Raw genomic sequence first — 72,089 nt, forward strand, 5'->3', positions numbered from 1 at the left:
CTTTGTGGACCATTGTTGGACGCCCATCAAGCAGAGCAGAAAACATATATCTTCAAGCACCATCTTGTGTACTCGGGTGCAATAGCAAGATGCGGACAGTACTGGAAGAGTTCCAATTCTATTCTCTCTCCCACTTGCAAGTCTGAGACTCCTCTAGTTGACTTTCCCTCCCCTCGGAGCTTCACCCCAGCACCTCTACAATGTAAAACCCAACCATTGTTGCTGTGCCCCCTTCTTTCGCACCCTCCGACTGCACTACCTATGTAAATCCCCCATCATGCACAGCGCTCTGTTGCTTTGTAGCTAGGTTCGAGCTGCATGGGTGACATATTTACATAGAAACGTTGTCAGTGGCCAGGTTTTGATAAATAGTACTTAGAAGGGCTTAAGGTTTGGCACACTGGCGAAGCTGCCCGCGATAGAAAAGTATATCGGAAGTGCAGCTGGACTTGCTGATGGCCTTCACACCCCCAACCCAGTTATTTATACAATTCGGGAAGTGTAAGGGCAGTGATTAATTTGAGCCGGAGCTTGCAGGTGGGGCCTATAGGCACTCATGTTTGAGGGCCGGGACTTATTTTTGATTTTCAGACTTTGACCCAAAGAAATTGAGAGAAAGGCAGAAAAAGCAGAAAGAAGGAGGAAGAGAAATACAAGAAAACAGTGAAAAGGGAAGAAAAAAGACGTGAACAATAACTTGTAGGAGTTTGATAAAGTGACAGGGAGCATAGGGAAGTGGAAGAAAGAGGCATGAAGTGGAATGAAGGTTAGACATTCTTGGCATTTGCCAACTCTGACATTCAGCAGTGCCAGCAGCAGGCATCTGGGAAAAACTATGGGCCCTGCCGTTTATTCTTTTACTAAAGAAGCACTGTGTAAGGGCCTCGAATATGCAAAGTTCTTTATTAAAGGATAAACTACTAAAGCATTTGTAAATTCCAATATTTGTCTGTATAATTCATTGCATGAAAAGCCATACAAAATATGCCAGCCGACATGTTTCACTCTGGCTTAATCAGGCATATTTAGAAATGAGTCTCTTTTCAGCTGAAAGTCTGCTGAAAGAAATTACTTAGGTTGGAAGATTGATACATCCTCTTATAGTCAAGCGCGGTCTCCATCATTGCCTGTAGCTCGTCTTTGGGTGTTCAGTCAGTTTCATAGTGTCCACATTAGGATAAATGTCGTGCAAACAACAGTGAGATCAATGAATGGGGTCATTTCCCCATCTTACTCGGCGTCTTTTATTCGGCAAATAACAAGCGAAAAAGAAACATATGCGTCTTTGTCATGCCAGTTAAGGGTTTGTCCAAAATAGCTTGACTTTTCCAGGAAAAATGAAATGAAATGAATGAAATGAAATGAAAATTGCACTTATATAGCGCGTAACTACCCGGAGGCCTCGCAGCGCTTTAGACTGATTGCTAGTGGCGGGCTCAGGGTAGATCAGCACGTTTTTGCAAACAAGTGCGTTTTTAAAGCCTTTCTGAAGGACATGTGGTTATTGATTTCTCGAAGGGAGAGGGGAGGGAGTTCCAGAGCTTGGCCGCGGTATGAGAAAAGGAACGACCACCCCAACGGGCTTTGTTAATTTTGGTGGTGGTTACAAGCTGTATAGAGCTAGAGCGTAAGGCTCTGGACGGTGCATAGGGTGTAACTATAGGGTGCAGAATTGCCGGGCCAGTGCGGTGAAAAGATTTGTGCACAATGCACATGGCCTTGAACTGCACTCTGGCCGCTACTGGGAGCCAATGAAGTTCTTTCAAACAAATGAAAATTGGTTGAAATGGTCCATTTCCCAATCTACCAACTACATCCATACATCGCTAGGCAACATAACCATAGCAACAGGAGTACATGTGATCCAGAGGTCCCTAGTTACATCTTCATTCTGATTTTGTATCAGCATGAGCTTCTAAGAATGAAGGCAGCGTATTTATTCTATAATGTGTAGGGTCAAACGTTAACAGTATTAGCAGCAACAATTCACCAGGAGAACGCAGAAGCATGCTGTTTCTAAAGCAAATCACTTAGGAGGGATATAGTTTCACCAGAGTTTAAAGTGATTTGTGAAAAATATGGGGCTAAATAGTATGTTTTAAAGTGCAGTTTCCAAAATATAGTTGCTAAATTAACGTTTAGGATTAGAGACTGCTCTTAAGCTGAGCTATAGATTCAATAAAATACTGCACGATTTACCAATACATGTAGAATCTGCTACAGCGGAAAATACATCTTCCCTTTGGGTATCTGTATAAAGAATAGTGTAAACAAAGAGCTCGCTAGAAAAACTATGGATATAGAAAGCAGTCCAGTTAGGCAAAAAAATTATTCTTTGAAACTTAAAAGGACATGTCCCTGCGCCTGCTGATGATTGGATGAAAGAATTTCCCAGCTGGTAAGCCTAGACAGAGTAATATGCACTGCAAGCAATAGAATCTATTTTATTCGATGGAATCTGGGGGAAAAAAAGTTCTTAGCGCAACTGACTTATTAAATAAGTTTTACTACGTATTGTTCAGCGGGGCTGGATTCACAGGGGGAGGAGTGGTTGGCACACTGTAAGTGCGCATGACGGTTTGGCCTTGTGTCTTGGGCCGGCCAAACAGTCATGTGCACTTTTCATGTTCCCCACCAGGCTGTAACATACAGCTTGTTGGGGAACATGCACACGATCATAGTACCCATCTGACAGCTGAACCATGGCGCTCAGACCATTCACCACGCTGCTGTCATGGTAACAGCAGCGTCGTGATTGGCTTAGGGGAGACTGTGTGCTTCCTGCTTTCGGACTCTGAGTCAGGAAGAGAAGCGGAGAGACGACAGTGGAAAGGCGGTGGAAGAGGTACATGGTTTTAAAAATATATATTTTCGCTGTTTTAATGTTTTCCACCACCCTGCCCTTCCCCGCCACCCCCGTTCCCTGTCAGCCCTCAATGGAAATGTTGCTCTTCACTCGCTCAGTGACAGAGAAATGGCTGAAACCTGTTCACTTGAGAGGACATGTTAACACTGTTTATGGAATTCCCTAAAAATTAGCTTTTACATTAAAGCAAATAATTCCCACAAATTACAATAATTTGATCAATGGTAATTAATTTATCAGTGCACCATTAACCCAATCAGGCAAATGCAGTTGCCCCAAGGAGTAGGAGAATTTCATGACGTGCATTTCATGTACACAATCTCAACCTCTTTTTTACATCTTCCCATTTGCCTTTATCTAGACAAAATTGTTTCAGGTGGTTTTATAATGATAATAATTTTTAATGACGTAAATTTTTTGTCATCATACGCAAACACCACTATTTTCAAGTGAACCTGTGCCACCGCCATTGCCCCAAGAAGCAACGCACCATGAAACGTGATGTATATATTGCCCGGGAGGCAAAACGACAGCCAGTTAGGCAGCCATTTTAGTACTTCAGTCCTCTGTGCACCACCCTCTGCAGATTATGAAATGAAGGGGACTTGACTCCATATGCAAATTAAATGACCACTAACTTACATGTCTACTTTAAATTAATCAATCAGAAACACTAAAAATAAATACGCTAATCCACTAAAACTGAAATTTACCCTTGGTGTAACAAAAAAAATGTTTTGTTCAGTACTTGATTTGTAAAACAATAAATGCTAGTGCTCATGGTTTTGTGAAGAAGGCCACTGTCGGCACTATAACTGATCGGGGTCCTGAACTGGATTGCTGCATGGTCTTGATTCAATGTTTGGAGAAAATATTGAGTTCAAAATATCGTGTGGAGAAAATATTGTGACAAGAATATCATGAAGGTAAGTTTCTATATAACTTCACATATATGTACCTTGATATCATGTATATCTTCAAGGTACGTAGAAGTGGAGTTAAGAATAATAAATCTAGACTTACCTATTTGCAGTTACCTTCTTAACCCCTTCGGTGCTCATGACGGAACCGTTCTGTCATGACCACACCCGTTTTTAAGAACGTTCAGCACAGCGAGAAAATTCGCGCCGCGCTGAACGGGTTAATATTTTGACCTTTGATATTTTTGACACGATAGGCTGTGCACGCGATATTTTTGTTCATTATATTCTGTCAGGGATTCCTTGGGTCTAACTCGTGCCTCTTCAATCCACCACCAGGCAATCTCTGCCTCTTTATCTCACTCTTGCAGGTACTTTTTCATTCGAGCTTTCTCTCTTTTTCACAGTTTTTCTGGTTTCCCCTTCCTCTCTCTTGCCCCTTCTCTTTCTTGCGCAGGATCAAACACTGTTGAGGAAAAATAAACGCCAGTCCTCAAAAATGAGTGCCGGTGGGCCGCACCTGCAACCATTCGCTCAAATTCAGCACTGGTTTTGATGCACAAATTTATACTTAATCAGCGCTTCCTTGGGCATATTTTCATATCCAGTCTACTATAAATAATGTAATATCAGTCTAGGTTTCTTACAAATTAATTTAATCTCGAGCACCAGTGCACACAATCTTCGTATTTTGTGTAATTGTCGATCAATCATTCGGCTGCGTGTCACATAAAATCAACATGCGAGCCGGGGTGTTTTTATCAGTTGAGGAAATGACAGTACATTAACACTCCTCCTTATGCGCAAAAAACGTATACAATTTATCCCCTGTGCTCACCTAGAAATAGCACAACATGTGTTGTGTCTTCATCCACATACATAATAATATGGGCACTCGTGCATGTAGCGTGACTAGCTCAACAGACTGTCACAACAACGCTCCTGATATATGTCATATATATCCGGTCACAGTAGGTCCTTAAATGCACCTTCTTTTTCAATTACATCCGTGGACTCAACACTCAATTGAGTCCATTGCATAACTGCCCCAACATGGTCGAGAAAACAGCCATTCAAATGTTCTTCAATGTCACTACTCAATGTGCTGTGCTGTCTATTTGTACCACATCTGAATCACCTTTTTTACAGCATTTCTAGCAGGTATAAATGTAATTATAAACCAATATTTTAACACTCAGTACATATGGACCTTGGTACTTATGTGTCAATGCATTTCGCTATAAACACAGAATGGTTAAAACTCTTTGATACATTAGACCCAAGGTCCCTAGAGAGTCCAGTTGCCATTGCTGTGGAATGAATCTGGCTTTGTTGGAAGTTTTCAGACTCATGAGTGTAAGACAGGGTGGAAATTCATTTCTCTTCAAGCTGGAAAGAAGAAACAGAAAATGAGCAACTTCTACCTTTAAGGCTTGAAAAGCATCAGCTGGGTCTCGGAATTGTTGAAAAAATGTCTGTTTCGGTACCCGCTCATGATCAATGTATCAAATTAGAAGCTGCTTCTTACTTTTGAAGTCAACACACTTGTGTACTGCTTTGAACTGTTGACTTAGACATTGTGTGCCAAGGTCACCAGCTGCTGTTTGGCTTGGCAAAGGCAACGGCAAAGTTACAGACACCTATATTCCAAGAATTCAGTTCACCATCAACAGTCATGAGTCACTCAGCAAACTCTTATAGTGAAAATACCTCTGCACACAGAGCTGTTATCCTGATGCGGCATAGCAGTAGGGGAGGGGAGGAGAAGAAAAACGAGGGAATGCAAGATAGGGAGGTATTCATTTATGGTGCATTGGGAGTGGAGAAATGACCAGGATGACATAGTATACAATGCCAGGGTATATAATGTTAGGGAGGTGGCGCAGGAGAGACAGGTAGCTTCAAGGGACTCAGTGTGAATGAGCGCAAACTGTGGTGTACCTTGCAACTTAACCATATTCTTTAATGCCTTCTTATACTCCTACTCTGTCACAGATACACACATGCATGCACATGTACACCTACACCCTACATCCTTATTATGCCAAACCACCTAGGCTATCCTTTTCGTGGATCCAGTGGCTTCCCTTGATGTCCTTGCATGAATTGGCGGAATGATAAAAGCATTATATACAGAATACTGGAGGGGCTATGGGTATTCTGTGATGGGGAACTCACCCTTTATCACGCCTAGGAGAATCACAGAGGATTGGATTGGCTCCTGTGAAGGATTATGGCCAGCCTGTTAGCTTGCTGCTGATTGTGGATCAGCATCCACCCAGGACAGGGTGGGCACTGCCTGGTGATCCACACAGCACCAGTGGGTATCTTCCTATCGCAGGTGGAGAACTATGCTCAAAACTATGACCTATATTTGACTGGAGACAACCAGAGAGAAACAAGGGGCGACACATCAGCTTTTAGTATTTTTCTTTTACCACTGATACTTGAACCAACAAAGAGATGAAACTGAAGCCATGTTTGTGGACACCAAGGGTCAGTGCCACATTTGTTAAAAAAAGTGTCAGCGCTCAAAACGTTTCTTGGGAGGTTGCTGCTTACTTGCACAACAACAGGTGGAGCCCACGGCCATGTCACGTACCTGGTTCCCGTTCCAGGTGGTTTGCGGATGCCTAGCTGCCAGAGGTGTGGAAGAGAAATGCTTTGCTGAGCTAGCTAACGTGCACTGCAGCTCTTTTCTCCACCTGGGCAGTGGCATTATATGCGCTGTGGTTGCAGAACTTACCTGAGAAGGAGAGGAAACGGTGGAGTATGTGTGGTGCAGAGGGAATCCACCTAGGGGATAGCTGTCTTTCAGACTCCTGAATCAAAAGAGTTATAGTGACTTTTTTCCTGGCCATATTTGACTTTGGGAACAGCCCTAAGGTTCTCTTTGTTTGTTATGCATGATTAAACCAATCGGAGAGGTCAGAAATTGCTTCCTGCTTCTTCTTCACTTCCTGTTTCAGGACATCTAGAAATAACACTGCAATAGCAGGCTGGTCCAACTGCTCACAGCTTTGCAACATCACTCTGGCAGTTGTCACTTCCTGGAATTTCCACATGCTTCGTTTTCTTCTACTGTTCCTGTTACATACCTCACTTATTTTATTTATTTTTATTTTTATTGTTTCATACCTAGTTTCCATTCTGGAGGCTGGTGTGGCGAAAGACAGTGGCAGGTCCTTTCTATAGGCCAAAAAGGTACTGACTGCTCCACCTCGAAGACCTGCTCGTGGCATGGTTTTGCATATCTCTCCTGTCCTCTCCCTGCTCTGTCTCCCTCTTACACTTGCTCTACTGCCTATCCTCACCTACTCTACTACTTCTCTCTGTTTCCTTTGTCACACTTGGTCTATCGCCTCTTTCTATCTGGTACTGAGCTGCCCTCTTTCCAATTTTGCCCTTGTTTACTGTCTTTCCTCTCCCCACTACCCTGGCTGTTTTATGTCTTTCCTCTTGCCCTCATGAACTCCCTCTCATTCCTTTACCCCTACTGTGTTCGTTTCTCTCCACCCATTGCCTGCTCTAATTCCTCTTTGGCTGTTCTTCACATCTCTGCTTTGTCTCCCCACTTTCTCTCTGTCTCTCGCTTCTTCACATCTAGTCTGGTTTCAGGCATGTCCTGGCTCCACTGGACTGGCACTGGCAGGTGATTGCCACAGTACAAGTGCCAGTAATGGATGAGGCAGGTTTGAGAAGGAAGCTCCAGTGCTGGGAGTTGGACCCAGGGCTTAATTTGAGCCAGTGGTTTCCGGTGCCCGGCACCATCACTTAATTGTCAACACCAGCGTTTGTGGCAGTGTGCTACAAGGTGGTGCTGTCTGAGATGACCACAGCAGCAGTCAATTATTAATTCATTATACATTAAAAATGACTATTACCTGCTGCCCAAGCCATTCTTATAACTCTAGGGGCCTGGAATAGTCTGAATTGTCACACTTGTAAGAGTGTGATAGTTAGTAATAGTGTTGCTACTATCAGGCCACACAAATAGGGGCAATGTGTGGTGGCCTCCTGATGAGAACCCTAGCACTTGTTTTTTAATACAAATTAAGCACTGGTGAACGCTACCACCCAGGACGAGCAGGAACTTACCAGCATGCGTGACGTGCTTGCCACATGGCCGGTCTTTGGGAATCGGCTACTGAATTACCAAGGCGCGTTTCCAGATCCACTCTTTCTTCACTAGACTCACACTCACCATCAAGGAACTCAGAAGTGTCAGTGCTGCCGGAGGGCCATCAAGACAGATCGAGAACGGAACATTTTTCTTGTGTGCAGGACACCCTGACTAATGTCATGTTTCGTTCTCACAGGTGGGGCTCTTGGGAGGCGAGAGGTGTTGACTGATGTTCTGGTGTTATCTTGTACCCTACCAGACTGGTTATTCTTAAAATCCTCAAAAGTCAAAATCACCCTGATCTGCCACAGCAGAAGGAAACTGGTTCTTCGAGTGCAATGGAAAAGGTTCAAACACTGGTTAACGCAAACCTACCCACCTCTCTCCTTATCCCCATACAAACAGGGCCTCCGCATTCACCACATTCAAGATCTTCTGTACCTGCAAGACAATACAAAATTCACAATGTTAATTTCATTATGGCAATCACAACCTCCACCTGCTCCCCAATAACTGTCCTGATCTTCTTGTAGCCACAGTTTTCACCCCTTTACTCCACTACCCACTCCTCTATGTGTGGATCTGGTTGGTGCTAACATATACAGGAACAGGCACATTTACTAGTCTGTGTGAGACAACAAAAATGGGGGAAAGAAGGAGGTAACGAAAGATGGAAAACAGTGAAAAAGAGAGAAAGGAGGAATTTAAAAGTGCCCGCTAGAGTAAGATAAAGAGGAAGAGTGTGTCTGCTGATGGATAAAAGAGGTATGAGGTGGAACCAAGACTTGGTATTTGGCACCCGACCTTAGCGCCAGTCATGGGCTTCTAAGCAGAACTTTGGGCCCCGGCACATGTTCTTTCACACATTAAGCACTGGTGATAGTATTACATAATGGCAAATCAGGTTTAATACACACCATGTTTCACAACAAAGACTTAGCTGTCTCCATCCTGGTTGTGGGCCCAGAAAATGCTACCACAGCAACATATTCACACTGGAAACCTATGGCTGTCAGACGATTCCTAATGTAACTTGGTAAAGGTTTGTGAATTCTAAAAGTGAGTGTATATGCGTGAGGTTGTAAACCTCTTGGTGTTAATGTACTCATTTATTTGAAAGTTTGGCCCAAGGTTTTTATGTAGCCCACCACATTAGGCCAACCATCCAAGACCCATCAGAATAGCATCTACATACTTGAAGTAATGATGGATTCTGTTTATTCTTTTGCGTCCTAAGTCAACAGGATCAAAAATATCACCAATTTCAAGATGCTTAAGAAACACGCTCTGATCACAAAGAAACCCCAATAAAAGTAGTAGCTGATATTAATCAGTACTAGTGCAGCTTCCCCTAGAAGACGAACCTTGGTTCGGCATTTTTTTAACTTAAGATATGGTGTATTAACAAAATGAACTATAGACCCCCTTAAAACTAAAACTAAACTGGGGCATATTACCAAGGGGGGCGATAGGCAGTTATCGCCGGTTTAGCAGCCGGTTACGGCCGCTAAGCGGCGATAATTCTATCGCTCTATTAGCAAGCTGTCGCTAACTGATGTTTGCGACAGCTTTTAGGCGATACCGAGCGGTTTGGGGCCCGCTTTGCATGTCAGCGATATTTATCGCTAATGACATGCAAAGTGGGCGTACCTAACCTGTTAGCGACTGAAAGCAGTCGCTAACATCACCATCGCCTATTAGCAAGGCGGGCGTAGCGATGGAAATAATCCCGCTATCGCCAAAAACTAACGCCTGCTCAGACCAGTTCTTAGCCATGTTATCCAATGGGAGGTGGATAACATGGCTAAGAGCATTTTGTCGCTAATGCGTGAATATCGCTGTATTTTCAGCGATATTCACGCTATCGCCGGAACAATTATCGCTTTGGAGATAAACGTTGCTAATAGCAAGTTATCTCAGCGATAATTTCTGGCGATGCTTAGCGATAAAAAAATCGTTGCTAAGCCTTGTTAGCGATAAATATAGCTACTCGTTGGTAATATGCCCCTGAGTCTTTCATGTTAGGGTTTCAATGGGTTAAAGAATGCTGGCCAAGATAAACCTGCTCTTTGGCATTTCATAGAATAACAATGAAATGACTGTGTAGTGCACAAGTCCTACTGGTCAATAAGACCCTGCTGTCTCCAAAATTTGTCCAAACCAACACGGAGATCGTCAATTACACCCAAAATTGAAACTGATTTCTGCATGCTTTCACCTACAGGAGTTAGACATTTATAATGTAAAGTCTAGGATACAGAGGACCTCTTTTCACACTTTCTAAGACACTTAGGGCCATATTATCAGGAAAGGGCGATACATCATCGCTGCTTTTATCGGCAGGAAACTGCCGCTAAAGCGGCGATAATGGGCTTGATAATATGCCCTTGTGAATTCCCATAGAAGCCCAGGTTAACACCAGAACCTGGGCTTCTATGGGAATTTACAAGGGCATATTATCAAGCCCATTACCGCCGCTTTAGCTGCAGTTTCCTGTCGATAAAAGCGGCGATAATGTATCGCCCTTTCTTGATAATATGGCCCTTAGTATCTAATTTTTGAAACACAGCTCGATACCTTTCTTCTTGTATTGATTTGTGATCTGAACTTCCCTGCACTACACTATCAATGCCACTTCCATCAATCAATCAATCAAAGCATTTATATAGCGCACTACTCACCCGGAGGGCCTCAAGGCGCTAGGGGAGGGGGGGTCCGCTACTGCTCGAACAGCCAGGTCTTGAGCTGTTTCCTGAAGGCAAGGTGGTCCTGGGTCAGGCGGAGGTGGGTCGGGAGGGAGTTCCAAGTCTTGGCGGCCAGGTAGGAGAAGGACCTTCCTCCTGTGGTGGCTCTTCGGATGCGGGGGACGGCGGCGAGGGCGTGGCCGGTCGATCGAAGTTGGCATGTGGGAGCGTAGAAGTTGAGGCGGCTGTTGAGGTATCCTGGGCCTTGGTTGTGTAGGGCTTTGTGCACGTGGGTGAGGAGACGGAAGGTGATTCTCTTGTTGACCGGGAGCCAGTGCAGATTTCTCAGGTGTCCGGAGATGTGGCTGCGACGGGGGATGTCCAGGATGAGTCGTGCTGAGGCGTTCTGAATCCGCTGGAGTCTCTTCTGGAGTTTGGCAGTGGTTCCAGCATAGAGGGAGTTGCCGTAGTCCAAACGGCTGGTGACGAGGGCCTGGGTGACCGTCTTCCTGGTCTCGGTGGGGATCCACCGGAAGATCTTACATAGCATGCGCAGGATGTTGAAGCACGACGAGGAGACGGCGTTGACTTGTCTGGTCATGGAGAGGGAGGAGTCCAGGATGAAGCCCAGGTTGCGTGCGTGGTCTGTTGGTTTGGGTGCGCTGACCAGGGCGGGGGGCCACCAGGAGTCGTCCCAGGCGGAGGGTGAAGATCCCAGGATGAGGACTTCCGTCTTGTCTGAGTTCAGTTTCAGGCGGCTGTTCGCCATCCACTTGGCTACGTCTGTCATCCCTTCGTGTAGGTTGGCTCTGGCGGTGGCGGGGTCGTTGGTGAGGGAGAGGATCAGCTGGGTGTCGTTGGCGTAGGAGATGATGTTGAGGTTGTGTTGGCGTGCGATGGCTGCGAGGGGGCTCATGTAGACGTTGAAGAGGGTTGGGCTGAGCGAGGAGCCTTGAGGAACGCCGCAGATGACTTCGGTGGCTTCTGATCTGAACGGGGGAAGTGGACTCTCTGTGTCCTTCCGGCGAGGAACGAGGTGATCCATTCCAGTGCCTTCTCCTGGATTCCGACGTTGCTGAGGCGCTGCACTAGGGTGCGGTGGCAGACAGTGTTGAAGGCCGCAGAGAGGTCTAGGAGGATGAGGGCTGCTGTTTCTCCGTTGTCGAGCAGGGCTCGGATGTCATCGGTGGCTGCGATCAGGGCGGTCTCAGTGCTGTGGTTGGCCCAGAAGCCAGACTGCGAGAGGTCGAGGGATCCGTTTGTCTCGAGGAAGGCGGCCAGCTGCTTGTTGACGGTCTTCTCGATGACTTTTGCAGGAAACGGGAGCAGCGAGATGGGGCGGTAGTTCTTGAGGTCGGTGGGGTCGGCTGATGGCTTCTTTAGTAGAGCGCTGAGTTCGGCGTGCTTCCAGCTCTCCGGGAAGGTAGCGGTGTCGAAGGAGGTGTTGATGATGTCCCGTAGGTGGGGTGCGATGACAGCGTCGGCCTTGTTGAAGCCGTGGTGAGGGCAGGGGTTGGTCGGAGATCCGGAGTGGATGGAGTTCATCGTGCTGATGGTGTCTTCGGTGCTGATCGGGGTCCAGGCGCGGAGGGTGGTGGTGGGGGACGGTGGTTCAGTCGTGGCATGCGTCGGTTGAGTGCTGAAGCTGTTGTGTATGTCCGCGATCTTGTTGTGGAAGTAGGAGGCGAGGGAGTTGCAGAGGTCTTGTGAAGGGGTGATGTCGTTGTTTCCGGCGTTGGGGTTGGAGAGCTCTTTAACGATGTTGAAGAGTTCCTTGCTGTTGTGGGCATTGTTGTCCTGTCGTTCCTTGAATGCAGTTTACTTGGTGGCGTGGATCAGTTGGTGGTGTTTTCGGGTGGCGAGCTTGAGGGCAGTCATGTTGTTCGGTGTTGGGTCTCTGCGCCAGTCTTTCTCGAGGGCTCAGCAGTTCTTCTTGGAGCTCTTGAGTTCGTCTGTGAACCATGGGGCTTTCTTGCTGCCGGGTCTGCTAGGCGGGGTCTTCAGAGGGGCGAGGTCGTCTGCGCAGTTGCTGATCCACTTCGCGAGGTTGGTGGCCGCCTGGCTTGGGTTCGTTGCACTGGTGGGAGGGTTCATGCTCAGGGAAGTCGCGAGCTGGTCGGCTGTGATCCTGTTCCAGCTTCTGCGTGCAACCTGTTGTTGGTGGTGGTGGATCGTGGTCCTTCTGAAGCTGAAGTGGACGCAGCTGTGGTCCGTCCAGTGGAGTCCGGTGGCGTGGCTGAAGGCGATGTCCTTGGTGGATGAGAAGACGGGGTCTAGTGTGTGTCCGGCGTAGTGAGTGGGGGTGGTCACTAGCTGCTTGAGTCCGAGGTTGGCGAGGTTGTCCAGCAGGGTGGTGGTGTTGCGGTCGTTGTTGTTCTCCAGGTGGAAGTTGAGGTCGCCGAGGAGGATGTAGTCAGCAGAGGGGAGGGTGTGCGGGCTGATGAAGTCGGCGATGTCTTCGCTGAATTGTGTGCGTGGTCCCGGGGGTCTGTAGATGAGGGTGCCTCTGAGGGTGATGTGAATCTGGAAGTGCAGGTGTTCGGTGGGTGCGAGGGTGTCGTCGGTGTTGGTCGTGATGCGGATGAAGTCCTTAGAATTGTGATCTTGTAGTGCACCTCCATGGTACTGTACTTGTCTATGGTCACAGCTTGTTTGACTCTGTGTTTGCTGCCCTGATGCATGGTAAATAGAAAGGAAACTGTTGACTTAACCCCATCACTGAATTCCCCATTGGCTCCATGCCACTGGTGATTTACTACTAGTACTTGGCAGCAGTTTCCTTCTGGACCTGTGTACAAGGTGGGATGCAAGCAGAGGAATGGCACTGACCCCTGTTACCATTAAAAACAGCCACAGAAGCAGGCATCACAGTTTCCAGGTCAAAGATCTCCTGCATCCTCCATACCTGTGCTACCTGCTTCTGGGAAAGACCACCAAGTCACAATTAAAGGAGAAAGAACTAATAATAATAATGGAGCAAGAAGGGAGCCCGGCGGGTCTCCCTTAACATGATGTAGAGATGCTTTCTAAGTCAGACTTGGGGAATAGGCGAGCGTACCTGGCAAGAAGTTCACCACTTGAATGACACTGTTGGGAAACAGGACATGGTGTAATTGCCACTGTCGAAGTGGAACCAGGTACCCCAATATTTAGGACTGAACCCAATTATCAAGACACCCCAACATTTTAGGAGACCACCATTTACCGCAGGGGGTCCACTCCGAGTTGACCTTGCATGAAACAACACTGCACCCAACATCAGTTTAGCAGAGTATCAAAAATAAGTAACTGGGACCTCTCAACAATTGAGTTCTCAATCAGAGAAAAGTCAAAGGGTTTTGTTGCAGAAATCTCAAAACTCAAGCAGTACAGAATACATGCCATCAAGGCTCAAAAATGCAAAGTCAATACAGAGTAGTCAAAATCAGAAATCATTCTAAGTCTCAAATGAGCAGCAAAATCAAGAAAAGGCCGTTACATCCCCAACAGACAGAAAGGAAAATCTGTCTCACCCCTGGAACCAAGGGGTTCTAACTACTTTTACACAATTCTCGCATAGAAAATTAGGTAAAGCACAGATTCAGCATGGTATGATCCCGTGTATCAAAGCTTTGGCGATTCAGAGTAACTGACGTCAATGGCACTATATGTTAGCACTATCCAATTTCTAAGAAAGCATCTTGCTTTTCTACAACATCGTCATCCAGAGATGTTTTTGAACAAAATATGCACTATTAAACAAAGGCAATTCATGAACGTGCAAACTGAACTGTACGAAGGAAAAACAGCAGAAGAGTCCTTGAAAGTTGCAGCTTATTTAGTACTAAATTTGTCATTAAAAAACCTTTGTATTCACTGTGGTTAGAAAACATTACATCAACTGTCTTCGCTTCTGCGTAGGCTGTGGGGAAAGAAAATGAGCAGTGGAGCCAGATGGGAGGGACTGAATCCAGGCTTGAGAACAGGACAGAAGCAGCCTCTATGATATCCAACACTCTCATACTTCATCATTTGCGAATCAGATGCCCCAAAAAATTATTAATACACAATATTATTTGTCACACAGAAATATGAAACAAGACTTGGACTCCCTCCCCACCCACCTTCGGCGAACCCAAGACCATCTCTCCTTCAGGAAGCAGCTCAAAACCTGGCTGTTCGAGCAGTAACATACCCCTCTCCCCCAGCGCCTTGAGGCCCTCCCGGGTGAGTAGCGCGCTTTACAAATGCCGTGATTGATTGATTGATTGAAACATAAAGAAAATTAACTCCATGGACAATTGTCCGAGAACCTTTGTGCACCGCCGTGCCTCAATACAGGTGCACAATAAGCAAGCACAACAAACAAATGCTTAGTCTCTGAAGTAATATTATGCTAGTCTTGTATCTATGTCCCTCATCAGTATTGCACTGCTTGTGGAGTGATTGACTCCTCGAGCAGGGAACGTCAGGAAAATCACCACCAATGCTAGCATGTCCACCCATACCAGGGGGCCCTAAATGGGCTGGCATTCCCAGCATCCTGACAATAATAAGCAAAACCTAAAGGCTGGACATATCAAGGGAGGAAGGGTGGGTTATAATGACTAAAATGAGGCTGGGGAGGTGTAAGAATACAGAAGATAACTAAGTTATAAGGATGTTACCTCTACATCACACAAGACTGCAGACGCCAACAAGAAGCAAACACACACTCACACATGTCAGTAATGCAGAAAAGTAAGTGCTTTAATGAGAACCCAGCCATCATGACAATATGGATCTAATGAAATGTTGCATTTATTGAATCCACTCCAGAATGGGAACCACAGGAAAAGCAAAGCACGAAGAATGAAAGAGGAATACTTTTGCACAGTTGAGGTAAGTTTGGCTGATCTTGTATGTTGTGGGTAGCTCTTGAACATGGATAGTTGACTTTTTGCAACTTCTTGAATTTTTTGGGTAAGGGTTGTGATGGTTGCGCGATGTCCTGATTCGTTACCAGCAATTTGAATGACTTTTAGTCTTACCCACCCTACAGTGCTTCAGTTCCTGGGAGGGGTTTGGCCTTCATCTCTCCATATCCTTTTGCCGTTAGTATTGGCATTCCTGGCCAGAAGGTAAGTGGCCCCCATACTCTGGCATGAATAAATTAGCACTAATGTTTTCTGGGTAGTTCTTTCCTCCAAGATGTAAAATGCACAGAACACAAAGGTAAAGTGTCTTTTGCAACTGTTACAAATGACCACCAGGAATACAGTGCTTTTAGAAAGCACGAAGAAATACCCACGTGCTTGGAATAAAATCAATGTTTAGTATTGTAAAATAAACGTATTTTCTGTTATGAACTGAAACTGCAACTGACTCAAAGAATCCTACAGGTGATGACGCTTCTTTACAACCATAGCTGCTTCTTCACACCACAGCATAGTTTGGTGTCCCAAAAGGACCTATCCTACCATAATTTCTTAGCAAGATTCGCACTCCACAGTTGTAAACCAAATAGATTTATTTTGGCGACACCTTTCACCCGAACTTTCGCTTCTTCACTGCCAATATATACATATCTCACATGTCCTAAGAAAATAATCTTCATTCAGCACCCCTTTGCAGTTTGAGTGAAGAACAGAGTAATTGCAAGGTGAGTTGAATGCCCACTATTAAATCAATCAAATCAATGGGGTGGGACATGACTGCTTGAAAGAGGGGTTGAGCACTGGCAAATTAGACCAGCGTGGAGATGCGAGAAATACCAAAAAGTTACCTCAAAGAGCACATTCAATGGAAGGGTACAAAGAAGGGGATTGCGAGCATGAAATAATGTAGGAATAACTAGCAATAGGATTGAATGAGGAAAGGAACGAAATGAAAACAAATTTCTTTATAAGTACTGTAAAAACACCGTGCCCATGATTATGTGCAGAGCGAAAAAAGAATAACCACCATTATTTTTTACAATTTTTTAATATATTGGAAAGCACTGAAAAAAACACCAGAATTCACAACAAATGGAAACAGAAAACAGAAAACCCTTCGGATTTTTAGTGTGCATTTATCAATTTATTTTTGGCAATGTAAATAGTTCCATATGCTGTCTTGCGCGGTTTATGGTGCTGGAAGGGATGACGCAAGGGTAGAGACATGGAAGAGCAGGCAGAGGGGTAAGTTGTACAGTAGTGGGGGCCAGGAGCAGCAGTATCAAGCAGGGGCAGGCACATGAACGAGCAGGCAGTGGGGTAAGTTGTACAACAGTGGGGGCCAGGAGCAGCAGTATCTAGCAGAGGCAATCTTGTGAAAGAGCAGGCAGTGAGATAGATGTGTACAAGCCGTAGGCAGTGATACATGTAAATGTTTTGTTGAGAGCAACACTTTGAAAGTGGGTTGTCTTTGGTTATTTAGTAGTTGAGGTTCTGTAAGGTGAGTACACAGAAGGTATAGGATTCAGAACTGTGGGCAAACAGGAAGTGCATACAGGGTTTGGCGATGTGCAGTGCGGGTGTATTGTGAATGTTGTGTAAAAGTGCCACATTTTCAGTGAGCTGGCATGTGGCACTATGTTGGCTGTAAAGGGAAAGAGGGCACGGGCACGCATAATGGGATGCACGTGTTTAACTGGTGTTCTATGCTGGTGCACTGGCAAGCTCTTTGGCTACCTCATGTCCCAGTGGTGGGCAGACAGGGCGAATAGGAGAAATTGGGAGGAGACAAGAGGGCAGCGAAGAGGTAAGGGAAAAAGGATGGAAGAGGAAGGGAAATGATGAGGTCCTATTTACGTCATGGAAACCAGCCTCCCGATGCCTAATCCAACAATCTGTCTTAAAGTGCAATTTGTATTTTAACTATTTGAAGTAGTGAACACAAGAGGGGTAGTACAGAGAGGACACAGCACAAGCGAGTGAGAGGTGAAGTGAGGGTAGAAAAGAGCACACTATGCCGAAAGCCTCCATGTGAGTATCCACAAGAGATAGTGTGAGATTGAGAGAGAGTACAGACCTGACTGTGCTGTGGGAATCGAGAAGATATTCATGAAGCTTCCAGAACATCCACGACGAAAGAGTCCCATCCTACCGCACCGCGCTGTCAGACCACGGGATCCTTTTTTATCTAACTAACAATGCAATATACCTGCTAGGAATATGACTGGGGAATTGTTGGGAGACAGAAGATATTTCATACTAGGAAAGGCACCCGATGCTCAGGGAAGGATTGTTACTGGGAGCTGAGGCATCAGGTTTAGAAACAGAGGGCCGGAATAGTGACAGATACCCCGTCCAACGAAATATAAATCCTATAATTTCGTATAGGATTTGTATTTCAGTTGACGCGATATACGTCACCGTTGTGATGGAGTAACTCGTCCGTCAAATCTAGATCAGGCCCAAAGTCTTCACTAGAGAATGATGCTGGGCTCCAGCCACTGATGGCACTGCTGTGCCCATGCGCAATGTGCCTCCCTAGTTGGCTTGGCTCTGCTTCCCATGAGAAGCCATTGCACAATGCCTTTAGGGGTGGGCGGCAAACTCCACTCCGCTGGCGGTGTTCACGAAGTTTGATCCACTCCACACTCCGATTGGAGCGCAGAGTTCAGCAAAAACTCTACACTCCGCTGCATGGTGGAGTTTAACTTCCAGACTCCTCCCCTAAGTAGTAAATGCCGCGTTTCAAGTCGCGATTTCGAGTACAAAGCTAAGTCTAAGTAGTAGTCTTGGCTAGAGGTGGGCGGACATGAAAAAAAAACTCTTGGGATTGAAGGCATGGCCAAGGCAGGGGAGTTGTTGGTGACTTAAATTGCTCAGGAAGTATGGTGGAGTACATGCGTCACTACTAGTGAAAGGACGGCACAGGTACCCAGGTGTGTCTTAAAGCTGCAGCACCATTTAAGGGGGCTGAAGTGAACATGACCCCTTCACGCTTGTGGTGGATAGTGATTTACAAAAATGTATGTCAAATAGTTATCTTATTTTTCATAGCGAAGTTTTGGGTTGTCCCCGGTATACCTTTCTGGTATGAGAGCTCATTTCCCTAAATAAAGGTATTGTAGGTTGCACTTGTGTGTGTGTGTGTGTATGTGTATGTGGGGCCATCTTACATAGACACAAGCAGGCAGGGAAATCCAATTTTTGATGCACACCGAATGGTTCGTTTTGAACCCGTCTCATCGTTGTGTGGGGCCCGTCTTGTTTCTGGCTCTTCTGGATGGGTCTTGTGCTTGGTTTGGTCTTGGTCTTAAAGTTTTCTTCCTGGAGAATCACCGGCGGTGCACCATACTGGTGTGCTGAGCAGCACCTAGATTGGCCATGCGGGTGAGGCCATGCACTAGCGTGGCCCTGGGCAGGAAAGGCCACCGTGCTGCTGACTTGGAGCATATAAAGCACTGCTCACAAAAAGATTCCTCAGCCGTGCACTGGTCTATGGATGGAGTGTTCTGCAAAAGCAAGCATCCTAGCATTAGCAGGCTTCAGCCTCCTCCTCCACATCATCGGCTTCTTCCTGGTGTGCCTGGGAGCCTTCTACATGTCCGCCAGGTATGCCTGCGACTGCGGCCACTTCAACAAAATGGCGCTCGCCTACATGCTGCTCTCCTTGGGTTTCATCCAGCTGCTTGGTACTCGGTATCTTCTGGACCACGTACCACAACGATGGGGCGAACCACAAGAGCTTTTTCCACTCCGTGGTCAGGCAGTTCCCAAGCCTGCATAAAAGTGGTCAGGTATGTTGCATCTGCAAAACAAAGTCCCTTGTTACCCCTACCTCACAATATTCAGTAAAGTGACCAGTGCCACCGCCTCGCAGCAGCACACACTTACGACTCCACCCACTTGCAGAACTCGGTGGAGTTTTTCTGCAGTGCCACAGAGTTCCACGGAGTGCAACTCCGTGAGCTGCACCCAGGCCTAAATTCGTTGTGGTGTATCACACTAAAACATCCATTTATTTCAACAAGCTTCTCCACAATGAGCCACTTTCATCTCTCTGTAGGCTCACAGAAACCCTTATCACACATTGTCTTTTTTCATTCTTGAAGCCTGATCTGAGATTCACCTTTGCAAAGGTCTCTACTCTACTAAGAAGTAAGAACATGTTCATTGGGATAAACAGAGGATATTATGAAATGTGTTTTAGGGCGTCCTATGGTAACAAGAAGTGTTGTTTTCTATTCCAGACAGACTGAATGGAGATGGCCGAGGGATCTGTTAATGAAAATACCTGAGGCTTAGAAAAACAGTTCTCATTTTACTTGCAAAAGGAGCAGCCTGTTGTTTTTTGCATTTCTTCTGTAGCCTTCTCCTGAGTAATGGTTATGTTGCATGTTTTATGTACAATTCTGTGTTTCTCTGTTTCTCCGTCCCTGGGTGCAGTTGGGTTCTTGGATACAGAATCATGCCTGAAAGTTATGGGTTTTGCGAATTAAATAATTCTGTAGGGTGTGAATCCGCCTACATTACCTCGAATAGCTAGGAGCAAGTGTGGCGCTAAAAAATGCATGATAGAGCAAGATAAGCTGTGAACAGGTGTGGCATGATGTGGTGTTATATTCAGTGGTGTGGTGCAGTATGGCATATGATGTGCCTGGTAGGCAAATGTTAAGGTTTGATGTGAAAGGTGCTAGCTAGTTTTAGATTGTGTGAAGTGGAATAATATCATTTAGTATCAGATAATTAAGGTGATGTCGTAAGATTGTGGGATGGCATGCTTTTGTGTTACATAGTGTCTTGTATGCTATTGCATAATGTAATGTATGAGGTATGGGGTTGTGCTTTATAATGAATATCATTTGGTAAAATGCACAGATAAATACTGTGCTTAGTTGTGATATGGGGTGAAGTGTTGTATCATGGTGTTACGTAACATTGTATTGCAATGTATGAGTTAGTATTATATAGTCTGATCTACTGTGGTTCTACACTGTGTGGAGTAGTGTGAAATGATGTTTGTCGTAGTGTGATGTAGTGTTACATGACATGATATGACGTAGTTTGGATGTGATGCAGTATGGTGTGTTGGCTAGTTTATATAATGTGGTATATAGTGTGGTGCGCTGTACGGCGTGGTCTTATGTGGATAGTTGTGTCAGTGTGTGGTTTGATCTTATGTGGTGGTCTATGGCATGGCGGGGTGTGGATTTGAATGGTGAGTGGTGTACTACAGACTGGAGTGGTACTTTGGTGTGTGTTTAATGTGATTTGAAAATTGGGGTGTTGTGTTTTTTGTTTTTGTTTTGTGACATTGTGGTGTGGGAGAGGCAGTGCTTAACTTGAGCCTGTGGTTTCTGATGCTCAGCACAAGCTCGTAATTGTAAACACCAGCGCTTGTGTTAGTCTGACACAAGGCGGTGCTGTCTGGCTAATGAAGAGGTTACCACAACTACAGTTAATTATTAATTCAATATACATTGAAATTTACTATTACCTGCCACCCAATCCATTCTTATAGCTTTGGGGGCCTGAAATAGTCTGAATTGTCACAATTGTAGGAGTGTGATGGTTTAGTAGTTGTATTGTTACTATTATTGGCAGAATAGCAGGGCAATGTGTGGTGAAAATTGCAGTGGCCTCCTGATGGGAGCCCTGGCACTTACTTTTTTACAACTAAAGCACTGCGGTGAGGTGCTTATATGTGGTGTGTGGACTACGACATTACAGGCCTGTTATGTTGGGTGGGAATTATTGCAAAACAGTGACCAGTAACAACCATTTTGTACAAGGTGCTCTCCTGCTCAACCTGTGTTTTTGTTCCTTCCTCCTCATCGCCTTACACCAATTGTGCTGTTTGGATTCACATGGCGATGAGAAGGGGTCTTTGAGTTCATGCTGCAGTAAACAGGATTGTGGGAAGTTACTGGAAAGGGGATCGAGCATAAGGTGATGCCAGGGCATTAACTGTGCTGTCAAAGACTATTACTCTCAGCCTCTTTGGCCCTTTTGCAGGTCAGCCTTAAGAAGGTGGCTTTAAAGGACAGGTTCAGTAAGTAACCAAAAGTCACATGGCCCTGATGAGTCACAGGAAGAAAATCAAGCGCATTTCAGAAGTTTTGCAGAAAAAGAGAGAAAATAATATTGTGTGAGAGTAGATCGTCACTTAACTAAAAACTGAATAGCAATCTGCTGTATGAATTTGAAGGTGGAAAATCAATATTAGGTTTTTTATAAATAATAAATGTCACTTTTTGTACAACTGTATTTTATACCTAGGTATACCTTGTCATTTCAATGCGAAGAAGCCGACAGGTTTCGGCTGACCAGCATATTGAGGGTTATGATACAGAGCTACCTTTTTTCGGTCTGGGAACAGTGTCACTGTGTAAGTCAGCAAATCATGATAGGCTTCAGTGCCATTCACAGGTCCTGAAATTTAAAACCTGTTATCTGAAGATTTCCAATGTGAGGCCAGAGAGAAATTATTTCACACCTCACTAAGTTTTGATTAAGCTATAACTAATCAGCTGACGAACAACATTTTAGCAATTTGGCAGGGGATGTTAGATAAGACTAAATCAGAAGAAATCTCTTTCACTCTTCATTACCTCAGCTTGATGCAAAACAGCACAAATGTTGATTTAAAAATGTACTTTTCAGGGCAAAATTTCTTTTGTGCTGGAAAGTCACCTAAAAATAACCCAAAACTGGCCCTAGCACTGCTCTCCATTACTTTGCGCCACAGGAGTGTTCCATGAGTGGTGCATGAGCCTTCCCATGCAACCATCATTTTTTACACAAACCCCATTCTACTACCCAAATCTATCAAACAAAATGTAGACAGGATTTTGCATCAAAAGATAACACTGGAGAGGAGCCTAGCCAGCAGCCGAGATGGCCACCTAGCGCCTCGGCTCCGTCGACCCGGGTGCCTTTCTTCGACATCCTGACCCTAATCCTGCACCTCCGCGAACCCCACTTACCTCGGAGACGCTCCCACTCCCGCTGCGACGGATTCCGGCGAAAGCGGAGCGATCCCGGGGGTGTAGAGCCTCCGCTTCCACCCCGGCCTCTTGAGTGGCCACGGCAGGGACATCAAGTGCGGAGACGGCCGGCGGCGACAACAACAGCGGCGGCCGCAGCGGAGGGGGAGGAGCCGGTGGCCTGCTTCCACGGGCTGGCGCTGGGCTTTCTCACTGCAGCTTTTCTCGGCTTGGCTGCCCAGCGCGCCTCCCCTGCAACATTGTGTCGCCTTCACTCAGTGTATCCCGGCCTCGCTGGATGAGGGCCGGGATTGCTTCTTTGTTGCACTCTCCCACGGCGGACGCCATTTTCCGCGTCTACATTCCTGCATCTGCCAGTGGATTTCCCTGTTTTGCCGGCTCCCTGGTCTATGAAGCCCCCTTTTGACCGGCTGCCTTCCCATCCCAGTGCCAGCTGTGTCCTGCTGACATTGCGCAGACCTTCGGGGGCGGCTCGTTGACGGGTAAGGCTTGCTTTCATGGCGCTCCACAGCCGTGCACACAAGATGGTGGCCAGTTGCGCATATCCCATTCTGGATCCTCCGCTGTGGCTGCGTGATGTCCTAGAAGCAATTGTGGACTTGCGTATGGCCTTCCGTGTCCTTACTATCGATTTGGGGGCCCGGCTCACTGAGATCCTTCCAGCTGGTCACGATTGCCCCTCAGCTCTGCGCACTGCGCCACATCCTCCATCGGTTGAAGGTGGATCACCCGCTCTGGAGTGTACCGGGGCGATGGATGGGCGCACCTCCATGACTGCTGTGGTGTCCCTCGGCTCCGCCTCGCGAGGGTCCGGCGGCACTGCTTCTTCGCTGGGGCCGTTGCTCGGGCCTCGGACGCCATGTTGCCCTTCTCCTTTGTTCTCTGGCGACATGCTTCCTCGCATCATTCTGGACTTGCCGTTAGGGCCCCGTCGGGCTGCTACGCTGGAACTTTTATTTGGTCTTGCGCCCAGTGGTGTGGATTTCGGTTTGGCCGTGAAGAACTCTTGTGCCCCATGTCATCGAACTTTCGAACAATTTGCCCCGTCGCGAGCACCTCGACTCCAGCACTGGATTTCACCGGAGCCCTCCTCATCCACGTTGGCTGATCTGGACTTGGACCCTGTTGACACGCCGGTTCGAAGGGGACAGGGTTGATGTTGTTTTCGATTGTGCTGCTGCTTTCTATGTGTATGGCCGGGACTGTGGACGTAACTTGTTGGAGGTACAGATCGATTAGGTACTGGGTCGGGGCCTGGGTCGGGCGGCCGTGGGTAACGTTGCTATCCGTGTGTTCATTGCATCGGACATGCTGGATTGGCCCTCCTCCGGTCTTATGTGAAATGTGCTTCTTTTTCTTTCCTTTCCCTTTTCTTTCTTCTCCTCAATTTCTCTTTTCTTACTACATTTCGGGTTTTTTGGGGAGATGAAACACTCTGCTAGGGGGGGGGGTAGGCCGTAGCCTCTGCATGTGTGTAGGGTGGGGGGGTACGTTTTAGTTGGTGTTTATTTCTATGGTGCCTTTTGTTTTTATATAATTTTATCTTTCCTGGGCCCGTGTTAGGCAGACTGGGGGATGGGTGGTGGCGCGGTGTTGGTTGGGATGTTGCGTCCTCTCCCGGGGTATGCATACTGTGTGGCCGTCCTCTGGCTGGAACTTGCATGTTGCGAGCCGCACTGATTGATATGGATGTTTGTTGTCGAGTCCCACCCACATGGACCTAGTTCTCTTCTTCTTGTTTGTATTAGTGCGGAGCAGTACGACCTGAACTTCATTGTCGCGATGAAAACCTTAAAATTAACCTTCACCGATCCTGAGACATGGCAATATGGTGATTACAGTGTAACTCGTTTAATGCTTGCCTATAACAAAGATATTGCTGTGTCGTCGTAAAGTTGCATTGACGCTCAATTGTTAGCGTGGCCGGCCGGAAGGTTGTAGGCCCGTATTTGTACTGATTTGATGCACAATAAAGGTTTTCAAAAAAAAAAATAAAAAAAAAAAAGATAACACTGTTTTAACATTGGCGTTATGAGGGGGAAATGCTTTTAATTTTCCACTTTTTCCGGCCCTGCACTGTACAGCATGCATACAAAGTAGGAAAAGATTAAACGTTAGTAAAAGCATAGTATATTGAGCTGGAAGGGTACCATTCCAGTACAAAACCTATGCTAAACTTGGCGGAGACACTATTGCACTAAGGTGTGTGCGTGGCGCCGACAGCCTGATTTTGTGCCAGTTCTGGAGAGAGAACAAGACAATGCCAAAGCTCTGAAAGCTTGACCCGTTCCTGGTTACTCTGTGTCACGCTACACAGCAACGTTCAGCGGGTTTTTGAGGCATGGACAATGTGGGTTCTGGCCCAGGGCCCCAGCCAATAAGGGGTCCCTAATAGACCTAGCTCTGTTCTGCAGTCTTGTCTTGATGACCTTAAACAGTCAATAAACATGTTATTTTAAATACCATTTCCTTTAATTTATTTTTCACGCGGGTGACATGTGAGAGTTTATGTTGCATGCAAAGCCATAAAAATAGGTTCTTTTAGATCACAAAAGGACCTAGCATATGAGAAATGGGAGAGTGTCACAGAGAGTATTTGCAGTAATATTAGTGAGCTGCTGCTGTGTTACAATGTTGAAAACACACATCACTATCCCTGAATATTAGATGTAAACACACTTTGAATTTGGACGTGCGCACCTGTACACTGTCAGTGACCTTTCCAAAGAGTGCATAAAAGAGCTGAAATTGAATCATAAATTTAAAGATGTTCCGAACAGGGGCCCCATAAATAAGTTTGGCCCAAAGCCCCCAAAATCCTTAAGATGTTGCTGGCAACCTTGGAAGCTGTGCTGCATTGCCAGATCTTTTAGTAAATATACCTTTTAGTGTTTCTATGTATTGCAATCGTGGCATAAAATGCATCAGTGAGGGCAACACAATGCAGTCCAAGTCTATCTGAATGAGTGACTGATCATAGCCTTAGGGTGAATCCTCAGGCATCAGGAACCTCTCCTGTATTAGTGAATGATCATACCCGTGTGTGAATCCTCAGGTCTCAGCGACCTCTCCTGTGTTACTGAATGATCATACCCTTAGGCGAATCCTCAGGTCTCAGGGGCCTCTCCTGTGTTAGTGAATGATCATACCATTTGGTGAATCCTCAGTTCTCAGGGACCTCTCCCGTGTTACTGAATGTTCATACCCTTGGGCGAATCCTCAGGTCTCAGGGGCCTCTCCTGTGTTAGTGAATGATCATACCATTTGGTGAATCCTCAGTTCTCAGGGACCTCTCCTGTGTTAGTGAATGATCATACCCTTAGGCGAATCCTCAGTTCTCAGGGACCTCTCCTGTGTTACTGAATGATCATACCCTTGGGCGAATCCTCAGGTCTCAGGGGCCTCTCCTGTGTTAGTGAATGATCCTACCCTTAGGCGAATCCTCAGTTCTCAGGGACCTCTCCTGTGTTACTGAATGATCATACCCTTGGGCGAATCCTCAGGTCTCAGGGGCCTCTCCTGTGTTAGTGAATGATCATACCATTTGGTGAATCCTCAGTTCTCAGGGACCTCTCCTGTGTTACTGAATGATCATACCCTTGGGCGAATCCTCAGGTCTCAGGGGCCTCTCCTGTGTTAGTGAATGATCATACCATTTGGTGAATCCTCAGTTCTCAGGGACCTCTCCTGTGTTAGTGAATGATCATACCCTTAGGCGAATCCTCAGCTCTCAGGGACCTCTCCTGTGTTACTGAAGGATCATACCCTTGGGCGAATCCTCAGGTCTCAGGGGCCTCTCCTGTGTTAGTGAATGATCATACCCTTAGGCGAATCCTCAGTTCTCAGGGACCTCTCCTGTGTTACTGAATGATCATACCCTTGGGCGAATCCTCAGGTCTCAGGGGCCTCTCCTGTGTTAGTGAATGGTCATACCCTTAGGCGAATCCTCAGTTCTCAGGGACCTCTCCTGTGTTACTGAATGATCATACCCTTGGGCGAATCCTCAGGTCTCAGGGGCCTCTCCTGTGTTAGTGAATGATCATACCATTTGGTGAATCCTCAGTTCTCAGGGACCTCTCCTGTGTTAGTGAATGATCATACCCTTAGGCGAATCCTCAGGTCTCAGGGGCCTCTCCTGTGTTAGTGAATGATCATACCATTTGGTGAATCCTCAGTTCTCAGGGACCTCTGCTGTGTTAGTGACTCATCATACCCTGTGGTGAATCCTAAGGTTTAAAGGACCTGTCTTCACTGAGTAAATGTAAATGTATGAAGCTTATATAGCGCATGACTTACCCTGGGGCATCTCCGCGCTTGCTTAGGGAACCCGTCCTGGTATTCCCCTGTGAGATAACCCTGGCAGGGTATCCACAAGGTGAAAGCCAGGCTTCCCACCGCGAGGGGCCGATGTGGAGATTAAGCAAGCTACTGCCCAGAGTCGCAGAGTGTGAACCCGTGAGTCGAGAAGGCACCGGAGCGAGAATTATCGAGTCCGTGGAATTATTGAGCCCAAGACCCGCCGAGGCGGGGAATTGAACCCTGGTCCAGGGCCGAACTCAAGCTCCAGGTCTGCCGCCTCTAACCCCTGAGCCACACTTCTCCACATGACCATATCCTTGGGTAAATTCTCAGTTCTTAGGCACCTCCTGCCAGCATACTCGATTTTCGTCAGGGCACCTCTATGTCACTGTCTGAATCCTTTATCTAGGCCATGCCTTCCAAAAAGTGCATGAACTTGGTGATGGAACCACCTTTCACCCAGAGAATACAATCTTGGATTGAATACAGAATAAACCAAACTGCACACAAGCTTACCGCATAAACAATTCGAAACATAGAAAGGGACTGTGGGATGAGGCCAATATAGGTGCCAGAGTCGTATTTGCTACAAACCACACCAACAATCCACAGACGAGAATCTAAAGTGCATGCACCAATATATGTTTTATGGCTGGGTGAAAGGAATACAGATTAGTAAATTAATACCCACGGTAAGCGGGTAAGTAACTTAAACAACCTTCAAGAAAAAGCATTTTAGTACAGGGCCTGCTGCAATGCCATCCATGCCTAGTTAGATAACGGGGTCTTCCATCTTGCTCTGAAATAGAAGCAACATTGAGGCTTAAATGTGGAGGGGTGTGAGAACGTTTTACAATCAGTTTTCTGCCACTTCTGAACACTGGACAGCGATTGCTTAATGCAACTGAACATGTTGGCCCTGACCTCAGCTCTCCCCTCACACACTCCACCTTCCCCGACACAAGCTCCTTCCCCGAGAGTTAATTGGAAACTGTCGAATTGAAATGGCTCGGAAATGAAAGCGCTGTTCCCGGTGAAAGGGATGTCATGGTTAAATATCTCCCTGCTAACTGGTGAGATGGATTCCAGGTAGGATTTCTCGCTGTCTCAGGTATGGAAATCACTGTCTCGTTTCTGCTTCTTGCTTCGGGTGGCTTGCAAATCGTCCAGTGCGGTTTCCGTGGCAACCGCACACGAGGAACCTGTGGTTGCCTAGGGAACAGTCAGCGAGGATGCAGGATGCTTGATGGAGAGAAAAAAAGAACTACTGCGGGGGCTTTTTTTCTGCACAAAACTCTTCTTGTTATAAAAGGAAATATATAAAAGGAATACTTTTTTTAAAGGTGGTGTTTCGTCATGCCATCGCCGAGCTGTAATTGTGCGAAAAGCACTGAAAACTCGGTTAAAGGAAAACCTTTGCACTTCGTGAAATGAATAGATATGTTCCTGTTTTTTTTATATGGTACTGGAAAGCAATCTGTATAGAGAACACTTCACAAAAGCAGCCTGGACCTCCTCCGTCCCTGGGAAAGCTCATCACAGAAGCCTGGTTAGAGAATGAAACAGAGCCAGAAGCAGGCACAGCTGGGCTATGACTCTCTGAGAGGGGGAGTAGGTGGGAGAAACGAGCAAGGCAAAAACCGACGAGAAGAGAGGGCAGGCATGGGAAAAGGAAGGAGAGCATGCATTGCTGGAAGAAGAGATACAAGAGAGAGATAGGGGGGAAAGAGGAGAGACTACGGCTAGAGAAAAGTAGGTCTCCCCATATAAGAATAGAAGACAGATAGGGGAAAGCTGAGTGAGGAGAAGCAGATGAGAAAAGAGAGGAACAAAAATGGTGGCAGCTCATGGACATAAAATCCACCAAAATGCCAGGGGTGATGGAAGTGAAATCGTACAGACTTTGACATCTTATAAAATCACTAGATTGATGCGACTCAGACGAGCCTGAGAGCGCAATTGGCCCATCCTTGTTACCTACGAGAGGGATTGTCCCTTTTGCTGTTAAGGTTTTATCTCGCCCCCATGCCCCAGATGCCCCCTGCCCATTTCCTGCTTCATTTATTAGAGACCTACATGTGATTGCTCACTGTAACATTTCTCACCACTGTTTGCCCCCTTGGGGTGGCACGGTATGTTGTTTGACTTAAGATTTGAACTGTATCAATGGATCTTGTATCACTCCTTGTTGTGGCCTATTTGGGATTTCTGCATCAAACGTTTGTATTGATCGCAAAATATACTCCCAAAATTTAATAAAGAATTGAAATGCAAATATCACACTGGTTGGCTCCTTGGTCCATACTTTGCTTCTCAACAGCCTCACATTTGTCGCCGGTGGGTAGGGAAAGGGCAGTGAGTGTAAACTGTAGAAAGTAAAGAGAGATTTAAGAGCTCCACGCCAGTTCTGTTCCTGCTGCTGTCTTCATGACCCCCAAGGTACCATGGAAAGCTCCAGGGGTGCCTTTGGGAAAAAGAGGTGAGCAGGTGCAGCCCCTGGCCACCCTTAATGGACGCCCACCAGGAAGAACTGAAGATGAAGAAGAGGGTCACCCAGAGGCAAATCGGGGAGAACAGGGTGGACTGTGGTCAAACAGCAGGCTGCAAGACAAAGAGTAAAGGAAGGAGGAAGTTCTGAGGAGAGATGGTGCAGAAATGCCAAAGTAGGAAGGGTAGAAACTGCCGGGGTCAAGGGAGGCAGAAATATCTAGCATTGATGAAGGTGACTGGTCAAGCCCTGTTTCCACTCAGTGAATATATTTTGTTGTGACACCCAGCGACATTTGCCGATCGCTTGAGCTGGTCTCAGATGCATAGAACTCTGTCTCCTTTTACACAGCTTATGGTTGTGTGTTACTTCCCACCAATCAGTGACAGGTAAAATGTGACAAGGCAGTATTGCATCATTTATTGTGCTTCTCACACATTCACAGTCACAGAATATGCTTATCATGGGACCACATAGTCAGTCCATAATAGTGTTACTAAATGTGCCCCTCATTGCAATACATGTATGTATGCGTGTATGTGTGTAAACTTGTGCATCGCAACCCTTGATGAGTGTAAGCAAATGTCTTGCAGGAGTGGCAATGGAGAAAGGATGAGCAAGATGTCGGGAGCCTGGCAAGGAGCAGAGAAGTGAGGGGCAGAGGATGTGCTCAACGCTTGGGTTTTTGGGATGAGCCAGGAACAATTAAGTAATTATGGCGCATTGGGCAAACAGGTTTTGAGTGGTTCTCTTCACATAGACCTATAAGAAGTGTTTAAACATCTATGAGAACTTGCTTGAACAATATATCTTGAGCTTTTCCTGATGTCTAGGTCTCTGAATGTAGTACTAACTATGGGCTCTGCAGGAAGCATAACAAAAAATGATGTGTATTAGTAAAGTGCACATTCATCCATGGATAACCTGACGCTGAATAACAAGCGTATATTGTTGCGTAACTCAATGGGAGTCATTTTATCAGTCTTGGGAGGAAGGAAGGTGAGTGTACCCACCAGGAATCAAACTTGCGACTAATAGTTCACTGAGCCACCGCACATAGTTACATCTGCCAGTTAAGGGTACAAGCAGGCAGGGGATGGCTGTCCTTGTAGCCTTCCTGAGCAGAGTTCTTGTAATACAAAACCACTGATGGAGGAAATGGACTAACAACAAGACAAAGCAAGGTGCAATTGTGCAAACACATGCCCGACTCTACTGGGCCGATTAAAACCTTCTATTTCAAGGCAATTGAATCTATTAATACTGAAGTCAGTCAGTCAGGCAGGATTCTTTATTCGATGTTTAAAGATCACCATAAAAGTACAGACATACAATATACACTCCTTTCAATTAAAAGGCAATTAAATTAACATGAATCCCAATGTAGGTACAACAAAGTCACAGTACAATACTGAAGTCATAAAAACAAAAAAAATCTCCCCAACGTGTTATTAATTCAGAGTAATCCCTGCACCAGATTCTAGATGTATGTCAGTATTATCACTCCTTTCCAATCTCATTAAGTATTATTTTCTGTAAAGCAAGTTTCATGATGGCTTTCAAAATCTGTTCTTAAGCCACTTATAGAAAATGCCAAACTTGACTATTTATAAAAATATCATCTATTTGTAGGTCTTCTCTGGAGTTCCACATGAGAGAATAAACAGTTGACTCCCAGCTTCACCAGCTTTTCAAACACCATCAAATTCTGGACTATTGACAGTCGGCTTTCGGCCCCAATGTCGCACTGAAATCATTAACGTAGATGGCACGCATATCAATTGTTAACAGGATTATCTCTACACTCTATGACAAGGATCAATGAAGTTCTGCTTCTGTGAAGTTCAGCAGCTTTAAACTTAGGCGTCCAAGACACGATAGTGGTTTTGTCATTAGGCTGTACCGATAGAGTTTGATGTATTCACACACTACCACAGCCTCCGGGCCTGTTCTGACTTATCACCGCATTCTTCAAGAAAGCAAAAAAGCCTCAGCATCCAGCCACCTGTTGCGTTGTATGGTCATAATTCGTTGGCTTGAAGCACCTTAAATAATAGTTTCAATTCACTGACTAAAGCCATCAGATAAAGATAGTAAGAGCACTGATCAATGCAAAATTTGATTATGCAAATGCTGGAATTGGGGACTTCCCAAATTTCAGACCCATCTGCTGCAAACCATGCAAAATGCTGCTGCTTGCTTGATTTTGAAATGTAAAAAGTCTGGCAGTATCTCTCGTCTTGAAGACGCTACAGTAGTTGGAAATAGGCAAAGAATGAATTTCTAAAGTTCTATGTATTGTTGTCTAATAATGCCTCCTGGGAACGACTCCAGTTTTCCTTTGAGAAAAAATGGTCAGCTATAGATCAATCTGGTAGCTGTGATCTCACATAAGTAATCTGTTGGTTATTATTATTTTGAGTATTTGTAAAGCGCGGCTGATACCTTCCAGGCTTCCTGGCGCTGGAGACTGCACATGCCTAAGGTGAAAAGGTGACTGAAGGTTCTCTATTTTGGGACCATGCCTCTGGAACCCCCGTCTTTGGATCTCAGAGAGAAGCTTGCACAATTTAGCATCTGGAAAAGTGTGAAGACCTTCATGTTTCTAAACAGAATGGTCACACCTCTGTAGTCCTGGTCTTGCATCTTCATCTCAGTATCAGGTAATTAATGTATCATTTTAAATTTCCTGTTGCAATGCATGCAATACACAAATAAATAAAGAGATGACTCCATCTTCTCACTGCAGTGACAACACAAGGAGATCAGCAATCACCAGTATTTACTAACAACAGACAAGCCGAGTGGAAAGCACCAATTTCAGTGAGACCATGATAAGAAGTGCTATGGTTTAATCGACATAAGATTTTTAACTGAGAATGTTTTTACTGAAATCGGTTATATTTTCAGGGAGAAATGACGGCATAATATCCCTTTCAAGGAGATTTAAGAACGCAGTACATAGGGAAAATTGTTAGCCTATTACGGAGACTCAATTGAGTTTAAAGAGCCAAAAACGTGTTCGTTATTTATATGCAAAACTGTCAACTGTTTTGCTGCAATGGCATCTGTTCTTCATTTATAAAGCAAATAATGGTGCTTAAATCCTGATAACACAGCATATCAAAGCCACCACTTGACACGACACTATATACTGGAAATCAGCACCTTATCGATTTCCATTGGACTGTTGATTTCTGCCAAACTTCTACCAGACGAAGACCAATGAGCATCACTCGACTGACCTATCAGCAAAGACAATGCCCTCTTCACCCAAACACGGGCGAGTGAGGCAGAGATTACCTACCCTACGACATGATCGGGCAGAATGAACCATAGATTAACAAATAAAATAAAATTCGACATTTCTCAAAAGTGTAAATATCTGGGAATCTGTCCAACTGCAGGTTCTAATGGATACTTCGGGGAATATTATCAAGGACCAGTGTTTAAATTATCGCCGTTTTATCAGCAGTTTCCTGCAGATAAAACGGAGATCATTTTAACACCGGCCCTTGATAATATGCCCCTAAATTCACAAGTTCCTTCACTGATGCTCACAGGAAGTACACAGGGTCTAAGGCCCTGTGATAGATCACTGATTTGATATATGTCTTGGCATCTGGTCAGCTCTGCACAAGATTTCACCATGTATGCTTCTTCATATCGAGAACTGTGCAAATGAAAAATATAAAAACATATCAGGGTGACTCTGACTAGAAACACAGTAATCGATTGAGTCACATGGTTGGCATCATGTAACTTCCTTCAAACTGTTATTGATTGCATTCTGTATATGTATTTTTGGTTTCAAATGCTTAGAGCCTTTTGCTATGTGAAAATTGATGAACATAAGTATTGCTCCAGTTCAATGCCAATGGAATGGGCTAGCTTAATTTAGCCTGTAGCACATAGTGCACTTCTGAATGCAGTGAAAAGCACCTTCATAGACTGCACGTGGTTCTACTACAACAGATGAAGATCCGTGTAACTTGGAGAGTGGATAAAGTTATGTATGGGACACTGAATAGGCAGACATTATGCTCGAAAACACAAAGGAGCGGGAGGGAGGGAGGGAGGGAGGGGGTTTGAAAGATAAAAGTAACCGATGCTGCAAAAGACAGTTCTCTGTTGTCTGGAATCTCACAGGGTCATACCAATCAATCAATCAATCAATCAGGGATCTTGTAAAGCGCAACAACTCACCTGTAAGGGTCTCAAGGTGTTGGGGGGGGGGGGGGAGACTGCTTATCTGGTGAAGGTGTTGAGGTTCAGTCGAAGAGCCAGGTCTTAAGGTCCTTCCTGAACTGAGACAGCAAGTGATTACCCGAGGTGGAGAAGCAGGTATTCCAGGTTTTTGCTGCAAGGTAGGAGAAGGATCTTGCTCCAACTGTGGTCTTGCAGATGCGTGGGATGGTGGCCAGGGCCAGTTGGGAGGAGTGGAGGTCTCTGATGGGTGCGTTGAATGCAAGGCGGTGGTTGAGGTACACAGGTCCCGCATTGTGTAGGGCTTTGTACGTTTTTGTGAGGATCTTGAAGGTGATTCTTTTGTTGACTGGTAGCCAGTGGAGGTCTCTCAGGTGGCGAGTGATGTGGCTGCAGCACAGGATGTTGGGAATGATCTTGGCGGTGGTGTTCTGAATGTTCTGTAATTTCCTGAGGAGTTTCTGGGTGATGCTGGTGTAGAGTGTGTTTCCTTAGTCAAGTCTGCTGCTGATGAATGGGGAACATCCTTTACAACGCAATTTTTACCACGCGCAGCTTTTACGACGCAACTATTACAACGCATGCCATTACAACGCATTGCGCTGGGGGGCGTTCTAGGATAGGGAATAGATTTAATTTACTATCCAACACCTTCCCTACTATCCACGGGGACTGGAGTTGGAATAGTAAATTAAACTATTCACTATCCAGCACCCCTCAACACTATGCGTTGTAAAAGCATGCGTTGTAAAACTTGTGATGTAAAGGCATGCGTGGTAAAAGCATGCGTTGTAATGTCATACATCCCGTAGAAGCATGATGATGATATGGCGTTGATCTGGCGGTTCAGGGTGAGCGCGGAGTCCAGGATAATGCTGAGGGTTCATGTGTGAGGGGCGTTCCAAGTGATGCAGGGCACCAGGAGTCGTCCTAAGACGAGGGGGTGGAACATAGGATGAGGACTTCAGTCTTCTCTGAGTTGAACTTAAGGCAGCTCTCCTTCATCCAGGTGGTGACTGCCTTTATTCCATTGTGGAAGTTGTTCTTGGTGACTGCGGGTTCATTATTAAGGGAGAGAATTAGCTGGGCGTCGTCGGCATAGGAGACAATGTTGTGTCTGTGGTTCCTGGCGATAGCTATGAGTGGACCAGGTACACGTTGAAGAGGGTGGGGCTCAGGGAGGAGCCCTGAGGCACTCTGCAGCTGATCTCTTTGGGTTCCAAGTGGAATGGTGCTATTATGACTCTCTGTGTTTAGCCGTGGAGAAAGGAGCGGGTCAATTTCAGGGCTTTGTCGTGCATGCCGGCGTCATGGAGTCTTATGCATAGGGTGCGGTGGGAGACAGTGTCGAAGGCAGCCGGGAGGTCCAGGAGGATGAGGTGTGCAGTTTTACCTTGGTCTAGGAGAGTGCGGACATCATCTGTGGCAGCGAGGAGAGCCGTCTCAGTGCCGTTGTTGCTTCAGAAGCCAGATTGAGAGAGGCCCAGGATGTGGTTCGCTTCAATGAACTCGGAGAGTTGAACATTGATAGCCTTCTCGATGACCTTGGCTCGGTAGTGGAGCAGCGAGATGTGTCTGAAGTTCTTAAGATCCATCAGGCTCGACAGAGGATTTCTTGAGCAAAGGATTGATCTCTGCATGTTTCCAGTCTTCCGGGAAGGTGGCAGAGTTGTTGTAGCAGTTGATGATGCAGCAGAGTTCGGGGGGCGATGGACCTGTCGGCTCTGTTGAATATGTGGTGCGGGCAGGCATCCGAGGGTGCTCCGGAGTATATGCTCATCATGATTTTGAGGGTGTCATCAGCAGTGATGGGAGTCCAGCTGGATAGGGTCTGCTGGGGTCCAGAGTCATTGGGTGCGGTGGTTGTGAGTGGGGTGGGAGGGTCTTGGGTGTTGATGCTGTCACAGCTGTCATAGATCTCCTTGATCTTGCAGTGGAAGAGGGTGCTGAGGTTGTTACGGAGGTCATGGGAGGGTGGGATGTCTGCTGTGTCTGTGCTGGGTTGGGCAAATTCTTTGACCACAGTAAAGAGTACTTTGCTATTGAGTGCATTGGTGTTGATCCTTTCTTGTAGGACTGCTTTCTTTGTTGTTCTAATGAGGTGGTGGCATTCGGTGACTGCGGTTTTGAAGGTTGAGTGGTCTTCAGGGGTCTTGCTGTTTCTCCATCTCTTCTCAAGCCATCTGGAGGTGATTCTGGACTCATGAAGGATGAGAGAGAGCCAGCTGGCTTTTTTAGAGTGTTGCTTGCCTGAGACTTTCTTGAGGGGAGCCAGTGTGCCGGTATAGTCGGAGATCCATCGGGGGAGGTTGCATGCAGATGTATCAGCAACCTTGGATGTCGGAGGTGGGGTTTTGCTGAGGGCGGTGGGGACCTATTCTTCGGTGACCTTGTTCCAACTTCTGTAAGGGTAGCGGTGGGCATGGTGGTTGATGGTGGGTTTGGTGAAGGAGAAGTGGATGCAGCTGCGGTCGGTCCAGAGGACCTCGAAGGTGTGGCTGAAGGTGATGTTGTCACTGGCAGAGAAGATGGTGTTGAGCATGTGTCCTGCTGAGTGGGTTGGGGAGGTGACCAGTTGTTTGAGTTCAAAGGTGGTGAGGTTTTCCAGCAGGGATGAGGTGTTCTGGTTGTAGGGGTTGTCCAGGTGCAAGTTGAGGTCGCCGAAGAGGATGTAGTCTGTGGAGGTGAGAGCGTGGGGTGCAATGAGGTCAATGATGGAGTCACTGAAGGGTGGGCAAGATCCGAGGACTCTGTAGATGAGGGTGCCTTTGAGGGTGGTGTTCCGGTTGGTCTGGACCCGAACTGGAGGTGCTCCATGTTGGCTGAGTGGTTGTCCGAGTGGGTGGTGAGGTGGAGGGTGCATATAGGTGTAGGCATGATTTATCCTGCATGAGCTTATGCATAGCTCCATCATGACTGCTTAAATGATCACTTCACCACCACTTGTGCACTAACCTTAATGATCCCTGCATGACAGATTGCATAACCTTTTCATGGTGTATTGCCTGACAGATTCCAGGACCGTTTCTGAGACTTCTATTGCTTCCTCATCACTGATTGCATGTAAATTGCATGCCAACTGCTTATAAATGCTATGACAACCGAGGGATAAATAGCATGGCAAACGGTAACTCAATATGCATGAACAAATGGCTCTAGTGTTGTAGGTGTCCCGTGAGCAGCATGCTACCTGTCACTCATTCCCTCTTGACAGTCTTGATGAAGTAGTTCTACCCTGACTGTCTGTTTGTTGAAGACGTATGACAATCTCAATATGTCACCTGCAATACGAACAAACAGGACATGCCTATACTTTCAGGTAACCACCATCAATCCACCTAAACCATGCCATTCAGCGCTGAAGAGTACAGACAGCAATATCTGAAGAGGTATGCCACATTCATCTGGCATCTAGGAGGACATTAATAAAGTCCTCGTTCCTCACTGGATTCATCTTAAACATCCTAAAGTTCAAAAGAATCTTTGAGAACAACAACTTAACGGATGACTATAATAGAGACTATTCCAGTGAATCTTTGTCATCTCTCTCCGCTCTAGATCCACAACGTTTATAGAGTGGATTTCCTAAATGCTGTATTCTGCACAGGAGGTGGGTTGAAAGCTTTCAGTAATCATTACAAACCCAACAAGGCACATACAGACTAAGTTATACCAGCCAACTAATTTACACTGAGCGCACTCTACTTATTATTTATTCTGCTAGATCACACAGCTGAGTGCTGTTACCCAAGACACGCGAAGAGCACCATTGGTTACTCATGAACAACAAAATGCTTCCCACATAGTCTCACAGCAATTAAACACTCTCCTAACCAAGCATTCCTCCACGTCGAAGTGTGCTACCCAATGGTTGCACTTCAGCCTCTCTTAGTGATGTATGAAGCAGCCCACAAAACGCAATCACAAGACCGTACCACAGCTATGAACCGTTACTGAACTAGTCATTTAATATATCAGTACTAGCCTTACACAACCATGCATGCTAACATAAACAGTGGTTGGAAAGCACAGAACCGTATGAAAAGCGTGTTATGTTATGCAGATTTGTACAGTGCACTATTACACGGGAGGGTATCCTAGTGCTGAGCAGGTGTGAAACTAGCCTAGTGGGACTACTCGAAAAGGCAGGTCTTCAGCTTCCTGCGGAATTCAGAAAGTAAGGAGGAGGCTCTAATGTGTAGCGGCAGGTCGTCCCATGCTTTAGAAGTGATGCAGAAGGCTTGACTGCTGGATCTGGAGTTCCATATAATGTATTATGTTATGTTATGTTATAAGTTATTTCTATAGCGCACGGCTCCTCAGTAAGAGTGTCCCGGCGCTTTATTTAGGACGCTCAGTGTGACAACATAACACCATAAAAACAGAGACAAAAAAAGAAAAAGAAAAACAACCTAAAGGTTAAAAAGCCAAATAATGCATGGGGTGATGTATGCAAGGCAAAGCCCGGAAAAGCCGAGATGTCTGGAAGGTTTGTGAAAGGTGATGTAATTGTTGAGCTATGCTGTGCTAGTGTTATGTAGTTCCTTGAAAGTGTGGGTGAAGAGTTTGAATTTTGCTCGGTCTGGAAACTGGTACCCAGTGGAGCTCCTCATGTGTGGTGTTATGTGAGTGCAACGTGGAAGTTTGAGAGTGATTCTGGCTACTGAGTTCTGAATAGTCTACAGCCTTCTGGTGGGTTTTTGTTGATCCTGGCAAAGAAGGTGTTCCCGTATTCAGGGCCGGACTGGGAACCAAAACCGGCCCTGGCAAAGTGCTCGGCTGGTCCCCCCACACCCCTGGGAGGGGGGAGGGAGGGGAGGGGTTGGGGGTGCGACCGCGCTCTTTGCCAGGGCCGGTTTTCGGCCGACTTTGTTACAGGGCCGTTTTTACAGCAACGCTGCAAAAACAGCCCTGTAACAGAAACAGAGCCCAGGGGCCCAAAACTGGCCCCCACCCTTGCAGCGCATCGGGGGATTGCCCGGCGCCCGCAATTGCCAGTCCGGGCCTGCCCGTATTCCAGCTTGCTTGTGCCAAGGGTGTGCATGACTGTTTTCCGGGTGTTGATTGGGAGCCATTTGAAAATTTTCCTCAGCATCTTCAGGTTACACCTAAATTAAGAAGGCGCTTTGGTGTCATTTAAATGGTAGAAGACACTATGTTGATAAAATAACAAAACATAAAGAATACAGGTGACTACGGATGCAGTTTTTTGATAATGAAATAGTAATTTTTGCCTCTTACATCAAACTCAACCTTTGAAATCATGACATATGGATCACTGTACAAAGAGGTCTCCCCACTCAGCGGCATGTGCAAGGGACAGCCTGGCAGAGTATATATTGGAGCACTTTTCCATCACATGGTACTACTTCCAGCTCTCAAACGGCTCGTGCCTGCGGGCCTCATGCTTTATCAGCGCCGAAATCCCCGGCTGAAATGTCTCCTAAAACTTCATTGCCAGCCACACAATGGCTGCTGTTTATATGTGTAAAAAAGGCGTATTTTGAAAAGAATAGGAAAGGAGTGCTGAAACAGCTGCTCACGGGAGAAAATAATGTCGTGCCTGGAAAATGTAAATGCCATCTTACTTAGCTGCTAATGAAAAAGACTTCTTTTTTCCGTATAAATATTCATGGGCAATTGCAAAAACAGTGGGAGGAATATTTCCAATTAGCCTGCAAGTACTTGGGTTCTGAGGCGGCGCTCAGCTTGGGAGGGCTGTTGAATTAAAGATGCAGCACAGCTGCCCTGGAATCGCAGCTTGGAAGGGAGCCGTGGTGGGCCCTCGGCCTGGGACAGAGACCCACCTGTGGAGGTCCTTTGATGGCTGCGTTTTCCCAGTCTGTGTGCCCAAAGACTGAGGGTGGTGCCCTCCTCCCCAGAATGGCGCCTTGGAAGGGAGCCGTGGTGGGCCCTCGGCCTGGGACAGAGACCCACCTGTGGAGGTCCTTTGATGGTTGCGTTTTCCCAGTCTGTGTGCCCAAAGACTGAGGGTGGTGCCCTCCGCCCCAGAATGGCACCTTGGGAGGGAGCCATGGTGGGCCTGCGGCCAGGGATGCAGATCCACCAGCCGCCTGCGGGGTCCTTGTGATGACTGCCGGTTCTCATTCTGTGTGCCCTTAGGGTAGGGGTGGTGCTCAATGGCTCACAGTGCACAAACGTGGCTGGCATTTGGGATAGACCGCTCCACCCGCCCCCTTCAAAAGGAGCGTTTCTAACTAGCCTATGGATTGAAGTTGACCTGGTAGCACCTTGTGCTCATAATGTTCAGCCTCAGACTGTTTGCCCTGATTCTGTAGGTCGACCTGCTCTGCCCTGTACAACCTGGAGCCCTTGGGCAGCCCAAACCCCATAACAGACTCCCAACTGGGGAAGAAGATGGAGAGATGTCTCCAAATATTTCCTCTCTCTAAGACCTGGTCAATGGGCTGGAGTCCTCTCCAGCCGCGGTCCGTGCAGGTAACAGCAGTGGGGCCGTGTAAGGGGGGATTTCGAGGGACGATGCTGAGGGAAAATTAATTATTTTTTTTGTTTCCCCTCAGCATCTTCCCTCGAAATTCTCCCTTACACTGCCCCACCGCCCCACTGCTGTTAACTGCATGGACCACCGCTGGTCTTCTCATGATCAGGACTACATACTGCACCCAGTGCTCCTTGGTAAACGTAGAAGCACAGTGGCATAATGAACAAGCATTGGCGAAGCCAATAGGTCTCACCTTTAGCACCTATTGGCTTTACCAATAGTGTTAGCCATGTTGCACATCATCCTAGATGCTGTACTGCTTGGCTTGGCTGGCTATGTCATTTTGCAGGAGTGTGCATCACACATATAAGAGTCTACTTTTATTTTGTTTTCAGTTACCGGTTTGAGTTGGATGATTTCCAAAAAGGAAATAAAATGTGAAAGTGTTCTTTTTTGGGAGGTAATCTACCCAAGGGGTGTGGGTGGGGGGGCAGTGGCAGAACAGAGAATGAAGGGCAGAAACAACACAGGGAGTGAAGGGCCGAATCAACACGAAAGCACCGGTCAGTGGCGGGTTTAAGAAGTAGGAGGGGGTAGCAATATAGGATGCGGATGCAAAATGGAAGGTGGGAGCAACACAGAGGGCATGGGTAGGAGCAGGAATTAAATGGGGCACGACTGGTGGGAAGCACTCTATGGGCAAGTTTGGGGGGATCAAATGGGAGAAGGAGTTCAACATAAAGCTGGTGGGGAGAAAGCACATGGGTGAGAGGGTAATCTGGTGGGAGTGGGGGAGAAGCACTTGGGCTACAGAGGAACATGGAGTGCAGTGGAGAGGGAGAGAAGCACATAAGAGAGACAGTGGGGAATCATGAACTCTCTTAGAGTGCTTGAACCAAAAAGAAAAAAGTTGTACCTGAAAAAGCAAGGAGTGGAAGGACATAGTATGTTATGTTATGTGAATTTGTAGAGCATGGCTAATCACCATGAGGGAATCCAGGCACTGAGTAGGCCAAGTCCGAGGGAGGAGGAGAAGATCATGTCTTTTTCGCCTGGAAGAGCCATGTTTTGAGGTTCCTGCGGACGTCCATGAGGGAAGGGAAGGTTCTGAGGTCTTTCAGGAGGTCATTTCAGGTCTTGGGTGAGAGGTATGACAAGGAGCGTCCTCCCCTTCTGGTCTTCTTGATGTGAATGAGGTGTGCTCTTGCCTGGAGCGCTGATTGAAGGTGTCCGGTGGGTTGAAGTTGAGGCAGAGGTTAAGTTAAGCTGGACCGATGTTTTGGAGAGCATTGTAGGTGACTCGTTTGAACTTACATCTTACCTGGACTGGGAGCCAGTGGATACTGTTGAGGTGGGGAGAGATGTGGTTATTTTGCAGGGATGTTCAAGATGAGTCTGGTGGTGGCGTTCTGGGTGGTTGGGAAACGGCGTAGTACATGGGCTGGGATTCTGAAGTAGAGGGCATTTCCATGATCAAGTCTACATGTGATAAGAGCCTGGGTGACGGTTCATCTGGTTTTCAGTGGGATCCACTTGAAAATCTTGCTTAGCATTCAAAGGGTGTGGAAGCATGATGAGGAGACGGGGTCGATCTGTCTGCTCATGGAGAGGTCAGTGTCCAGGATGATCAAGAGGTTCTTGGCATGGTCCGCAGGGTTGGTGGGGGGTCAAGTTTGGAGGGGCAACAAGATGTGTCCCAGGGGGTGTGGTTGTTGCCGAAGATAAGGACTTCAGTTTTGTATGTGTTGAGCCGGAGGCAGTTGTTTTTCATCCAGGCGGCAACATTGCTCATGCAGTTGGCAAAGTTTGCTTTGGCGGTGCTGGTTGAGTCTATAAGGGAGAGGATGAGCTGTTTGTTATTGGCCTAGGATACTATGTTGATGCAGTGGGCTCTGACGATGTCCGCGATAGGTGTCATGTAGACATTAAAGAGTGTTGGGCTTATCGAAGACCCTTGAGGGACTCCGCAGATGAGTTTCTTGGGTTTTGAGGCATAGTGGGGTAGTTGAATTATGTCTGCAAGGAAGGAGGATGACCACTTGAGGGCCGGTCTGCAGATGCCCACGTGCTGAAGCTATCAGATGAGGGGCTTGCAGGAGACAGTATTGAAAGCAGCGGAAAGGTTGAGGAGGATGAGTGTGACTGTTTCTCCTCAGTTGAGGATAACATACTAATGCGGCCATGCTCCAGGGGTGAAACAAACACAAGAAAAGAAATGAAAGTTCACACAGCCAACAAATAAAAATCAATCAAATGAGAGTGACAAGGAAGCCAACCAGTTGTAAGCAATGGGTGGGCTTTAAAACCCCTGTAAGATAACAATATCTCTCACAACAGACAGTGCAAGTGCTGTCTTAAACGAGAACTAAATATGCAAAATATTCTCTTTACAAAAACAACAGTTGATGGACAGAATGCAGAACAATGTCATACATTCACCCCAGTACAGAGATCTGGGCCTAAATCCATTGTTATTTTGCTCACCACACCACCCCAGTTCAGACATGGCCATATGCAAATCAGCCTTGACCCTGTGCCTCATGGGAACAGTCCAGCCCGAACTGCCAAGCCATGTCTTCCCTGGACCGGAATCAAGCATCCTAGAACCGGTTTCAGGCTATCAGCCGTCTTTAGCCAGGATAGCTTGACTCCAGTGGCGTGGAGAGCACGGGACTCACGTCTGAGCATACCCGTCACACTCGGGTTGACAAATGCAAAAACAACAGTTGATGGACAGAATGCAGAACACTGTCATACATTCACCCCAGTACAGAGATCTGGGCCTAAATCCATTGTTATTTTGCTCACCACACCACCCCACTTCAGACATGGCCATATGCAAATCAGCCTTGACCCTGTGCCTCATGGGAACAGTCCAGCCCGAACTGCCAAGCCATGTCTTCCCTGGACCGGAATCAAGCATCCTAGGACCGGTTTCTGGCTATCAGCTGTCTTCAACCAGGATAGCTTGACTCCAGTGGCGTGGAGAGCACGGGACTCACGTCTGAGCATATTTGTCCCACTCGGGTGACAAATGCAAAAACAACAGTTGATGGACAGAATGCACAACAATGTCATACATTCATCCCAGTACAGAGATCTGGGCCTAAATCCATTGTTATTTTGCTCACCACACCACCCCAGTTCAGACATGGCCATATGCAAATCAGCCTTGACCATGTGCCTCATGGGAACAGTCCAGCCTGAACTGCCAAACCATGTCTTATCTGGACCGGAATCAAGCATCCTAGGACCGGTTTCTGGCTATCAGCTGTCTTCAGCCAGGATAGCTTGACTCCAGTTGCGTGGAGAGCACGGGACTCACATCTGAGCATACCCGTCCCACTCGGGGAGACAAATGCAAAAACAACAGTTGATGGACAGAATGCAGAACAATGTCATACATTCACCCCAGTACAGCGATCTGGGTCTAAATCCATTGTTATTTTGCTCACCACACCACCCCAGTTCAGACATGGTCATATGCAAATCAGCCTTGACCATGTGCCTCATGGGAACAGTCCAGCCTGAACTGCCAAGCCATGTCTTCCCTGGACCGGAATCAAGCATCCTAGGACCGGTTTCTGGCTATCAGGCGTCTTCAGCCAGGATAGCTTGACTCCAGTGGCCTGGAGAGCACGGGACTCACGTCTGAGCATACCCGTCCCACTCGGGGTGACAAATGCAAAAACAACAGTTGATGGACAGAATGCAGAACAATGTCACACATTCACCCCATTGTTGTTGCAAATATTCTCTTCACAGCAAGCCCTTCAGCTCTGTATAGAAATGAGTGAACAGCCACCGCACTTCCACAACACTGATTGCCTTTGATATCTTACATTTGGAATTAGTTCTAAATTATGAAAAGACCTGTCACAATGTAGGTAACTTCAACTGTTGTACATATGCAAAAGAGTGAGCGAGAATAGGTCTTACTTTATTTCCTGTATATTGAATGCAACTGCGAGCACATTTTCTTTTTTGTGCTCAATATGGAGACTAATGTATTCCCAGTAAGACATTATATAAGGGATACAGTGCCCCTTGATTGTACTTTGTAATGATAGTGCAAGTTACCAAGAAATCCGGAACCATACACAGGAACTAAGCTGCAGGCCAGGTGCCATTATTGAAATAGGTCACAGAACTCTGAGAATAAGCCAACAAAGGATGGTTACTGGCTAACCAGCATGAACAGAATGGAGAAAGAAAGTCATGACAGCCTCATTTTCTTTGCGAGGGGGGGGGGGGGTCGGTCATATAGCGCAACCTTGACCCAAAGGTATCAGAGCACTTTGCATGAACACCAGTTGAGTTACAGATGGACGCATTCATTTTCTTAGGCACGGGGAGATTAAGTGATTTGCCCTGAATCAAAGGATGTTTAGCGTCCCTGCCGAGACTCAAACCCGGTTCCCCAGCTTCGAGGTCAGCTGATCTAGCTGTTAGGCCACATCCTCTTATTCAGGAACCTAGCACAGCAATATCTTGAAGATGGACATGGTGCAGCAGAGAAGATCCGAGAAGGGGGCATGCTCTCCATCTGCCAGGTTGCAGAGGACGATGAGTAAGGGGTGAATTGCTAAGCAAAGAGAATGAGAGGAAAAACAAAGAGAATAACAAAAAGGCATATACAGAGTTATCAGAAAACATCGAAAAGTAGTAGCAACACCATAACACATTTGAGAACAATACAAAGAAAAATATACTGAAGATAAAATGGAATTGAATCTCCGCCAAATCTAGAGGCTTGCCTAGAGGATGTAAAGAGCTGGATGATGAGCTCATGTCTGAAACTCAACGACGACAAAACTGAGCTCATGCTCCTGGGCCCGGCGGCCCCTTCCACCTTGGAGCTGATATGGCCCACAAGCATGGGTACGGCCCCACCCCCCAGAGACAATAGCAAAAGCCTGGGAGTATGGCTCGATAAATCGCTGAGCCTTAATACACAGGCCACCAAGGTGTCAGCCACCTGTTTCGGCCTCCTTAGGGTGATCAAAAAAATTCTTCCCTTTCTTCCATTTGAGGCCAGACAAATAATCATACAGGGCCTTATCCAATCCCGTCTGGATTTTAATAATGCCCTCTATCTTGAAGGACCAGACTATACCCTACAAAAACTTCAGCACACTCAAAACTGTGCTGCCCGTGCGCTATTGGGAGTCCCACGGAGGACCTCAATAAAAACTGGCCTAAGAACTTTACACTGGCTGCCTGTTAGGGACAGAGTGAAATTTAAAGCTCTATGCATTGCCCACCAGACCTTCTGGAAAATGGGCCCAGAAATCAACTGCTCCCTGATCTCTCCATATCTGCCCAACAAGACACTTCGCTCCTCAACTGCATCATTAGCCAAAATTCCCAGAATCTTTAGAACCAGAGCAGGAGGACGCTCGTTCTCGTACAATGTTTCTAAACTGTGGAACACCCTCCCTCTGCAGATGCGAGATAATCCCAACCTAACTAGTTTCCGGAAACAGCTCAAAACTCTCCTGTTCAACAAATAGTAACCTTTTGAGGGCATCTTCTGTTTTTCCAGCGCCTGGACGCCTCAGGGCAACTGCAGTGCTTTACAAATCCCATTTTCATTTCATTTCATTTCAATTGAAACCAGGGGAGAAAAAATGTGGTGAGGGAATCTATGAAAAGGCACACTCGAAATGGAGGCAGACGGAAATGTGAAAATGGCTATAAGAAGAAAATATTAAAGAAGGAGGTTCTACAGAGAGCAGGACGTAATCATTAAGGTCAAGAGTGAGAATGAGAGATTTGAAGTAGCTGTGGAAAATCGAGGAAACTACGGATCACAGATCTTATTGGTCGGAAAGAGTGGCTGTTGGAAAATAGTGGATACACAAGGAAAGGATAAGATAAAAGGAATTGCTTGGGGAAGCCAGGAAATGTCAAGTTGGGCTACAGCTGTGTTTTTGCCTGATTTGACATTCCGAGTCACACACATATTCAACTGCAGTTTCCACCACAAAAACTTCTGCAGGCATTATTTGGCGCAATTTCACGAGGAAAAATGTTTCAAATTCTGAATACTGTAGCTCAGTCAGAACGGGGGAACACACAAAGTTTTCAGATGTGGTGAAACTGAGACCACTTGGCATCCGACAGTGATGCTGGAACAATTTTCAGAGTGGGGGTGCAGGCCTTTCTCGACATAGGAGTCAGCATTGCCTGAGTCTCTGTGCAGATGAGAGGACAACAAATACCTAAACCTGTCCAAGGGGGTTTAAATGGACAAGTGCTTGGAAAATGGGGTCAACAAGTCCAGATCACAGATCATTATCTAAAAGCATTGGTACAGAGAATATTTTGAACATTGTACTTCTGGGACGCTTAATTTTTTCTTTTAGAAAACAGAATAGAGGGGTGCTGTTTCACCCCTACTCCAAACGCCAATGGTCCATCCCTCATTTAAACCTGAGGAACTTGAAATCAGAAGCTAAAATAGCCCAGTGAAAAAATGTGGTTGATGTAGCGCCTGACAATTTTGTCCAGTTAAGAATGATGGACCAGAGGTTTTCAACAGATGAGTAAGGAGGAAGGAAGGTTAAGCAAAAAAAAACGAAAGCAGGAGGGAGAATTGGTCGAGAACAGACTATATAAGTTAGCAAAAGTGCGAGGAAATTCCACACTGATATTTGCACCGCATGCCCAGTACAAACATTACAGTTCCACTAACTGGTTTCATTGTTCTGGGTGGTCCATCACATCCACAGGAATATTTCCCCCTGCTACCAAGGGTAACTGAAAATTCCCTTTTTTTGTGGTATTTATTTTTAAAACTTTGCAAGCTTTTCAATGCATAAACACCCTGAAATCTTAAAACAAATCGTACTTTTCAGAGTTGCAAACCCAACAATTCACACCTTCACACACCCTTGATGCTGCTTCTAATTTTTTGTGTGGTGTGTTATGTACATTTCGTTATAGACTGGAGAACCTGCTTTGCAGTGCTTAATTTGAGCCAGTGATTTCCGGTGCTCGGCACCGGCACTTAATTGTCAACACTGGCACTTGTGACAGTCTGCCACAAGGTGGCGCTGTCTGACTAATTTAGAGCTGACCACAACAACATTTAAATATGAATTCAATATACATAAAAAATGATTATTACCTGTCCCCTAAGCCATTCTTCCAGCTTTTGGGGCCTTTTATTGTCCGAATTGTCACACTTGCAGGAGTGCAATGGTTAGCAGTTGTGTTGTTACTATCATTGGCAGCATGGCAGGGGCAATGTGTGGTGCAAGCAGCAGAGGCCTACTAACAAGAACCCAGGCACTTATGTTTTCTACAAATTAAGTACGGCTGCTTTGAGGTTGTGCTTTCTATGGTGAGACCCCGCCAAAGCAGACCCTCCCCTTGTAGGGAATGCCATACCCACACTCACCACATAGATCACCAGAAGTGGATATTTGACACCGCTTATATGTGGGTGAACAGCCTGTGTAAAGAGCAGGGTTCCCAGAGTGCTGGTGTACATAATCACCAGGCTGCCATCTTCAAGCAGAAGAATATGCGACTTTGCTAGAAGTAGACTGGGAACTAAAGCAGCCCTGGCAAAACTGTTCAGGCAAGCCCTGCTCTCCTTCCTTACCTCTCACTCTCCCTCTTTCCATCCACTCTTTGTCACTCTCTCTCCCTCTCTTCTCTCTACTCCCTCTACGTTCTCTCTTCATCATTTTGCTCTTTTCATCAAACTCCTTTCCTCACACTTATCTCCCTCTCCCTCGCAACCCCTCATTGTTCTGGCTATAGTACAACCCAAGGAGCTGTGAAAGGGGGCAGGGGCGCCAGGGCAACCCTTAAAACAAGCATTGGCAAAGGCAATAAGTCTCGCCTTTGGACCGATTGGAGCTGCCAATTGCTTTTGGCAGTGCTGTACAGCGTCAGGACGCTGCGTCGCATCATCAATAAAAAAAAGAAAGGCACAATGGAAGTGACATCATTCCAGTGGTGCATGCATGCATCAATAGCCACGTGCTTGTGTGCTTGCCTTATGAACATCACAGGCAACATTTGCTTCAATTTTTTCTTAACTGACCCAAGATGGCGGATTGTACTTGGATTGCCCAATTTATTTTTTAAAAAACTTTTTTAACATTGTAGAGTCAATTAAAAAAAAAGGACCACAGTAGTTGAGGAGTGGGTGAGGATGGAGGAGCAAGGGGAAAAGTAGCAAATGGAAGGCAGGGAAATATGCAAGAGTGAGTGAACACCACTAAAGCACAGAGACAAGAGAGAGCAGTGTGGGGTGAGAAACACTTGAATGAGAGACAACAATACAGAGGGAGGAGGAGAGATACACAGAAGAGAGACAGCTGGAAACACATGTATCTGTGGAGTGGCCAAACAAAAGGAAACGAGAGAGAGCAGTGGGGGAGAAAATCATATGGCAAGAGACACAACACAAAGTGGGAGGGTGGAGAGAAGCACACAAGGGAGACAGCTGGAAAACACATGCACTCTTGTGGATTTCTTATGTAAAAAAAATAGTTTCCCTAAGAGTGAGCGGCTGAAGGACACAACTAAAAAGACTAGGCTCTAGAAGAGGAACAAACACAACATGGACAAGGCAAGACATTTAATAAGCAAGACGCAAATGAGAATGACAAAAAAAACTGATGGTAAGCAATGGCAGAATCTAGGCCAGCTGCAAGATCTTGGAAATCTAACAACACATCTTGTCCTGTCTAATAGACTTGACCTAAAATTACCTCCAGTGGCTCCAGGCCCCGCGAGGGAATTCCCTATGAGATAAATAGTCAGTCCTGCGTTAGACTTCACTAGGGACCTCTCCATCAGATGATCTGAAGTGGAGCCCAATGTTGGTCCACACAGGACATTCTCACCTTAATAAGGCAGCGATTCCCTAAGACATTTAGCAAGACTCAGGGGCATTCGGGCTGACAAGTCTGTCAGGCTGGCATGTCATGTTCTAGCCCACCTCACCCTTCCCCCAGCCGTCCAGTGTGGCATCTGCATTGGTAGGAGTTCCACCCTCATTTAGCCATGTCTTCTGTCCTGTCCTCCAAAGCTCCTATAAAACCTGGGCAAGCACGAGCAGCTGAAGGGGCTTGGTGGGGACTTGTGGGGCAATTAAATAGAAGGATGGCTTTGATTTCTCGCTCTTAGGAAGATAATATGCACTTGATTTGCAATATTCGCTTGTCCAGTCTCAGCATATCTTTCGCCAGTTCTCTGGACAGGTATGAACAGATAGCATGGGGACCAGATCACATGAACAATGTGAGCAGGGCTCGAGTCGGGGGTACACGCTGGTACGCGGCATCACCCCACTCTTTTCACAGGGTGGACACCGTCCCCCCCTGCCAAGAAGCTGGGCCCTATAGAAATATGCTGAACGTGTCCCGGTGTAACTTTCAGTCACCGGGACACGTTCAGTATATGACGTCATGAGGTCATTTGCATATTGTCAATCCCCCCACTTCTTTTTATAGGACTTGTGCCTTTAGTGTGACGAATTCACAGTGCCAGCCAATGGGAGGAGGAGGGGTCGGCAACTTCTATTACCCCAGGCCCAGCCCTTGTTTGAGCTGCTGAAATCCGACAGGTAATGTGGCCAAGGTGGACGTGTAGGGGAGTTTTCTCCGTTTCCTTTCATGCTGCACAACAAGTTGGTACAACAAGATAGGAGTAAATGGAACGAAAAGAAAAAGCAAGCATTAAAAGAAGCATGAAGCGCAAGATTAGCAAGCTCATTTAGCAGTGCAGACTGCCCCGTACACGCTTCTCTGACAATGGCCCAAACCTGATAACACAGCAAAACAATTCAAAGGCAGGCAAGAGGCAGTGAAAGCAATTCACAGCACATTCTTCCATGATCCATGAGGAGGGGTGGCTGGGAGGGCAGGATTGTGATCCTGTCGCAGTTATGGTAACTTGCAGACTTTTATTCTGAAAGCAGTGTAACTAAGTGCCTGCATAAGTAATGACTGCTCACACCACTGCAAGAAACACGCACCTTGGTCAAAATATGGTCCTAGTTTTTCTTCCCCGCTGGAGACCATTTGTGTTGCTGTTGCAGTTTTATCTAGCGTGAACTCGGCCTTAAGTTATTGGAGCACTTTACATGAGCACCAGTGACATTACACAAGGACAACATTCAATTTGGTAGGCACAGGGAGATTGCGAGGCATATTATCAAGAAAGGCGATAAAATTATCGCTGTTTTAGCGGCAGAAAACTGCTGCTAAATTGGCGAAAATGGGCTTGATATTATGCTCTATGGAATTCCAATTGAAGCCCATGTTAGATGTGAAGGACTTCTAACCTGAGCTTCAATTGGAATACCAGGCATACAGCATATTATCAAGTCCATTATCGCCGTTTTGGGTATGTTTGCCCAGAATCACAGGATGTTGAGCCAACGCCGAGACTCGAACCTGGTTCCCCAGCTCGTAAGTTGGCAGCTCTGGCTGTTACACCACATCCTCGCCGCTGGCTGACATGAGATAGTTCCATGGGTAAACCCCAGTATGGACCCCCCTGACCCAGGCAAAAAACAGCCCCCTCCTTCCATTGAAAAATCAGCCACCCATCCCTTTACTTGTTTTGAAGATGAGACTCATACAGCGTCCTTAATTCCCCAAGTACTGTTGTTCTATCCAAGTTACACCTCCAGCCACAGAAAACAGATGTAACTGCAAAGCAATTCAACAGCAACTATTGCCATTCCCTGGAAACTGGATGACTGAGCTGGTGGTTGCAGTGCAGTGCATCTGGCTGTTTACACTCTTTTTTCTGCCATCACGCATCTAGGCGCAATGACTTAAGACAGTGCGGGGTATATTTACCAGGAAATGGCGCAGCGCAGCTCTACGAGCAATTTTGCAGCACTGTACTGCGTCATTTAAAAAACGCTGGGATGCATCATATTTACATGAATATGGCCCACCTCTGTGTTTTCCCTTGCGCTGGCGCTAACAAAATCAGCCTATCACCAACACATAAACCCTTGCGCCATAGTGCAAGGGTGCCTTTGTTGCAGGGAGGGTTGTTTATGTGCAGGAAGGTACCCCTTCCTGCACATAAATAATCAATAATGTTGATTTGTTACTTCCATGTGTGCTCCATTCTGCAGCACACATAGAAGTAGCAAATCGCCATTATTTAATGATTGTTTTTTGTGAAGGATGGAACACCTTCCTGCACATAAACAATCATTAATAGTGTTTTGCTCTTTCTGTGTGTGCTGCAGAACGCAGTACACATGGAAAGAACAAATAAAGAGGAGAAATAAAAAGGTTTTCTCCATGTTGTGCTAATCTAAAACCTGCTTTTCAGTGGCGTTCGTTTTCGGCGCAGCCTCAGATTTACAGGTCCTTGTAAATCTGGGGCAGCGTCAAAAAGCAATGGGTGTTGCGCTGGAACACCTACAACAACACCCATTGCATGCCCCTTTTATGCAGAAAACTGTGTGAAATTGTACCATAGTTACAAAGCTGCGTTAAGCCACGCAAAGTGGCTTAACGCTGCTTTGTAAATATGCTGCAGGGCATTGTGCCAACGGAACATCGGAAAAAGTGACGTCCCAGTGGCAAAATTCCCTTGTAAATATGACCCAACAAGAGCAACACCCTGATCACTTACGCACAAAACCAAAACATTACCTATTTCAGCTACACTGCCCAGATTTTTCCAACTAACCTCTAAAGTACGGTGTAGTGTGCTTCCAATCCACTATTGTGCTTCAGTTCCTCAACGTCGCGTGTGAGGATAGTCCTTACATTATTTTGATGTGCCCAATACCAAATAATTTGTCGGCATAGTGTGCCTCATATCTCACTAAGAATCAGACACCTAGTCAGGGTAGATTCTTGTTGTGTGATACACATGAAGCACTAGTCACATAATTACACTAAAACAGCACACAATCTTCTTGAAATGTGATGACGCAAACAGCTGGCCACTTTGCAATCACAGCTCAGAGGCTGCTTGATTACATTGGAGCAGTGACAGCTAAGTGACCAGCTGCCCTGCACACCTGCCCCACAGCCCCCACCCTCCACCTCACCTAAATCTCCCAGAGCTGGGCTCCTTACCATCAAAGCCAAAATAGAAGTGCGGGGCCCTGAGTGGCATGATGGGAAGGGAACCTCATCATTGTTCAGGAAGCTGCAGCTTTGGCGTTAATGTGTGACGAATACACATTTGTGAGGGAAAGCAATCTTAATAGAGAAATCATAACAACTGACACAACTTGTTTAACCCTTTGGGCGCGGCCGCGATTCTGCGCCTGTGCGGCCGTTTTGAAGAGTGGGCGGGTTCATGACGGCCCCCAGCCGTCATCAGCACACGCCCACCGTGATGCATGATGGCTGGGGGCCGTCATCAGCATGGAAGGGGTTAAGAACAGTGCTGCAAGATAAATATTCTTTCATCGAAAACCTGTGGGTGAACTTGTTATGTGCAAGAGACATGAACATGTAGGGTTTCCTTTCTCTACTAACTAGCCCGCAATCAGAAAGCTAAAGGACTGTTGCAATATATTAAATATATATGTCCCACATGAGTGCTATCTTTGCTTTGGAAGCGTAGTGAACAATACACTTGGCCTTTATTTGCACCCACTTTTCCATTTACTTCTCTGAGGATACCACGAGGTGCATTATGTTTGATCCTCCTCAACCCTTACAAGTATGTTGAACAAGCATTTGCAATTCAATAGGTCTCCCATTTACGAGAGTTTTGTAAACGTGACACCTATTGCATTACAAATGCTAGTTTGTATAAACAATCGTGCTGCGCTTTAACTTTAACGTTGGCCGTGCCCCTTTCTTTAGATGAGCCGTGTCTAAAAAAAGGTGTGGTATGGGGCTCTTTTACAAAAAAAAGCATTTGTTTGTGAAATTGACAAACATAGGCTTTTTTTGTCAAGTTGACAACCAAATGCTTTTTTTGGTAAAATCGCCCCATGGCATGCTTCCACTTTAATTGCGTCCGTTTCTCTTTCATTAGCCTTGGCTTGTTTAAGAAAAGGTGCGTGGCTGACATTAAAGTGTAAGTACGGCATGGGGCAATTTAAAACAAGTATTGACATAGCCAACAGGTCTCGCCTTCGGGACCTTATAAGTGTTAAGTTATCCAACACAATATCCTTGGTGCAACAACATCAAGTGTTGCATGGCTAAACACTTATAAGGTCCCAAAGGCGAGACCTATTGGCTATGCCAATGCTTGTTTTGAGTGAGTGGATCATGCAGGTATGCCATTGTGAGGTAGAGATGCTGCAAGTGCTTTTACAGGAGCCCCTGTAACATTGCACCTCTTCAAAATGTATCTTGGGTCTGGTGTAATATTTCTAGCCCCTATTTCCGCACCCAATGCATCCTTAAATGTCCCATGTACCGCCTGGGTTGACACTCCTATTACCCCTGCCCTCCAGTGACACTTTACCCGTCACGGGTGGTGGTGCTGGTGGTGGACGTGGTGGTGGGTGGACATGGTGGTGGACATGGTGGTGGTGAATGTGGTGGTGGACATGGTGGTGGATGTGGTGGTGGAGGACGTGGTGGTGGTGGACATGGGGGTGGTGGACGTGGTGGTGGTGGACTTGGTGGTGGTGGATGTGGTGATGGGTGGACATGGTGGTGGACGTGGTGGTGGACGTGGTGGTGGTGAACGGGGTGGTGGACATGGTGGGGTGGTGGATGTGGTGGTGGAGTACGTGGTGGTGGTGGACATGGTGGTGGTGGATGTGGTGGTGGTGGTGGACGTGGTGGTGGTGGACATGGTGGTGGACGTGGTGGTGGACGTGGTGGTGGTGGATGTGGTGGTGGTGGACATGGTGGTGGACGTGGTGGTGGACGTGGTGGTGGTGGATGTGGTGGTGGTGGACGTAGTGGTGATGGACATGGTGGTGGTGGATGATGTGGTGGATGTGGTGGTAGTGGATGTGGTGGTGGTGTTGGCGATGGACGTGGTGGTGGTGGATGTGGTGGGCGTAGTGGTGGTGGTGGATGTGGTTGTGGACGTGGTGGTGGACATGGTGGTGGTGGATGTGGTGGTGGTGGACGTGGTGTTGGTGGACGTCATAGTGGTGAACATGGTGGTGGTGGACATGGTGGTGGACGTGGTGGTGGTGGATGTGGTGGTGGTGGTGGACATGGTGCTGGAGGTGGAGGTGGACATGGTGGTGGTGGACGTGGTGGTGGTGAACGTTGTGGTGGACATGCTGGTGGTGGACATGGTGGTGGTGGTGGATGTGGTGGTGGACGTGGTGGTGGTGGATGTGGTGGTGGACATGGTGGTGGTGGACATGGGGGTGGTGGACGTGGTGGTGGGTATGGACGTAGTGGTGGTGGACGTGGTGGTCGTTATGGAAGTGGTGCTGGTGGTGGACGTGGTGCTGGTGGTGGATGTTGTGGTGGTGGATGTGGTGGTGGATGTGGTGGTGGTGGTGGACAGGCTGGTGGATGTGATGGTGATGGAGGCGGTGGTGGTAGACATGGTGGATGTGGTGGTGGATTTGGTAGTGGTGGATATGGTGGTGATGGTGGACATTGTGGTGGTGGTGGATGTGGTGGTGGTGGATGTGGTGGTGGATGTGGTGGTGGTGGACGTGGTGGTGGTGGATGTGGTGGTGAATGTGGTGGTGGTGGATGTGGTGGTGGTGGATGTGGTGGTGGACCAGGTGGCGGTGATGTTGTGGTGGTGGACGTGGGGTTGGAGGATGTGGTGGTGAAGGACGTGGTGCTGAAGGACGTGGTGGTGGTGGTGGTGTACGTGGTGATGGTGGACATGGTGGTAATTAACGTGGCTGCGCCGCTGCTCCCTCGCACAAGGTGGATGCTACCACAAGCACGAGTGCGAGTGCTTGAAAAGTGAAAAACGATGGTTAAAGGCCCTCGTAGGGAGGGGATGCGCGCTGCCTAGAACTAAAAAAGGAATTAAATAAGTAGTAAAAAAAAACATGCAGCCACGTTTGGTGCAGCAATTAAAGCAAAGCTACGGCCACCACTATCAACATGGCATGCGGTGTTCTATAAAAAAAGAAAAAAAACACACAAGAGAGCGTGTCCTGCCTGCAACAGCAGGCATTTGAAAACCAATAAATGAAATAGTGCTTGGAGGCTACAATTAAAACCTTCCAAGCAACAACACATGTAAAAGGGGGTGTCCTCATGTGAGGTTACAATGAAGACAACGCAGTACTAAGGAGGGACTGAAAAGCCTATTAAGGAATCAGAAACCAACATTTACGAAGGACAATAACACAAGCCAATTAAAAATATGGATGGATTCTGGGCGGAGCTTCAAGTCTATACTCTATTACAGCATGCCTCGCAGAGCAGCACATGCGCTGCCCAGACTCGACCTAAAAAGTGGCAGGAGGGAATGGGTCAAGAGTGGGCAGAGGCATAAGGGGGTTTACAGGCAGGATGAGGAGGGCTCTCGTGGTTGGCAGACACAATTATTAAATGCTCTTTTCTCTAAAGCTAGATTGGAGGGGGGGAGAATTTTCATGACCTTCTTGCAGACAGCTCTGTGTATACTGGTGCCCTGGGCATGGGCCCAGCTTGCCCATGTTACGATCTGGCCCTGCTTGGCACTCACCTCACTCCTGCGGCGAGTATGTTCTCATGGGCATAGCCTCCTGCTGTAGGATCGCAGGTTACACATGAAATGCCACACTTGTGGACATTGCTTTGCCTCTTGGACGTTTTCCATCTAGCATGGTCTCCTGTACAACACATAAAGCTTTGTCCCATAAATAGTAACCCACAGTCAGAATACGTAAATGTCTCCATAGATGCAAAGTGTGCGGTCTCCAAACAGAGAACGAGGCACCCAGTGGCTCGTACGGAACTCACACTGAGTGACTCAAGCAACAGGAAAACGCCTTCTCCAAAAAACGTCTTTAGCCCTTTTGCTGCGGCGGCTATTCCGCCGCAGCGCTAAAGGGGCGGGGCGGTCGCGCGGCCGCCGCATGCTGGTGACAGAACCGCTCCGTCACCAGCTACAGTTGAGCTGTGCTGGTGACGGAGCTGTTCCGTCATGGCCCGCCCCGCTCATTAAGACTGCCGCGCCGGCGCGAAATCAGCGCCGCGCAGGCGCGGCGGCCGGGCCATGACGGAACCGCTCCGTCATCAGCACAGCTCAACTGTAGCTGATGACGGAGCGGTTCCGTCATCAGCAGGGGAGGGGTTAGTGATAGTGACAACTACTCAAACTGGTGGGTGCATGTGTCAAAAAAAATCTGAGATCTGGAAAGGGGCATCCTGGTGAAACTGAGGGGCATATTTACAATAAAGTGGCGAAGCGTGTTGTTAAGCCAAGAAGGCTAACGACACGCATCGTCACTTTAGAAACGCATGGCTGTACCCTATTTACTAGAATATGGTGCAGCCCTGCATTTCCCCTCTGCGCTGGTGCTAAATTTAGCAGCTTAGTGCCAACTCAGGCACCCTTGCACCATAGTGCAAGGGTGCCTGTGTTGAGGAGAAGATTGTTTATGTGCAGAAAGGTCCCCCTTTCTGCACATAAACAATCTTTAAATGCTGCTTTGTAACTTCTATGTGTACTGTTTAATGCAGCACACACATAAGTTGCAAAAAGCATTTTTTTAAATGATTCTTTATGTGCAGGAAGGGTCTTCCTGCACATAAACAATCAATGCCCTGTTGCTGTTTCTATGTGTGCAGCACATGGCAGCACACATGGAAACAGCAAAAATGGGGAGGAATAACGCATTTCTCCTCATTTTGCCTGTTTAAAATCAGGTTTTCCCTGGTCTTAATTTTGGCTCCGCCTCCTATTTACGCTGCTCTTGTAAATCGAGGGCAGCGGAAAAGTCAATGGGTGTGGCGGTGGAACTCCCACCACAACACCCATTGCCCACCCCTTTCACGCTTACTGCAGCTTGAAAGGGGGCCTTATTTGCAAGGCAGCGTTAATCCACTTCAGGCAGCGTTAAGCCACGTTAAGTGGCTTAACGCTGCCTTGTAAACAAGGCAAAGCTCCTATCGCCATCACAAAGTGACTAAAAGTGACATTGTGGTGACAATAGGAGCTTGTTAATACGCCCCAGAGTGCTCTGGTGACCTTACTTATGCCTCACATCTGTCCTATAGATGGTACCTTCTTGTGGGTGATACCTTGTGCCCTACACCAGGGCTTAACTCTACTTCTGGGTAACATTAAAATTGGGCTTTCTTTGAGCAGGGAGCTGCATCATCACATAGATATTACCTCTAAACCTTCCTCAAACTGAAAGCCTCTCCTGCAGACACGCAATCTCTCTTAATCTGTCTCGACCCCGCCATACGTCTACCAATAGAGGGACACCACTCTACCAGCATTGAATCTTGACATGGTGCATTGAGTACATGTGAACCAGGGGCCGTGCCAGAGATTCGGTTAACTTCTTGAGAAAACAAACACAAGCAGATGATGGATGGAGCATTGAAACTTTTCAGACACTCACGCCCAGTCACAAATCTGTGTTAAATCCATCATCATCTTTAGCTCTCTTCGCCACCCCGGTTCAGACCCAGCCATATGCAAATCAGTCTTGACCCTGCGCCTCATGGGAACAGTCCAGTCCGAACTACCAAGCCAGGTGTTCCCTCGACCAGAAACAAGCATCCTAGGACCGGTTTTGGGGTAACAACCCTCATCAGCCAAGCTAGCGTGAATTCAGTGGCAAAGTGAGCAAGGGACCCACAAGCTCAAACCTTAAGAGCTGTTCCACTTTTTGGAAAGCTAACTACTTCTCTACCCAGAATTTTGGGAGCAAATGACTTCAATGACACAACAATGAAATAGAGGAGGAGACTCACAACTTTCTCCCACTTTTTGTTTTTTAGTATTAAAGCAAAAAAATGGCAAAGGGGCTAATGCTGTTTCCAAGACTCCTAAACCAATCAGAGGGAATGGAAAAAGAGACTCGGGGGAACATAGAAGAGAAAAGAGTGGACCCCTCAGCCAGGTTAAGAATTCTTCAGGGCTCCAAAGCTAGAACTCATTTCAAGCATGGTGTACTCTGATGAAATGTATATTTATCCCTGTGTCTAAAATGTCTAAAATGATTCCACTGGAGCAATTGACACCCTCACACAGTTTAAGCTCATGTCTCTGCTGAAAAAGGGCCAGAGCGGGGCTGACACTAGCCTGCTTGCCAATATTCAATAGCCAAAGGAAGCAAAACCTCTAGCCAACCAAAACGAAGACGCCACTGAGAATAGGCCAATACAAAAAGCAGGGGGTAACTGTAAAAAATATTTCGCCTGTAGTGTTACTGGGAAAAAAGGTTGTGGCCTGCCCCTAGCAACAGGCTTTGCAAGTCGGGTGACAAATGCAAAGGTGTGGCACCTCCGCTTGTCAGCTCAGTGAGTAACCTTGCCGGGGGCTCCTTTCATGCCTGTTGTGTGTTGCTTGCACCTCCATGCGTGCACTGCCTCCTGACCTGCCTCGGAGCGTGTTTGCGCCCTGACATAATAGCTGTCCCACGACCTAGTTCCTGATTCGGATCTTGCTGGGAGCGGCGCTGTCACACAGGCCCTGCCGTTTGACCTAATTCTCGGGCTCGTCTCCCTGGGGCGGGGAACGAGAAGCGGGGGGAGCCGAGGGGGAGGTCACTAGGGAGTAAGCTGCAGGTGTGTCAGTGGGGGGCGGGGCGCGCACAAACGTGTCACCGACATTTCTCAGGGCAGCTGTCCCGTCGGATACTATTTTCAGTTAATGCTCTTCCCAGAATATTATCTTACGCTGGTCTCAGGAGATAAAAGGCCTCTCGGTGACGCTCCCAGGGGGCGGGGAGGGAGGACAGGCGCTCTCCTGTCACGCTGCTGCAGCGTGCTCCTAACTAGGTCTGCAAGGCGCTTGGGAATGCGGCCAGGGCACGGCTAATCAGGATTGCAGGGCTAGGCCTCTTTCGCGTCACCGGCACCGGGCGGGTCTCCGTGTCCTCAGGGCGACAGCAATCTGGCGCGTGTCCAGCTCCCAGTGACACCGAATCCTGTGCAGGCCCCGGGGAGGGACGGGGGGTGGAGGGGGGCTTTCACAGTGACCTGCGTGGGGATCCGGAGAGGGAAACGAGAAACCGCCCGTGTCTTCTTACAGCAACGCTCCGCTGGTGCCATGTGTATATATATTTATATGTGGAGGTCTGTTTGCCAACCTGACCTGCGTCACTACCGGGTATGGTTCACTTGCCACCTGCCTCTTCGTTTACCTTTCTTTTTATTTGAATACTGAACGCGTTCTTTCGATCCACAAACGTGCCTGTTCAACAAATACATGTGTGTCTTTAAATAACGTGTTTAGTATTCAGATTGTGTTGGTGAACTCTGCTGACGACTGGTAAACTAAAAGGTAGTAGCAAACCTCTTATATCTATTTTCAACCTGACCAATGGGAGGCCATATTACCCCTGTTGTACATTATAATGATATTGCAAGTCACCGAGGAGTTCTGTGACTATAAACAAGGTCATGGATCTTCGATGTGACTTGCAATATCCTTATAATATACAGCAGGGGTATTTTATTCCTTATAATACATGGCCACACCACCATCCTTCCAATAAAAGCTTAGATCTTTGGTGTGTTTTTTCAGGTAGAAGAGCTAGAGTGTTTGTTAATAAGGAAAATAAATTTAAAATCTCTGTTGAGAACATAAATACACCAAAAAGCACTTAGACATTAATACAAGCCAGAGTGAAAAAATAAAACCTCTGTAGCTCAGAATGTATAGAAGAAGCATGCAAAGAAATTCTTTATTTCCTATAATTATCCAAAGTGTTGGGAAACAAACGTTTCCATACATATCTCATTCTGCCTATCACTTCTCATCTAGAAAAGCATAGCAGAAGAAGGAAAAGTTCTGTTTAATATTTTGTTTTTGAAATTACAGCTTTAATTATGCTCTGTAATAGGTTATTAATGATGAGTGACTGGGTAATTCAATTTCTTTATTACAGGTGACTAAGTGTATCACCTGTAATAATGAAAGGAGAGGCACCGCCTTTTGTACAGTGATTGCAGGCTCCCATGTATTATAAAAGGATATATAAGCTATTTGTTAAACAGTATGCCCATGACACCCAGGGACGTGTGAGCTGGCAATGGTGCCAGCACAAATTAAAACAGCATCATCATCTTTCCACTCTATCATGCCTAATCGGACTCAAGAGGACATTGTCACTCTGTACAGTATACAAGAACACAAAACACGTGACTCTTACAGTTATGTAAACTGCCTAGTCAGCAAGGTACAAGATACAGGCAGAGTTCGTTTTTATTAATCAAGTTCAATACCTATGGGGCATTGCAGCAACATGAGAACAAATTGTGCAGCAGGGTTTACTAAATTATCTTTTAGGATATTGCGAGTTATGAAGAGTTTTGTGCGATTGAGGGAAAATTATGTTTCACATTCAGTGACATTGTCTAGTGTAACATTTTTAAACACACACAGGCACTGTTACAAAAATATCTGAAAATGTAAGGAAATACAGACATTTCTTTACAAAGAAAACAATACACATTCCTCCCATGCTAAACAAATTGTTCTTCACAAACAGGTAAGGATTTCGTAATGTATCGAATGGAAGCATATGAACATCTTTGTATTTAATGATGTGTTCTGTACTCGCCAGAGTAAGACACTTTGCATAAATCAAATTCAAATCAAATCATTTATTTGTTTCGAAGGTTAAAAACCATCATGAAAATACATAATCATCATAATACATAATCACAAGAAGGAACATTCTGAGCAACATGACAATTGTTAAAAAGAAGACAGAGAAAAAGACATCCGGTTAAAAAAGAAAAGAAAAAAAAAAAAAAAAGGAAGGAGGACACTTTGCATAAAAGTACATATGGTGTCCACATTACAACGCAGAAAGCACAAGCCTACATGTATTTATTATTTATTTATGAAGGAGTTTTATCAAGTGCTGTGAGTCACTACAACTTAAAAGCACAAACTATGTAAAGTCTGTTGCAATACGTAGGGAAAACAAGGAAGATACAGTAATTGAAAAGTGGGCCCCAGCCCCATATTCTTCCATTGCTTGCCCCAATGGATATGGGCAAGCAATTGAGCAATTTGGATTTCAGTCCCTTCCTCAATCACACATGGACTCTGCTCTCAGAATTGAGGTCAGTGTATTCCGCAGTGTGGGTTCCCAGACTCTTATGCTTGTGTTCCCATGTTTGATTAGATTGAAACCTCACTGGGTTATAAAAAGAACTGATACAGAGCGTAGCCTCCCATGTGTCGTCCAATGGGAACTATTGTTTCAGATACAACCTGGGCCTTTGCTCCAGTAGGCTTTATATTAAGAGTTGGGAAGGCTGACCTTTATCCTAGCTCCTAGTGGGAGCTATTGTAGCACTTTCAATGAAAGCTAAATGTGGATGCACTTTCTCAGTTTCAAGCAGAATCCTGCAGCCTTGTGTTGGATCCCTTATAGCATGTGAATAAGTGTTTTTTAGGAGCCCAGTGTTTATGATGTTGCAATAATCTAAACATGTTCTCCTCAACCCGCCCTGGTTGGTTGAGAGAAGTGGTGGGAAAGCCCTTGCTCACTGCTTTTACTTAAGATATGAACTAAAGCTTCTTGTCTAAGAAAATAACCAGATTTCGCTTTAATCAATGTAGGTGAGGAGCTCCAAGGCTGGGAGCCTGCAGATGAAAGGAATATGTGTTGGGTTCATTTCAGCTCTGGAGCAGGATCCCAGTCATGGTTCCTTTCAAATACTGGAAGCGCTCCTTCACCCAGTAGCACAGAGGTGTGAAGCAGGAGGTGCTTTTTGCTCTGTTTTGTTGACCAGTTTTCAGTTTTGAAGTGGGTGTTTGGGCTTAGTTGGCTGAATTTGGATGATCATGTGATAGTTCTTTAGAAACTAGTTCAGATGGTGTACAGAGATGATTGAAAATAAGTGAGAATAAAGACGTAATCTAAGTCACTCTACAGAACACCCTGTTCGACAAAGATTATGTTGAGCCAATCCAAACTTGCTGCCTACGGATGGAGAGAAAGGAACAGAACCACTCCAGGACTGACCCAGAAACACTGCTTCAGCCTTCTCGGCAACTTCTCATGGTCAATGGTGTTGCAGGTTGCTAATAGGTTAAGGGATTTAAAGGTAGAATTATTATTTTTGTGCAGGGACACGAATATTTTCTCATGTCTATTGGCCAGGGTGGTTTTATTGCCCCATGTTGGTTCTGATCCTGCACTGGTGGGCATGCAGGTTGTAGTTTTGTCACATACACTAGCTGCCTTGTGGACTCTCTTTAAATGATCTTGGTACTGTAAGATGGAGATCAGCTTGTATTTAAAGAAGACCTCTAGGTCACTTAATGGCTTCATAAGCAAAGCTGTTACAATGGTGTGGTTCAAGGAGCTCAAATGGTTCCAACTTTGAAAGCAGCCTTTACCATGGCAGTATGGTCAGCCACAAGCAAGGGTAGGACTTGTTTCATGAGTGTGGATAAGCAGAGCTGCACAGGGAGAGCAGATGCTTTTTGTTTTTTTTCACCCAGCTTGGACAGCTTCTCCTTATCATGGGATGATGGGACGGAAAGGCAAAGGTATTGCAGTGCAAGAGATAGAGCCAAGACTATGGAGATTTTCACATTGAAAGAGGCCATCACAAGGCTGAAGGATTCCCATGGAAGGTATTTCAGGGCTTCCAGGTTGGCCTAGTCGTGGTAGAAATTGTAGATTGTAGATGATGCCGCAAAGCATGCGACAGTACGATCCAGACAAAGGAATTTATATATCGTCATCACAAAATTCTGATTAAGACACACACCAATTGTAACTCTGCAAACATCATCTATGCCATCCTATGTCCATGTCAACTAATATACATTGGGCAGACACAGCAAAAAGCTAAAGTGAGGATACTCCAACATATGAGTAGAATCCGATGCCAAGTACAGGGCGCACCAATGGTTGACCACTTCTCCACAGCAGGTCACTCCCCGGAAAGTTTAAAATGGGTAATCATTGAGAAAGCCACACTTGGACCCCGGGGTGGTAACATCTCTAACATCCTCAATACTCGTGAGCTAAAATGGATGTTCACCTTTGATTCGATAGAGTCCGGGCTTAATGAACAAGACAGCTCTTTCTCCCAATTAGCCACTCTGTCTTGAACACTGTCCCACTTAATGTGCATGTGGCCTTTACCCACATATGTGAGGTACGCCATCACTGTAATGACGTTACATCATAATAATGCGTAATCATGACATTGTGTCTCCAATGTATGAAATTCTTGTTAATTACATGTTTAACATAATTATAGTGGCCCTACACTGTGGTCTTTACCCTCGTCTGAGAGGTACGCCACTCCGGGTTCAATATGTGATTCCCAAGTATGCTGAGTTTCGTTTTCTCCTTCTTTCATTAACATTGTAAATAGGTTATACACTATCCAAAACGCCTCAAATCATTTGAATTAGGCGCCAATCCTGCTCTTAATACTTACACTGCATATTAAAAGATCTTGCTTGTACAATGTCGCCGATAAACCAACTCAGTATTCCGATCATCCTCTCATTAACATTGTAAATAGGTTACACACTGTCTCCTATTTAAAATGCATTTAATCATTGGTATTAGGCGCCAATCCTGCTCTTAATACCTATACTGCATATTAAAAGATGTCACCAATAAACCAACCCGGCATTCCGATCATGCCCTCTACCTAAACACCAGGTCCACTGTTACCTAGCAACCCCCAAATAGTCTTTCTACTATGTCCGGAGTTTGTATCACGTGACTGCGTTGCCACGGTGATATCAGCATACCCGGAACTCTATCTCGCCATTGCGACCTGGAGCAGTCAGCGTAACGCGATTCATTCCGTGACCGGTAAGCCTCGCTTTTACTTCTGGGGGGCTATTACCCTTATGCCACTTTAACGCGGGTTCGGTCCCTAACTTTACTGCGACTCCCCGTCTCTACAGACTTAATAAGAAAATAGTCCTGCCTGCCCGCCTCGGAACACGATTCCGGCCGGACGTTTCCAAACAACGGCGTTTTGGTGAGTCTCCTGTTTTAAATGCTCTGATTAGTCTGTTGGTACGAGTGTCTCTATGGTTCCCTAATAGTCGCCTCCGCCTTACTTTTGATAGATTTCATACTATCGATGGTGCCTGGGACCTCTATAAACCGCTGAATAAAATCAACGATTGGTATTAATTACGGTGAGTCTTTCACCTTTTATCACTTAGGTCCACGACTCCTTCCCACCTTTTGTAATTATACAATGTACCGCCTTACACTCTAACCCCACAGATCCTTTACTCGACATCGACTCCTAACCTATACCTCATCGGGTCCTGTCTACACCACGTTTGTGGTAAGTGTAATAGTCAGGATTAGCACCAACTAGCTTTAATGTTACCAATATGTAAGTTTGGTATTTCTCCTGGCCCCTAACTGTGTTTGGGCTCAGCGGTGACTCTGTCTCTAATCAATCCGGCTAGTGTCCACCTACGTTGGTTTGGCCTATCCTCAATTGCTCACGACCTTATGAATTGCTCACGACCTTATGATCTCCTATGTGTACCAAATAGTTGTGACGTTCCAGCACAGCCAAACTAAATGTATTACTTACTCTTATCGATATTGTCCCAGCCAGCCTGGCGGAGCATTACATAAATCTTTACCAATCCCATTAATGGGTTGATGTGCATTATTGTTCTACGTAGATTCAGGGATAGTGTTCCCATGTTTACAATATATATTTATATATCAAATAGGTTACGTGTCCCCAACCTTCCAGTCCTGATGAAGACCCCACAGCAAGATAAATACCGATATCTGCATATATGAGGGTCGAAACGTCGACGACAACCGATTGCCCTTGATCGTCAACTCCACACCCTATTGTTTTCATTTATTGAACTCTTGGAGTATGATGTTTGTTTGAAATAACCGCATGAACCTCATGGTCTTGTTTTTTGTACCTACCTTGTAACTTTGAAAAACGAGCCGTAACTGTTGATTTTATTGGCACTTAAGAATCTTTCTTCTTTCACCAATTCCCCTCACTATCACACTACCCTCCCCGCTTCTACTTTTGGGGCACTTTGCAAACCACTGATTCGTTTTTATAAAAATATTGCATATTCAGTGTACATTCCCATTGTGAATAAAACAATGTGGACTCAATTTATGTTTGTTTGATTATTTTCATTCTTGTGGTTGATTTGCATATGCTACTGGGACCCCTTCCCGTTACTAATTCGACAACCCAGGTCCCTGTAACTTTAACTGGGTCTACCCCCCTACCAATATCCTACTTCGAGCAGAAAATGCTCTGCGAGGTTTCATTTCATGTTCAATTCATTTGATCTGTGCACATCATGGCTGAACTTTTATCCTACTCCGAGGATTATATAGACAAACTACTAGAGGATCCAAATAACGTGTTCATTTCCTCTGATATTCTAACTATTGATTATTCGTTGAAGGATAACATTTCCCGTCTTGAGGGATTGGAGAAAAAGCTGATCCGCACCCGGTGGCACGGCCATCTCCTTACGAAGTACCTCAAAGAAAACATCATTCCGATTGGATTGCAAATTAAAATTGAACCAGCCATCTTTGTGGAGGTACCAAAATTCAGGGAAGGATTTAGCCACGTCGCGAATAACTGCTCCCGTCATTGGATGGTCCTTGGCGTGGAAACTGCTGCAGAACAAATCCAACTAATCACTGCTGAAATCAAAACTTTAAAAGCAGAGATATCGGCTGATGCAAATTTCGCAAGTGCCAAGGAAACTATAACCAACTTAGAAGCCACACTCAAGGACTTTGATCTAACAGCTCAAAACCGAAAACTTGAGAAATTGGCACGCGACATTAGATTGTATGATAAGAAGAAAACTTATCCTTATCTTTAAGAGGACTACTTCCGACAAGATAATCAAGGCAGATTTACCAACCGAGGTCGGGGCACACCTAGAGGCCGACGAAATTACTATACTTTTTCTGACTCCTCGCACAGCTCGGAGGGTGAGCAAGACCAACCAGGTCCCAGCTACCAACAGAACTATCCGGATTTTGGATACCAACAGCAATACCAGTACAACCCTTTTTTAGGGCAACGCCAGGGGACATGGCACCCCCCTCGAGGCCGAAGCAACACCTGGCAACACGGCCAACAACGTGGATCTCAACCAAACACCAACACCTGGACTGGAGGTCGTGGCCAGCCACAAAAACTGGTACATTTCCAGATGGAACCACAACATGGGGAACGTGTTACCCGCAACAAAACCTACAGATGGTAACTGGCTCTGAGAACCCAAAGACAGCAACCAACTCTGAAATTTACCCCCGATTGAGACTTCTGGGAGGAGCTCCCCCTGTGGCTGACAGCCCTGTTATAAATATATCAAAACAAACTCTTAACGATGATGAAATCAAAATATTGGGGAAAGGATTATCATATGTTCCCACCAGTCACCCTGATTCCTTCATCATTCGAACTGAGCTATTTCAATTTTTTCGCAAAATAAGGTTAAAATACTTTTTTCGCAATTCTGCCCCAAGTATTCAATCATCAGTAACTGGGCTAAGACCCCCATCCACCTTTGTCCCATTCAGCAGTGTCATGTCACATAAGATTCTGGCCTACGAATCGGTTGTGTTAAGAGATGTATTACAACTCCTGGGAATGAAATGTTATACCAGATTCAACACAAGCAAAAGAGAAAAATTGGCCCTACAGACATTGGCTCAAAATGCACAACTTGTCATCAAACCAGCAGACAAGGGTGGTGCAATCGTGGTGCAGGATGTCACCTCGTATGAATCGGAAATCCTCCGTCAATTGAATGATGGGACCAGTTATCAATTACTACGATCGGATCCATCGCAAGCAATTGCTCGAGAAATTTTGGAGATAACCCAAGCTGGGCGTGATCAAGGATTCCTATCGGAATTGGAGTTCAATTTCCTGAATAAACCGCATCCACGCCTGGCAACCATCTATACCATACCAAAGATTCACAAATCGATGGCGGACCCCCCGGGCCGTCCTATTGTTTCCGGGTGTGGCTCAATTCTTGAGCCCCTAGGCAAATATATTGATTTCTTTTTAAAACCGATCGCTGAGGCCACTCCCGCCTATCTGCGTGACACCATGCACACCATCAACATCGTTGAAAAATTAACCTTTGACACTGATCAACAACGGTTAGCCACCTGCGACGTTGTATCGCTATATACGTGCATTCCTCAGCAAGAGGCACTAGTGGTCATCACACATTGCCTGCACCAGAGACCAGCTCCAGTTCAAGTACCAACTGAATTCATTGTGGCCCTACTTCGTATAGCCATGACAAAAAACTTTTTCATCTTCAAGGATAAATTCTACATTCAAACATCAGGAGTAGCAATGGGGGCTCCCTTTGCTCCGGATGTAGCCATCCTCTACATGGCAGTGTTTGAGCAAGACACTGTGCTCAACCAGATCAATCCATTCAGAGACCATCTTGGTCTCTGGATGCGATATATAGACGACATTTTACTGGTATGGAACGGTGATTTGGAAGAACCAATGAGGTTTTTTGGCTGGTTGAACGAGCAGTCCCAATTCCTAAAATTTACGATCCAATCTGACAACCATCAAATTAATTTCTTGGACCTCACCATCTACGAGAACTCAGGTCACCTACTAACCACGCTATACCGTAAACCTGCTGAAAGGAATTCACTGCTGCACTACGACAGCCACCACCCTCGAGCCTTGCGAGACAACTTGCCCTTCGGGCAATTCCTACGCATCCGTCGGCATTGCTCGAACAAAGATGATTATTTCATTGAATCAGAAGAACTGAAACAGAGACTTCTGAGTAGAGGCTATCCCAAACAACTGGTCAAGCGAGCGAGGAAAAGGGCCTGGTTTTACCCTCGTGAAGAGTTACTGGTTCCCAAAACCGACAAAGATCAATCTGAACAGAGAATTGTATATGTCACCACATTCAACACGAAGAGCAACAAAATAAAACGTATAATCAACCACCATTGGGAACTCATTTCAGACGACATCCAACAAACTGCTTCTCCACTACATGCTTTCAAAAAAGCAAGAAGTGTCAAAGACCTAGTGGTCCGCTCCTTCTTGAAGACACCCGATGATCCCACTATCACCACTTTGTGGAATCTACCTCCAATGGTGGGCCACTTCAGATGTGGCAGCTGCAAAGCATGCAACAGTACGATCCAGACAAAGGAATTTATATATCGTCATCACAAAATTCTGATTAAGACACACACCAATTGTAACTCTGCAAACATCATCTATGCCATCCTATGTCCATGTCAACTAATATACATTGGGCAGACACAGCAAAAAGCTAAAGTGAGGATACTCCAACATATGAGTAGAATCCGATGCCAAGTACAGGGCGCACCAATGGTTGACCACTTCTCCACAGCAGGTCACTCCCCGGAAAGTTTAAAATGGGTAATCATTGAGAAAGCCACACTTGGACCCCGGGGTGGTAACATCTCTAACATCCTCAATACTCGTGAGCTAAAATGGATGTTCACCTTTGATTCGATAGAGTCCGGGCTTAATGAACAAGACAGCTCTTTCTCCCAATTAGCCACTCTGTCTGGAACACTATCCCACTTAATGTGCATGTGGCCTTTACCCACATGTGTGAGGTACGCCATCACTGTAATGACGTTACATCATAATAATGCGTAATCATGACATCGTGTCTCCAATGTATGAAATTCTTGTTAATTACATGTTTAACATAATTATAGTGGCCCTGCACTGTGGTCTTTACCCTCGTCTGAGAGGTACGCCACTCCGGGTTCAATATGTGATTCCCAAGCATGCTGAGTTTCGTTTTCTCCTTCTTTCATTAACATTGTAAATAGGTTATACACTATCCAAAACGCCTCAAATCATTTGAATTAGGCGCCAATCCTGCTCTTAATACTTACACTGCATATTAAAAGATCTTGCTTGTACAATGTCGCCGATAAACCAACTCAGTATTCCGATCATCCTCTCATTAACATTGTAAATAGGTTACACACTGTCTCCTATTTAAAACGCATTTAATCATTGGTATTAGGCGCCAATCCTGCTCTTAATACCTATACTGCATATTAAAAGATGTCACCAATAAACCAACCCGGCATTCCGATCATGCCCTCTACCTAAACGCCAGGTCCACTGTTACCTAGCAACCCCCAAATAGTCTTTCTACTATGTCCGGAGTTTGTATCACGTGACTGCGTTGCCACGGTGATATCAGCATACCCGGAACTCTATCTCGCCATTGCGACCAGGAGCAGTCAGCGTAACGCGATTCATTCCGTGACCGGTAAGCCTCGCTTTTACTTCTGGGGGGCTATTACCCTTATGCCACTTTAACGCGGGTTCGGTCCCTAACTTTACTGCGACTCCCCGTCTCTACAGACTTAATAAGAAAATAGTCCTGCCTGCCCGCCTCGGAACACGATTCCCGCCGGACGTTTCCAAACAACGGCGTTTTGGTGAGTCTCCTGTTTTAAATGCTCTGATTAGTCTGTTGGTACGAGTGTCTTTATGGTTCCCTAATAGTCGCCTCCGCCTTACTTTTGATAGATTTCATACTATCGATGGTGCCTGGGACCTCTATAAACCGCTGAATAAAATCAACAATTGGTATTAATTACGGTGAGTCTTTCACCTTTTATCACTTAGGTCCACGACTCCTTCCCACCTTTTGTAATTATACAATGTACCGCCTTACACTCTAACCCCACAGATCCTTTACTCGACATCGACTCCTAACCTATACCTCATCGGGTCCTGTCTACACCACGTTTGTGGTAAGTGTAATAGTCGTAAATCCAAGGATTAGCACCAACTAGCTTTAATGTTACCAATATGTAAGTTTGGTATTTCTCCTGGCCCCTAACTGTGTTTGGGCTCAGCGGTGACTCTGTCTCTAATCAATCCGGCTAGTGTCCACCTACGTTGGTTTGGCCTATCCTCAATTGCTCACGACCTTATGAATTGCTCACGACCTTATGATCTCCTATGTGTACCAAATAGTTGTGACGTTCCAGCACAGCCAAACTAAATGTATTACTTACTCTTATCGATATTGTCCCAGCCAGCCTGGCGGGGCATTACATAAATCTTTACCAATCCCATTAATGGGTTGATGTTCATTATTGTTCTACGTAGATTCAGGGATAGTGTTCCCGTGTTTACAATATATATTTATATATCAAATAGGTTACGTGTCCCCAACCTTCCAGTCCTGATGAAGACCCCACAGCAAGATAAATACCGATATCTGCATATATGAGGGTCGAAACGTCGACGACAACCGATTGCCCTTGATCGTCAACTCCACACCCTATTGTTTTCATTTATTGAACTCTTGGAGTATGATGTTTGTTTGAAATAACCGCATGAACCTCATGGTCTTGTTTTTTGTACCTACCTTGTAACTTTGAAAAACGAGCCGTAACTGTTGATTTTATTGGCACTTAAGAATCTTCCTTCTTTCATCAATTCCCCTCACTATCACACTACCCTCCCCGCTTCTACTTTTGGGGCACTTTGCAAACCACTGATTCGTTTTTATAAAAATATTGCATATTCAGTATACATTCCCATTGTGAATAAAACAATGTGGACTCAATTTATGTTTGTTTGATTATTTTCATTCTTGTGGTTGATTTGCATATGCTACTGGGACCCCTTCCCGTTACTAATTCGACAACCCAGGTCCCTGTAACTTTAACTGGGTCTACCCCCCTACCAATATCCTGGATTTGTTTGAGGTCTGGTTGATGAATTTAACACGGTAAAGCTTCTTGGCACTCTTAAAAGCTCTACTGCAGTTTTTTAATGTCTTTAATCGCTCCCCTTGTGTTCATCCACCATTGGCTTGCACCATTTGGGTTTAAAGTAAGCCTCGGCAGAACTTGCAGAGTTTTACTCTGCGGAATTCTGCACAGTTACAAAAAAACTCAGTGGGATTCTGCAGAAATCCGTGTAGAGGCGGAAATTGGCATGTTGCACTGCTTGTGCTGTGAGTTAGGACCCGGAGATCATTCGCGGCTCATCAAAAATCAGTGTGAATGGAACCATGTGGCATGTCAGAGGGTGCATCTTCTTGAGTTGATTTTGCTGCCGCTCAAGTAGATTTTCTACTTGAGCAGCAGCTTTCTCACCGTGAACGGTCGCGACCGCCACCTTTGGAGAAATCTTGCCGAGTTCCTTCTTAGCAACCAAACTTGCGCTAGGGGATGCCAAATCTTGTTCGCGCTCACCTACTTCCCATTTGCAAGCCACGCATGAGAAAAAAATCTGTCATGCAGTGGTTCGCAGAACTTGGCCGGAACTCCACGTTACAAGCATAAAGCAGGGGGTGGCCAAAAGTATGCCAATTCTGCCCACGGGGAACAACATATATTGCCCACCCCTAGTTTAAAGTTATAACAAGTGCACCTCTTGAAAAAAAATACAAAACAATGTTTTTATTTTTTTCTATTTTTCACATGGTTGGTCACCACTATAGGGCTTTGCCAATTTTGTCTGCAGTTAAAAGCCTCCGGCATTGGCAAAGATAATAGTGACTACCACCATCGAGAGGGGCAGCACTGGACGGTTCAGTGAGCTAACATCCATAGCATTGCTACGGTCACCATTTGACACTGGGATTGGCACTAGAGAAATATTAGGATGAAAGACAGGATAAGAAGAACATGTAGGGCATCACTAACTTTGTCTCCAGTGCTGGGCACACCACCAAGGAGCATGGAAAGCGATGAGATAAGTCGGCGAATAACAGTAAAGAGTATGGGCTCACATGAAAACTTAGACATAAACTACTGAGGATTGGTAAGCTATTAACTAAAAAAAAAAAAACTGAAAAAAGTAGTTCCATGACATCAGCAGTGGCATGCTCAACTCCTTATCCATTCAAAAGCAAGGGTAAACAAGCTGTGCTCCAAGTGAGTGACAAACACAGTCTAAGGATAAAAAGTAGGGAACTTTGACAAGAAAGTAACCCAATCATCAACAAGGGCTCACAGCTCCGTGTAGTGTTCTACACTATGCTGTCTGCGCCAGACAGCTGGAGCTTTCTACAGCAAGACCGAA

Source organism: Lissotriton vulgaris, chromosome 9 (assembly GCF_964263255.1).
Source record: "Lissotriton vulgaris chromosome 9, aLisVul1.2, whole genome shotgun sequence".
NCBI lineage: Eukaryota > Metazoa > Chordata > Amphibia > Caudata > Salamandridae > Lissotriton > Lissotriton vulgaris.